Here is a 72,089-nt window from a genome sequence, read left to right as displayed (position 1 = left end):
AATCGTAATAGCAAGTCCTTTTATCAAGCCGAGGGTCAAACACTGGAGAGAAGATAAGCAGAGTAGTCAAACGATCCGGGTCACTATAGGCAGGAACAGGTATGCAGAGAGTAAACGGGAACACTGGGAGCTGAGAAGACAAACCAGCAACAAGCAGAAGGCATAGCTGCCTTTATATAGGCCCGCCAAGGGGACGTCCCGCTGTACGTGCATGCATTCGTGTACCCACGTGTGCTAACCTGTTCGGGTCACGCGCTCGTACCCGCCGATCGTGTGCCCGTACGTGTTGATGTGCAGCTCTACCGCGCAGGCGCACCGGGACGCGCCGATACTGACAGGCTCTGACTCTGCTAATCCTCTGACAGAAAGAAAAAATAAAAAAGTTACAGAAAAGGAGGAAAAAAGTGAGCCAAAAAGAGTGTGTCTTTGACACTCTACTCGCCTAGGAAACCCTAGGCGAAAACCTATTTGGGGCTAGAGCTTGTTGGTGGCTCTAATGCCACTCCTGCTTGTAGCGCATGGTAGATGCCCATACAAGTCTTCCCACAGACCCCCAAGGATATTATAAACCCCTTACTAGAAATAAAATAAAAAATGATGGGACTATTGGCCTGGGGGGAACCGGGAAAAAAAAGCATACGCCATACTAGTCCCTTTGGTCACCCTACGTATGCTATAAAGCAAACTAAATAGTATTCTATTTAATGGTCTCAAGCTTCTAGACCAATAATTAAATTGCGCAATTTCTAATTGCATAAGGAAAAAAAAAAATCTAAAAAGAATTGTGTGTGTGTGTGTGTGTGTGTGGGGGGGGGTGATGGTGAGGGGAAAGGCTGTTAGGCCTTGGAGAGTGTCTCCACTTCTATTTCAGCTAATCCTTTATAATTCCATCATGCATAACTATTGCTTTTGATAGGATCTATACAAAACAATGAACAATCCCCATCATAACACTTGCCCCACTCCTTTTGAACACTTGCCGACCGGCTCACGCCGATATACATTGGTAAAGTGGCACGGGTGCGCAAAACGATGTACCAGGGGCGTCGGGAGGGGGTGGCTAGGGGGGGCTGAAGCTCCGAATTGGTCCCTGAAAAGCCCCGAGTGTCAAGAAGGCACCGTTTAATTGTTAGCCCCGAGCGCCGCCGGCCGCTGACGAGCGGGGACCGATCTGATCCGCCGAGTGCGGCCGAGTGTGGCCGAATGACATACAGGTCCCGCCTTCTGGAGCTATGATGGACATCCCACTGGTCCAATGCTGGGACCGTGGGACGTTTGACGTCCATCATAGGCGCTGCACGCTCCAGAAGGCGGGAATTACAATCCGCCGCGCCACATCACTGAGATCCCCGCTCCCCGCTCCCCGCTCAGATAGATCAGGGCAGCGGAGGAGCGATCTGGCGAGATGTGCCAGTGACTGCACCGATTATTGTAGAGGAGGCGGGGATGAGGATAACCTGAAGAGGAGCTGTGCTGGGGGCGGATGGCAGAGTGAAGAGCTCCGGATCTCGGTGTGTCTGATCATGGGCACCGGAGTGTGCAGCAGAAGGCAGAAGAGTCTTCTCCATACCGCCTTGTGCCTGCTGGCCGTGCTGGGACTGGGAGGCAGGCTCTACTTTGTATATCTACGTGCAGGACAAAGCCTGGAGCTCCAAGGTCCAGGCGATGAAATTCAAGCAGTCTCCTCTCCTCTGGCTGCCTGCTGTGCCACATGATGCGTGGGCTGCACACCGCACACTACAACTGAACTGAACTGCAGGACACCTGGACACATGAAGTCTGTCTCCTGGTCAGGTAGGTGAGGTCAGTGTATGTATGTCACGGTATGTTAGGTAGGTCAGTGTATGTCAGGTCAGTGTATGTTAGGTAGGTCAGTGTATGTCAGTGTATGTATGTCAGGTCAGTGTATGTTAGGTAGGTCAGTGTATGTTAGGTGTATGTATGTATGTCAGGTCAGTGTATGTTAGGTAGGTGTATGTATGTATGTCAGGTCAGTGTATGTTAGGTAGGTGTATGTATGTATGTATGTATGTATGTCAGGTCAGTGTATGTTAGGTAGGTGTATGCATGTATGTATGTCAGGTCAGTGTATGTTAGGTAGGTGTATGTATGTATGTCAGGTCAGTGTATGTGTGTCAGGTCAGTGTATGTATGTCAGGTCAGTGTATGTTTGGTAGGTGTATGTATGTCAGGTCAGTGTATGTTAGGTAGGTGTATGTATGTATGTCAGGTCAGTGTATGTTAGGTAGGTGTATGTATGTATGTCAGGTCAGTGTATGTTAGGTAGGTGTATGTATGTATGTATGTATGTCAGGTCAGTGTATGTTAGGTAGGTGTATGTATGTATGTCAGGTCAGTGTATGTTAGGTAGGTGTATGTATGTATGTCAGGTCAGTGTATGTTAGGTAGGTGTATGTCAGGTCAGTGTATGTTAGGTAGGTGTATGTATGTATGTATGTCAGGTCAGTGTATGTTAGGTAGGTGTATGTACAGGGGTTCCCCGGGTTACAAACAAGTTAGGGACTATAGGTTTGTTCTTAAGTCGAATCTGTTTGTAAGTGGGAACAGGTACATTTTTTAAGTGTAGTTCCAGCCAAAAAAAATATTTTTAAGCTTTTTGGATAGCATAGGGAAGGGTTAACACCTCTGTGACATTTGTTTTGCTGTCTGTGCCCCTGTTCAGAAGATTTCACCTCACTTTCTGTCCCAATGACAATTGGATTTTGAAAATTTTGGGTTGTTGTGGAAACAAGCCTTGGTGATAAAGCATCAGTGGAGGTACCTTTTCCCCAAAATAGCTCTTACAGGAGAGAATTTCCCTTCCTAGGGGTAGATTTCCTCTCACTTCCTGTTGTCTGCCTCCGTTTGTAAGTAGGAGTCGTTTGTAAGTCGGATGTTTGTAACTAGGGGACCCCCTGTATGTATGTATGTCAGGTCAGTGTATGTATGTCAGGTCAGTGTATGTTAGGTAGGTGTATGTATGTATGTATGTCAGGTCAGTGTATGTTAGGTAGGTGTACGTATGTATGTGTGTCAGGTCAGTGTATGTTAGGTAGGTGTATGTATGTCAGGTCAGTGTATGTTAGGTAGGTGTATGTATGTATGTATGTCAGGTCAGTGTATGTTCGGTAGGTCAGTGTGTCAGGTAGCTGAGATTAGTGGTCAAAATTGATGGGCACTGCTAAGCCCCAGGCAGCAACCAGCAAGTAAGCTTACCCCCCGCCACACAACCCCAGCGCTCAGCCAAAAAACCCCGTGCCATGACCACTCACGACCCCCCCCCCCATCGGTGCCAACATCGGACTTCGGGCTGAAGCCTCTGGTCTTTTTGCCACCTAGCAACGCCCCTGCGATGTACCCTTATGTCACTCCGTCATCTGCAGCTAGCAGGCATGCGCGCTCTCGCCATGCACTGCGGGAGCATACCCACGGATCCCGTGGACTCGATGTCTGCCGGTGGCCCACGATCGTGGCACGGAGAGGAAAAATGGGGAGATGCCTATGTAAACGAGGTCAAGTGTTCAAAAGCGGGATCAAAGGTAAGATCAAAGATAAAGTCAAAATGAACACATACAGGCCACTACAGGCATGCTACTCTGATGTTACTCTGATGATCTTACTGATGTTCAAAATTACATACCCAGATTAACGGTGGCTACCCTTGCCAAATGGACTTAGGCACTAGGTGTCAGCAGATTGTCAGAAACGGAGTCCAGCTGTGGTTCTCCCCAGGGAAAACAAATCAAATAGATCAAGGAGCTGACAGTTGGCAGACACCTCTACGAGGCTAGCAGGTCTTCACTTCTTCTGCTCAGCAGATGGATCAAGCCCTGGCAGGTTCTGATGACAGCGTGCAATAGCAAGTTGCATTGTGGCTGAGGATACCAGCGGATACCAGCAGGTGAACAAGCTGGCGGGATCCTGACCTCAGCCGAGACCTCAGCTGACAGGCTCCGGTGGCAACTTTCACCAGCACAGCATGCGTGGAGACCAGCGATACAATCCGTCTATGGATAGACTGGCCAGCGGGATTCACACCTCAGCAGACCCTCACCTCAGCAGGCAGACAGGTAAATCAGGCATCCGCAAGCCCCGAAGATGACACACACAGCAGCATGCTGTGTGGAGTGACCAGTGGGTGATCACGCTGGCAGCAGACAGGGGATATCTGTAGCCGGTTTTACAGGCTATTGGTCCAGGTTGCTATGTTAAACGAGCAGAAGCAGGAGCTAGCACAAGAGCGTCCTCATCTGACCCTCATCAGGCTCCACCCCCTACAGGGAATACATACATCAGTAAAACAAACAAAAAAAAAACGGTCTGTTTTTTTTCCCCCTGCAAATCTTGAAAGCAAAGATTAATGTTCTTAATCCGACGGAGTCCCAACGAAACGGACTTGCCTACACACGATCACACCAAAGTCCGATCGTTTCTAACGTGATGACGTACGACCAGACTAGAATAAGGAAGTTCATAGCCAGGAACCAATAGCTGCCCTTGCGTCCTTTTTTTGTCCGTCGGACTAGCATACAGACGAACGAATTTTTCGATCGGACTCGAGTCCGTTGGAAAGAATTGAAACAAGTTCTATTTCTAAAGTCCGACAGATTTTTCGACAGAAAAGGTCAGATGAAGCCCACACATGATCGAATTGTCTGACGTTCCATCTGACCAGTTTGGTCAAAAAGTCCGGTCGTGTGTACATGGCATTAGGGGCACTTGCACACGGGCTGGCTTAATTCCTGTATTTCTTCCACCTAGTCAGCCCAGGTGCAATGTACAGCCTATCACCCACATGAATGGCTGCGAACAACTATATTCCTGTATATAGTGGTGCAATTATAAACATGAGTACAGCATATGGGTGTATGTAAAAAATGCACCGCCATATACACTCACCAGACAATGTATTCGGTACACCCTCCTAATACCTGGTTGGACCTCCTTTTGCCTTCAGAACTGCCTTAATTCTTTGTGGAATAGATTCAATAAGGTGTTGGAAACATTCCTCAGAGATTTTGGTCCATATTGACATGATAGCATTACGCTGTTGCTGCAGATTTGTTGGCTGCACATCCATGATGAAAATCTCCCATTCCACCACATACTAAAAGTGCTCTAATGGATTTAGATCTGGAGACTGTGGAGGCCATTGGAGTACAGTAAACTCATTGTCATGTTCCATAAACCAGTGGTGAGTTGATTTGAGCTTTGATGCATTATCCTGCTGGAAGTAGGGATCAGAAGATGGGTACACTGTAGTAATAAAGGGATGGACATGGTCAGCAAGAATCAGGTAGACCGTGGCATTTAAACGATGCTCAATTGGTACTAAGGGGCACAAAGTGTACCAAGAAAATATACCCCACACCATTACACGACCACCACCAGCCTGAACCATTGATACAAGGCAGGATGGATCCCTGCTTATATGTTGTTTACGCCAAATTCTGACCCTACCATCTGAATGTCGCAGATGAAATCCAGACTCATCAGACCAAGCAACATTTTTCCAGTCTTGTGCTGCAGCACAAAGAATATGCTGAAAGGAGGAGGGAGCATTGGACAGAGATGATCTCATCAGTCTTCTGCTTCATCTTTCACTGCCCAATCATATGGCAGGGTGGGGAGGGAAGGATACCTCTAAATGTTATAGAAGAGAAAAAGAAGGTTCCCTGCCTTAGTACACAGAACTGCACTGTGTGGGCAGAGCTTTATAAATCTTAGAACTAGATAGACAAGCTACAAATCATTTTACGGGTAAACAGCTCCCTTGATATACACTATATTGTCAAAAGTATTGGGACACCTGCCTTTACACGCACATGAACTTTAATGGCATCCCAGTCTTAGTCCGTAGGGTTCAATATTGAGTTGGCCCACCCTTTGCAGTTATAACAGCTTCAAATCTTCTGGGAAGGCTGTCCATGGGAATGTTTGACTAATCTCCCAGAAGTGCATATGTGAGGTCACGCACTGATGTTGGATGAGAAGGCCTGGCTCGCAGTTTCTGCTCTAATTCATTCCAAAGGTGTTCTATAGGGTTGAGGTCAGTCAAGTTCCTCCACCCAAAACTCGCTCATCCATGTCTTTATGACAACACTGAAGAAATTACACTTTTCTACAATGTAAAGTAGTGAGTGTACAGCTTGTATAACAGTGTACATTTTCCGTCCCCTCAAAATAACTCAACACAAAGCCATTAATGTGTAAACAAAAGTGAGTAAACCCCTAAGTGAAAATGTCCATATTGGGACAATTAGCCATTTTCCCTTTCCCTCCCCCCTCACACCTGAGACCTTGTAACACTAACGAGTCATGTGACTCGTTAGTGCTACAAGGTCTCAGGTGTGAATGGGGAGCAGGTGTGTTAAATTTGGTGTTAATTCTATCATACTGGTCACTGGAAGTTCAACATGGTACCTCATGGCAAAGAACTCTCTGAGGATCTGAAAAAAAGAATTGTTGCTCTACATAAAGATGGCCTAGGCTATAAGAAGATTGCCAAGACCCTGAAACTGAGCTGCAGCACGGTGGCCAAGAGCATACGGCGGTTTACTGGGACAGGTTTCACTCAGAACAGGCCTTGCCATGGTCGACCATAGAAGGTGAGTGCATGTGCTCAGCATCATATTCAGAGGTTGTCTTTGGGAAATAGACATATGAGTGCTGCCAGCATTGTTACAGAGGTTGAAGGGGTGGGGGTCAGCCTGTCAGTGCTCAGACCATACGCCGCACACTGCATCAAATTGGTCTGCATGGCTGTTATCCCAGAAGGAAGCCTCTTCTAAAGATGATGCACAAGAAAGTCCGCAAACAGTTTGCTGAAGACAAACAGACTAAGAACATGGATTACTGGAACCATGTCCTGTGGTCTGAAGAGACCAAGATAAACTTATTTGGTTCAGATGGTGTCAAGCGTGTGTCGCGGCAACCAGGTGAGGAGTACAAAGACAAGTGTGTCTTGCCTACAGTCAAGCATGATGGTGGGAGTGTCATGGTCTGGGGCTGCATGAGTGCTGCTGGCACTGGGGAGCTACCGTTCATTGAGGGAACCATGAATGCCAACATGTACTGTGACATACTGAAGCAGAGCATGATCCCCTCCCATCAGAGACTGGGTCGCAGGGCAGTATTCCAACTTGATAACGACACCAAACACACCTCCAAGAAGACCACTGCCTTACTAAAGAAGCTGAGGGTAAAGGTGATGGACTGGCCAAGCATGTCTCCAGACCTAAACCCTATTGAGCATCTGTGGGGCATCCTCAAAGAGACGGTGGAGGAGCGCAAGGTCTCTAACATCCACCAGCTCCGTGATGTCATCATGGAAGGAGTGGAAGAGGACTGTGACTGAAGAGGCAACCTGTGAAGTTCTGTGAACTCCATGCCCAAGAGGGTTAAGGCAGAGCTGTAAAATAATGGTGGCCACACAAAATATTGACACTTTGGGCCCAATTTGGACATTTTCACTTAGGAGTGCACTCGCTTTTGTTGCCAGCAGTTTAGACATTAATGGCTGTGTGTTGAGTTATTTTGAGGGGACAGCAAATATACACTGTTATACAAGCGGTACACTCACTACTTTACATTGTAGCAAAGTGTCATTTCTTCAGTGTTGTCACATGAAAAGATACAGTATAATATATTTACAAAAATATGAGAGGTGTACTCACTTTTGTGAGATACTGTATGTGTAGAAATGTGCTTTTTAAAAAAATACATAATGGAATTAATAAAGAGTGTCTAAGACTCCCAGCAGGGTAGTTGTGAAGCTGGGTGGGCATTAACAGACACACGTTACCTCCACTCCTCTTGTGACTGACAGCAGGCAGTGGGCAGTGTTTTGGACCAGGGTGGTGCTGTGGACATAGCATATCTTGATTTCAGCAAGGCGCTTGGTACAGTTCCACCTAATGATCTAATACAAAAGTTGTAAAAGCTAGACCTTAAACCTTGGGTGGTTTCGTGGATATGCAGTTGATTAAAGGATAGATACCAGAGTGTGGTTGTAAATGGGGTTCACTCAGAACAGAGACCAGTCACTAGTAGGGTACCACAATGCTCTGTACTGGGTCCTGTTCTATTTAACCTATATGTAGTGATATTACTAAAGGTTTGTTGGGCAAGGTATGTCTTTTTGCTGATGACACAAAGGGGTGTAATAGGGTTAATATCCCTGGAGGTGCCTGTAGCATGGGACATCATTTGGCATTGCTTGAAGATTGGTCAAAGCAGTGGAGTCTGAAGTCCAATATTTCTAAATGTAAAGTAATGCACCTAGGGAAAAATAATCCCCTGAGAGAGTACAACATTGGGGGTACAGTGTTAGCCAGCACTACAGAGGAAGAATATTTAGGTTTGCTTATTTCAGATAATTGCAAAATGAGCAAACAGTGTGAGCAGGCAGTGGGAAAAGCAAATAGAATACTAGGATGCATCACTAGAGGGATCACCAGCAGGAGGTCCTAATTCCCCTATATAGATGTTTAGTGAGACCTCATTTATAATACTGTGTCTAGTTTTATGTAGTCTATTTTCAACTGCTCAACTATTTTTTTTAACAAACAAAGCTGTAACTATGTGAGATAGAGCTCCATAGCAAACACATTAAGGGTCCCTTGTCTCCCCAATCTTCTTCTAAAAGACAGTTGTTTTAGTTCCACAGAATACTAAGACTTCACGTTGTCAGGGCTGGGCTCAGCCCTTCCTTCTCAAAGCTGGCCGCTCAGCTGCCGGCTAATTGCCAGCTCCTTTCTTTCCACAATGACTCGCCTGTTGATGATATCCTGCTTATCAGTCCTGCCTGCTTAAGCCTTCCAGCCTTCCAGGCCTTTGCCTTGGTCACATCTCTAGAGACGCTCTCCTTTGTTCCTGTTAAAGTCTTGCTTGGCTGACATTCCTTCTGGCTCCAGATCCTGCTTGCTGTTCTACTATGCTCATCACTGGCTCCCTGACGTTTTGGCTTGTCTGACTTGTCTGACTATCCATTCTGGTTCCTGAACTCTGGCTATGTTTTGACTACGTTTACTCTGTCTACCTTTTTATTATTATTATTATTATTATTATTAGACAAGTGTGATTTAACGGTACTTCTGTCTCAGTCTGATTCATGGTTTCTGACACATGTACACTGCTGCTAGTAAATTAACGTTTAGGATCAGTTGGGCATTTTTTTTCAGCTACCCCTGAACTCTCCTCTAGGTTATCTTATCAGTACATGTACGCAGGGTCGTTTATAGTCATTTCTAGGCAATTGAGTTTAGAAGCATTTTTTGGAAAAAAATGCTTTCAGTATGGATGTTCAGAGGCATTTGAAATGCCAAACACCTGTAACAGCTTGTAAACGTGTGTAAACACCATAACTTGCATTTGGGCGTGTTTCGTTTACAGGCGTTTTTAATTTTTGACAATTGGAAAAAAAAAATGCTTCTTAGCGCAAACGCAGCTAAACACGGCATGTAAACGTGGCAAAACAGATGTTTTTAAACGTCGGTTACTATCTGCCAATTTAAATTGTTCAGGTGAGGTTGTAAAATGTTACGTATACATTAAGTCTAATTGCTTTTTATAGAAATATTATATAGAGGTTCTAAAACTATATTCTGTATACATGTACAAATGTATTAGCCAAACACTATTAAATAAATCACTGTGCACCTGGGTCCCATCGAAGTTGTATGGTCTGCTTTGGCTGAAATTATTCCCTTGTTTAAACATTTAAAAGTATTAAAAGTTTTAGGTTCTAAACAGTCAAGAGCCTCAAAGTTAAGGCAGAACACAGAGCTCTCAATGCCTTCCAGCATCCTGCCTGAAAAGCCCTTGGTTGTGCCAGGTGGCCACATCTTATGCCCCGAACACACGGTCGAATTTTCCGACGGAAAATGTGTGATAGGACTTTGTTGTCGGAAATTCCGACCATGTGTAGGCTCCATCACACATTTTCCATCGGATTTTCCGACACACAAAGTTTGAGAGCAGGATATAAAATTTTCCAACAACAAAATCCGTTGTCGGAAATTCCGATCGTGTCTACACAAATCCGACGGACAAAGTGCCACGCATGCTCAGAATAAATAAAGAGATGAAAGCTATTGGCCACTGCCCCATTTATAGTCCCGACGTATGTGTTTTACGTCACTGCGTTCAGAACGATCGGATTTTCCGACAACTTTGTGTGACCGTGTGTATGCAAGACAAGTTTGAGCCAACATCCGTCGGAAAAAATCCTAGGATTTTGTTGTCGGAATGTCCGAACAAAGTCCGACCGTGTGTACGGGGCATTAGTGTTGGAGCTAGCCTGTGTGCAGGAGTTGCTCTAGCCATTTTTGCAGGTGCTGTACTGATGCTAGGAGTATAAGTGGGGGAGTCCCTAATTTTGAAGCTCCAGTTATATTTAAAAGCCAACACATCATATAAAGGACAGACTGGACAATACTTTTTTCTTATTTTTTCTGCCTCATATAGACACTATAGTATGTTTTTCTACACACCGCCATACATGTGTGGTGTGAGCAGGTCACATAGAAGACTACTGTTTTCTACATGCCTTGCTCACACAATACATGTGCGTGGTGTGCAGAAGAATGCTACTCAAAGGACATGGTGTGAATGTGTCCTTAGTTGTGAGTTTGTAAAATAAAAACTGCATGCTGTATGTTCCTTTCAAAGTGCATCTTACCTAACTGATTCAATGGTTACCATACAATATTTCTGGCTTTTGTCTCTGACATAACTTATTGCAGCATATCTGTACAATATTTTTAGTCTATTATAATTTTGGTTTCACATTAAAACCATTGAATTCAAATTTTTCTCCAATGATTTCCTTTAAAATTCCTTAAAAAAATAACTGCCTTATCTCAAAAATGCTTACTAAACAGGCTTACATGATGTGCAGTGTACCTGTGCTATATGTCTGTCTTTTGTCTTTGACATAATCCATTACAATTTTATGTTATGTTAAAACCTGTCCCATCGCTCCTTGTTTAAATTAAGTCTACTATAAAGGCTTACACGATGTGCAATGTGTCTGTGCAGTATTTCTCACTCTTGTCTCTGACATAATCCATGATGGTTTTTAATTCATGTGAATGCCTGCATTGTCTCTCCTTCTTCAAATACAGCCTACTGAAAAGGGTTACATGAGAAGCAGTGTGTTGTCGTGCTTATGTGGATAAATTTCCTGCATGATATTTATGATTGAGTAATTTTTAAACGATAATATTTTTAACATACAGGATCAATCAAATATGACCACAGTCTAAAAATATGAAATTTATTCACCAGACATGTAATCATACAAAATAGTTATATATATTGGTTGACAAAAACAAACGTTACATAAAATTAAAATACTGATTGTGCTACATAAAATTAAGAGTCTCAATTCAAAGACCCGCTAATGGGGGTGTTGTACCTTTGGAATTAAACAGCAATGATAAACTTCCCAGACATATAACCATACAAAATAGTTATATACAGATTGGTTGACAAAACAGATGTTAAATAAAATTAAAATAATAATTGTGCTACATAAAAGCTTGAATACCAGTTGAAACACCTGCTAAATGGGAGTGTAGTACTTTTGAAAGGACATAGCAATGTTAAACTTCCCTGTAGAATCAATAACCTTGTAAAAATGACAATAAGACAGAACGTTTGTTTTTCACAATCTCAACCGTTACTATACTGCAGGTAAGTAAGTGATTAACAACATGAAATAAAATTAGACGTTTGTTATGTCAATAAAATGGAGACTATGCAAATGAAAAATATTGAATCAATCAATAGAATAGATCAATATCTAAGAGAACACAAATTAATATAAGGTAAAAATTAACACAACATAATTACCTGTTCCAAAAATGGCTACTGGTCTGAATTGCTGGTTACCAGAGTTTTTAGAATGGCTACCGTGGCTTTCAAAATGGCTACTCTTAAAGAATTATTAGGAATTATTTCTTGTGACCTCCAAGTTTCAAAGCATAAGGTGTCCAGGAATCTTCATGAATGGAGAGGTATGAGTTGATGAGTGGAGTGTGTGTGTGTGCGTGTCTGATTGAGTGGGTGATTGAGTGTCCTTCCATGGCATCTATCTGGCTCCTAAATACCATGTCCAACAATAATAAAAATTATAATTGCAAATTTACCGTAGTGGAAACACTTCCCCAGGGGGCCTTTAAGCAGCAAAATATTTCTGAAACAATGTTTAGTAACCATGTTAAGTAACTATGTTTAGTAAAAATATTATTTAATTCAGACATAGAATGTATTGCATAAATACAATCAATATCACATAAAATTTCCAGTAGTCGACATCAGCAACAACAAAGGACCATCTCCCATGGCAATCAATTCATTAAAAAAGTTCTAATTGTACAGTTACATTGTATCAATACTATCCATATGAATCCCCATGAATACCCCAATGCATTTCGACCCTTTTTCCTTTTCTGGTCTTCTTCGGGGGGTTTTTACTTCATTTGGGAATAGGAAAGTGGGCTTGTGTCGCATAGTTTTAATTAATAAAAAACGTTGCGTTCGGTGGTCCCACAATGTTGGCTCATTCCCTCTGTCGCCTCTGGGTGCGTCCATTGTCCACGGGGCTTGCAAGGAGCCACGCATTTGGACCCAGTGGGGAAGGTGTAGGGCGAGGCACCTTTTATGGAGCCTTCGTGTTGAAAGGTACCTTGAAACAAAGCCTTCCAACGGTGTGCTGTCACAGCTGACAGGGCTTCCATCTTTACCCAGTCTTCCTTCTGGGTTCACGGGCTGCGGTCGCTTGAATAGGTGAGCTGCGATGACGCTACTCCCGTGCATGCTGTGGCACAGAGGTTTGAATCAATGGCACGGGTATGCCGTTCCTTCAGAGCGCATGTGGCAGTGACGTCACTGGCTGCTGCTCATTGGGATTAAAGGGTGCAAGCCTTATTATAAGCTTACCTCTGTAGCTTCAGGAATGTGGAGCAATTATTTTTCAGAGTGCATTCAAGTTGTTCTAGTGCACTATTCTAGTGCATTATTAATTAAAACTATGCAACACAAGCCCACTTTCCTATTCCCAAATGAAGTAAAACCCCCCCTGAAGAAGATCAGAAAAGGAAAAAGGGTCGAAATGCATTGGGGTATTCATGGGGATTCATATGGATAGTATTGATACAATGTAACTGTACAATTAGAACTTTTTTAATGAATTGATTGCCATGGGAGATGGTCATTTGTTGTTGCTGATGTCGACTACTGGAAATTTTATGTGATATTGATTGTATTTATGCAATGCATTCTATGTCTGAATTAAATAATATTTTTACTAAACATAGTTACTAAACATGGTTACTAAACATTGTTTCAGACATACTTTGCTGCTTAAAAGCCCCCTGGGGAAATGTTTCCACTACGGTAAATTTGCAATGCTTTTTGGGGTGTGCAGCTGTGTCAACTCTTGCATGTGTTACTTTACTTAATAAAAATTATAATAAGCTCAGCCCAAAAGGTATGACTTCTTTTCCATTGGTTGGAAAAAGATCTACCTTTTCTGAATTTAGGTAATATGACCTTCAACCACTAGGCATGTCTGAGGGCAGAAAAACGTGTTCTGAACTATCTGTTAAATAATATGTTCTATTTTCATAATGTGTATCTGTTTGTATATTGGTGCTGATGAATATATATCTATATCCACTTCAGCCCCGGAAGATTTGGCTGCTGAATGACCAGGGCCATTTTTTGCGATTCGGCACTGCGTCTTTTTAACTGACAATTGTGTGGTCATGCGACACTGCACCCAAACAAAATTGATGTCCTTTTTTTCCCACAAATAGAGCTTACTTTTGGTGGTATTTGATTGCCTCTGCAGGTTTTATTTTTTGCGCTATAAACAAAAAAAAGCACCATTTTTGAAAAAAACACAATATTTTGTACTTTTTGCTATAATAAATATTCTGATACCGATTGTTGTGAATTGATTTATTCCTTGTGAGACCTCTATGCCTGGCCTGTATAAGCAGATATAATCACTGAGGACAATCCTCATCAGATAGCTTGAACTCACCAATACCGTTTTCCATACACAGATGCTTTATTCTGAACCTCAGATTACAGCAGATAGCAGGATACAAACAGATGAACAGGTTGTGGTATTGTGCGGTCAAAAGATGATACTGTCTGTAGCTTACTTATGCAGAATACATGTGTCCTGCTACATGTGGCTTGCTGCTGCATCCATGACACAGGAAGTATAAAACACAGGAAAAAGGGTGGAGCATTACATTCAAAGGAAGTGTGTCATAACATTAGGAAAAAATAAACTTGAGAGACAAGTGCATTACCACAAAGGGTCACTAGATGGCAGCATGTAAACTAAAAATAAAAGTCCATAGAAAATGGTAAGGAAAACAATATATATAAATTCTATGCCCTGTTGGGGCAGCACACTCCCCGTCTGGCATTGGTAAATGTCACTATATATATATATCAGAACGGTAGTGATACAACTGCAAATAACTACAGTGTAATTTGCTGGATGTCTTGAAGACCTTAAAGACATAAAGAACATGCATATAATGCAAAACAACAACTACAGTATTAATTCAAGGCTTCAAGATATGTCAACTTATGTCCAAGACACTTTCTTCTTGAAGTTGCAGGTAGGATCCAGCAGCGTAGGCAAACAAGTTAATTCTCCAAAGGGTAAGAGCAGAATAAGTTCCGTGATAGGTCTGATGAAGGTCTTTACAGTTCCTTGTCTTGAAACCTTCACCTCCACCTTGCGTACCTTACCGTCATCACTAGAAACGCTCTTTACAATAAGTCCCATGGGCCATTCGATTCTTTCAGCTTGCTGGTCCTTAAGCAGAACGAGATCTCCAACTTGTTTGTTAGGGTTCAGGCGTTGCCATTTCCTGCGTCCTTGCAGAGTAGAAAGATACTCCATCTTCCAACGATTCCAGAAGCAGTTGGCGAGGTGTTGTACTCGCTTCCACTGGTCATAGCAAAGGTCTCCTGCTTTGAAGTTTCCAGGTGGAACAGGAACAGACCGAAGCTTCTGGGTAAGAAGAGTAGATGGAGTAAGGATAGTTGGGGTCTCTGGGTCTTTGGACACTGGAACAAGTGGTCTTGAATTGATTATGGCAGATGTCTCTGCCAGGAAGGTAGTTAGAATCTTGTTGGTAAGTCTTGTGGAATTAAAGTCCATAAGCATAGAATCCAATATTTTACATGTGATACCTATCATTCTCTCCCATGAGCCATCCATGTGGGAAGAATGAGGAGGATTGAAAATCCATGTACAGCCTTTTTCAGCTAACAGGTCTTGGATTGGCCTAGAGTTGAGCGGTAGCTCTCGACAGGCTCCCACAAAATTAGTTCCACAGTCAGATCTTAGTGTCTTGACTGGTCCTCTGATGGCTAGGAATCGTCTTAGAGCATTGATAAAACTTGAAGCATCCATAGATTCTATTACTTCAATGTGTACTGCACGCACACAGTACAAGTGAACAGCACTGCCCATCGTTTGCTATTTGCTTGGCCACCTCGAGTTCTGCAGGCTGTTACCATCCATGGTCCAAAGACATCCAGACCAACATGAGTGAAAGGTGGGTCAGTACTTAATCTGTCAGCTGGCAAATCTGACATTTGCTGTTGCTGGTGTTTCCATCTCAGTTTGCGGCACTGAACACAGTTGTGCAGTGAAGCTGTGATCTGTCTTTTTGCTCATATAATCCAAAGGCCTGCAGCTCTTATGGCACCCTCTGTGAAGTGTCTACCTTGATGCTTAACCCCTTCATGGTAGTGCCGTATGAGCAAAGTGGTGATGTGATGGCGAGCAGGTATAATGAGAGGATTTTGTTCTTGCTCACTCAACTCAGCCTTGTTTAAATGTCCACCAACCCTTAACATACCATGATTGTCAATGAATGGATTCAGGTTGGCAATTGGGCTGTTTTCTGCAATGTCCCTCTTGTCACGGATACATTTAATTTCTGAGCCAAACGACACTCTGTTGGACACTTCGTATTATGATCAGTTCACCTTCAACAATATCTTTTGCAGAAAGAAGCTTTTGGCAAACGTGCCAACCTTGACAGTGAGCATCTGTGGGCTTTGTGTGGAAGCAATATGAACTAACCTTGCGATGGTGCGTATAAGCCTTCTCCACTTGGAGAAACGTTCAAAGTGTTGACAGCCCAAGGTGAATCTTTGTTCAGTTCTGGTGATGAGGGTTTTAACTTCAGGATGAATCTCTGGATCCTTATTAGGTTCTAGAAGACTGAAGACATCAGTTGTGGTTTCTTCTGGATGATCCAGCAGGAATTCAAGCCCTGTTAACCAACAAGAATTTGAAAAGACATTTGCAGACACTGGCCTGGTGGCATGATCATTGTCAAAGATCCTTTTCATAAAGGTGATGAAATGGTCCTTCATTTCAGGCCTGTTCTTTAGTGTTCATTGAAGTGAGTTGAATCTGGATAGAGCCTGTTCACGATTGGTTGGGAGTTTAACCCTTGCAGCACGAAGATGTAATGGTGCAACCCAGCTGTTAGACTCATCCTGGAAGAACTCTTTGTCCATTATTTTGATGAACTCTCTGTCTTTGACTGACAAGGCTATTTTGTTGTCATCGCTTGTAGTACAAAACACTGTGGTACCTAGGTTGTCATCACAAAGGTTAGGAGTGACATCAGGTACTTGGATGATGTCAAGAGGCTTCTCTTTTACTTCATAATGGTGAGGGCACTGTTTGAAGTTGGATGCACGTCCATTTCCTAACATGTAAGTTTTGAAGGAGTGGATTTCGGATGAGGTACGCATACTATCCAAGCATACGTTGCCCACGATTACCCAGCCTAGGTCAAGTTTTTGTGCGTAAGAGGCATCATCAGGTCCATTGCACTGCTTGCATACTTTGTGTACTCTGAGAATGTCTCTTCCTAGCAAGATCAAGATTTCAGCATTCATGGCCATTGCAGGAATTTCATTAACAAGGTGCCTCAAGTGAGGATGGTGATATGCAGCCTCTGGAGTAGGAATTTCTTCCCTTTCGTCTGGTATCTGGTCACACTCGACTAATGTTGGTAGGGGTATGCCCTCTCCCTTATTGATATGAGAGACCATGAACCCATCGGCCCTTCTGCCGAAGGTCTCTTCACGACCAGAGCAGGTTCTGAGAGTATATGGTGATGCGTGTCCCTCTATACCAAAGATCTCAAAGAATTTAGGCTTAACCAAGGATCTGTTGCTCTGTTCATCTGTTATGGCATACATCCTAATAGCTTCCTCAGGTTTACCCTTTGGGTATATCTTAACTAGGCATATCTTTGCACAGCATTTGCTATCTAAGCCTTCTCCACAGACTTCTGTGCATGAAGAACAAACGTTAGCTGTGGCTGGAGCATGACCTTGTTGCTCCCCGCCATGACTTGAGACAGGGCTGGAGGTAGGAGGCTGCTGTGACTTGTCTGAGGGTGGACCCGGATGCATAGCTGTAACATGTCTGTCGCTACTGCATTCTGTGCACTTGATAACAACAGTCTTTAGCAAAATGTCCATAACAAGCACAGCACCCGTAGCATATTCCAAGTTTCTGAAGCATCTCCCTGCGCTCTTGTAACGTCTTTGCCCTAAGCCCACAACATTTCTTTAGGGGGTGAGGCTTCTTGTGAATAGGGCACTGACGGTTAGGGTCTTTATCTCTGTCACTCGAATCGCTCTGGTGAGCAGGAGAGGATATAGGTGGTGAGATGTCTGTCCTTTTAACAGATATTGCTCTATTAAAGTCTCTGTGTTTAGCTGTAATGTTATCATACCTTGATGAAGATGATGATGATGAAGCAGGCAAGTTGGGTTCAATGAAGCTGGAGCTGGGATTGTTTCTTGTCCAGGCTTGATCGCTGATGAACCTGCAAAAATATGCAAATGTAGGAAAAGATACGTTATAGTCTCTTTTGTACCTTGAGACCTGTTGTGCCCATTTCTCTTGCAGGCCGTATGGCAGTTTAGACACCACTGGATTGACACCATGAGCAGTGTCTAGGAAGCTTAGTCCAGGTAGACGTGGGTCTGTTTTTGCCAACTGCAGCTCCATGAGAAGATCACTCAGATCTTGGAGCTTGCGGTAGTCTTTGTTCCCTATTTTTGGGAAGTTTTGCAGTCTCTTGAATAGAGCGCTTTCTATGGCTTCAGAACTACCATAGGCTTGCTCAATTCTTGCCCATGCAGCAACAAGACCTGCATCTGGGTGGTCAATGTGCACTGTTCTCAGTCTTTTAACACGATCTGCATATTCCGGCCCCAGCCACTTTATGAGCAAATCAAGTTCCTCCTTGGTATTAAGGTTGAGATCAGCAAAGGGCAGCTTTCAAGGTTGATGTCCAGGCCCTGTAGCTTTCTGGACAGTCATCAAACCTTGAGAGGGTAGTGTTAATGAGCTCACGGCGTACCATATATCTGGCGAAGTCATTCAAGTCTGGTCTCCCACTCTTCGGTGCCAAAGTAACTTGTGGAACCCCTCGGGTGTGAAAGCTCTCTGGTGAAGTAGGGTGAGGTTTGCCAGGATGAAATGATGTTGCTCGAGCGTTTAACTGTGGTGTAGTCCCTAAAGCTTGTGCTGGCTGTGGCTTGAGCTGCAGCTTGTCACTGGAAGTCACCTTGTTGTCAGCAAGAGGTAATGTGGTTTGCTGCATAGATGCACTTGTGTTGTAGACTTGAAGAGGCTCAGGAATTTGGAGCTGAGAGGTCTCAATGTTGAGAGTCAGAAGAGTGTTGTTGGTAGGAAGTATAGGAGATGACTCTGTATCATTGCAAATATTATGCTTTAGTACATATTCACTGGTGCGTTCAACTGGGTCTTGCAATTCTGCTGGGATGTAACAGTCTGAGTTAACACTTTCTCCCATCGCTTGTTCAAGGACTCTCAGCCTTGCTAGGGCAGCTGCTTCCTCTCTTTCCATTTGCAGAATCTTTATTTGGGAATCTGCCTCTGCTTGTTGGGCATCTGCCTCTGCTTGTTGAGCTTTCATCTTTGCATGGCGAGCTGCCTTTTGTGTTTCTATTTCTGCTTCCCTTCTGGTAAAGGAGCTTTGCACTTTTTTTGCTTCCGCATCAGCACGGGCCTCTATTAACTTATCGCTTAATGTTGAACTTCTGGAGCGAGAGGATCTAGAAGAATGTGTAGTGTGCTTGGTTGATGTGGATCTGTGAGATCTGGTCTCGTGCAGTTGAGCAATGCGGAGTTCTGCCTTACACTGGACCTTTTGCACTAAGAGATCCCTTTGTTGGTTTAATGCATCAGCCTTGGTCAGTTCTGCTGAGGAGTCCTCTATATTACAGTCCTGCAAGAAAGCTGTGTATTTTGCAAACAGCAGCTGGTAGTATTCGTATGTGGCAGATAAGCGATCTATAGAGTCTCTTAGTTCAGCTGGTCGAGCATTAAAGTGTGACAAAACTGACATGCAGTGTGAAGTTCTGTCCCATAAGTCTGACAGATTGCTGGAGAACTCATCTCTAGTGGCTTCATAGTTTTCTCTGAGTTTCTGTGTCGGTTTTATTGTACGTTTGGGTCTTACACTCTGATCGGCAATAAAAAATGGTATTGTCTCTTTAAGAAGACGCACAGCGGCTTAGAGGGTAACACAGTTCAATGTAGAGAAACCGTTTTTAACATTCACATGAGATGCAGTAAGCTTGTGCAACCATGTGCTTTCACAAGATGGCGGATGGCACTGAGCTTGATTGCAGATCAGGCACACACATACACACAGCAGGCTGTGGGAATTCTCCATCTTTTGACTATTCTGACTCCGATTGTTGTGAAGCGCTTTATCCCTTGTGAGACCTCTATGCCTGGCCTGTATAAGCAGATATAATCACTGAGGACAATCCTCATCAGATAGCTTGAACTCACCAATACCGATTTCCATCCACAGATGCTTTATTCTGAACATCAGATTACAGCAGATGACAGGATACAAACAGATGAACAGGTTGTGGTATTGTGCGGTCAAAAGATGATACTGTCTGTAGCTTACTTATGCAGAATACATGTGTCCTGCTACATGTGGCTTGCTGCTGCATCCATGACACAGGAAGTATAAAACACAGGAAAAAGGGTGGAGCATTACATTCAAAGGAAGTGTGTCACAACATAAGGAAAAAATAAACTTGAGAGACAAGTGCATCACCACAAAGGGTCACTAGATGGCAGCATGTAAACTAAACATAAAAGTCCATAGAAAATGGTTAGGAAAACAATATATATAAATTCCATGCCCCGTTGGGGCAGCACAATAAATATCCCCATTTTTTTTTTAAAAAAGCAATTTTTTTCTCAGTTTAGGCCGATATGTATTCTCCTACATATTTTTGGTAAAAAAATTTGCAATAAGCGTATATTGATTGGTTTGCGCAAAAGTTATAATGTCTACAAAATAGGGGATAAATTTATAGCATTTTTATTATTATTATTATTATTTTTTTACTAGTATTGGCGGCAATCTGCAATTTTTATTGGGACTGCGACATTATGGCTGACAGATCGGACACATTTGACACATTTTTGGGACCATTGGCATTCATACAGCGATCAGTGTTATAAAAATGCACTAATTACTGTAAAAATGTCACTGGTAGGGAAGGGGTTAACACTAGGGAGCAATTAAGGGGTTAACTGTGTTCCCTAGTACGTATTTCTAATTGAAGGGGGAGGGGACTGAGTAGAGGAAGTGACGGATCGTGGTTCCAAGCTAATAGGAAGACACGATCTGTCACTCCTCTCAGAACAGAACAGGGAAGTGTGTGTTTACACACACTTGTCCCTGTTCTGTCTCTCGTGCTCACGATCGCTCAGCCACGAGCATCAGCACCCCCGCTGTGCAGTGGGTGCGCGCCTGCCATCCTGATCCTGCGAGCTGACATATAGCTATAACCATTTGTGGGATTGTGCCGACCTGCAGCAGTAAAATGACGAAGGCTGGCCGGCAAGCGGATATTATTCAGGGACTCTGCTAACTGGTACAATATACAATACTCTCAGTATAATTTTGATTAATCAATATCACATAAAATGATTATATATATATATGGATAAATGTATAATTCTGGTATATCCTGTGAATACTTGTTTATCTAGGAAAACACATGCTAGAGGTATATTTTCATAAAGTTATAGTCATGATTCATATGTCTTTCATAACACTGATTGGCATTTTAAAACAATTCTTCTAATTTGTTCTTACATCAAAATATTATATTTTTTACCTTATGACAGAATAATCTTTGGGTCAGTAGATACTAAAGTTATAATTGTTTCTATGACCTGGAATATAATATATAATTTAAATGACTTATAATCATATGCATTTTAAAATATCACTGGGTAGACAGAATTCTGATTTCTCTCAGAAATGTTTGAAATGAACTTTGGGCAGGCTCAATTTGTTTTTTAGATAGGCCAGCTGTATACACACCTCTGGGGTCCTCACAATAAGTTTAGTTAAAGACTTTGATAATGGCTTGTCTCACCTGGGAAAACAATGGCGTTTGCTTAGTCTTTCATTCAGGTATACAAGTAATCCTTTATTGCAGGGTTGTGTCTCTTTATCTACCCACCAAAGACATGCAAATTTCTTTTGATTTCTGCTTCACAATTAGTTTGGTTATGTAAACTGGGATTGTTGATCCATTTAAAATTGGGAAATGTATGAAGTCACGGTGACTTTTAGTTCACCGCTGTGCTAAGGCCTAACCACTTTGCAACCATATATCCCCATCTTAAACTTATGAGAGATGATTATTTCTTTGTCATAATTACAACAGTGTCTATACACTTTTTCTGGCTCTTGTCTCTGACATAATCCACTGTAATTTCTATTTCATGCTAAAACCTCCCTTGTCTTTCCCTTTTCAAGTGTGACCTTTTCAAGTGTGACAGCCTTACCTGATGTGCTGTGTCTCTCTGCTATTTTCCTGCCTTGTCTCTCATTTCTTATATTACTGCCCAATCAAGCTGCTTGCATGTTCTCTAGTCAGAGATCTATATATCTGGCTATTGTTTCTGAAAAATGGTTCTGTAATTTAATTTTTTTCATAACAACTGCCTCATCTATGGAATGTTGGTTGTGGTTTTACAGTACTTTTTGCAATATTGTTAAAATGATGTTAATTGTTTTGTAGACAAAACAGTGTGGGACTGCACTAAAAGATTACTATGCTTTGAAACATGTTTTCCCACTGTTTGACAATTGTTACGAAGTTGATGAATTTAGTTTTATTTTTTTTTTCCAAAGTGTAAACCTTATGGTAACTTTTAGATCTGTTCTGTCTATTATTTCACCACTAAATTCTAGCTTATTACACCTAGATAAAAAAAAAAATTATGTTTTGCAGCAAAAGCTTCCTAAAAAAATGTTTTTTTTTTTTACAAGTTAAAATTAATCAGATATGTGTGCCTATGTTTTATATAAGCATATAACTTAATAGCATTTCTGACACATGTAATTTAAAGAATTATTAATGTTCCCATACACCCTCAAATAAAACAGAGGGCCCTTTATCTTCTGTCTGGTATTGATTAAATTTTTTTGCATTGGTACATGTTCATTCTGCTCGCATTCAGGTCCCCGTACCCTTTGTTTGACAATGATGTGCCTTTTAGTCTTGAAAATGACTAAAATTGATTTTTAAAGATTCACATATCTTTTAATTCTATTGGGTTCACATTTACATCTGCAATTCGCACATTTTATGATCAATTTGCTAAACTTTATGCAAATCTAGTCTAAGCACATTCGCTCATCATTTCTGCTAAGCGAGTAGATTCAGAACTTCACAATACTATTATATTCCCATTCAAGCTAAGAACTATGGTTACACATACACTTATGCCTAGTATGCACAGGCCGCATGTCGGGCGCTATCAGCTGGTTCAATAGAAACAGGCCAACATTCGGCCTGTGTATACAGCAGCTGATCCCGACAAAAGGGTCATGACCAAAAAAGGTCTGAGCCAATGGCTGAGTGTTCTGGTGGGGGAGCTGCCCCATGTCAGAACAAAATAGAACAGCAGGGGAGATCACTGTACTAACATCAGATTGTTAGTACAGTGGCTCCCTCCGGAGCCGTAAGAATGTAGTAGTGTGTACTAGGCTTAAAGATACACTAAGGCAAGTCTACTATTTGCTAAATAAAAGCTAAACAAGTCAGCCATCAGCTTTTCATTAATGCAGATAAATTGAAAAATATGCAGAACGGAACAAGGTCATACATTTTATTGTACCAAATAAAATGCTGTTACATTGTGTTTGAACAGAATTTGGTTTTGCTTCATTTAACTGCACTTTGGCTAAATCAATACAACATGAGCAGATTTACCACAGGAGGTCCATATGGTCTAAATTATGTCAATGTGAAAAGATGATGAGACAGTATTTATCTGTGCAGGAAAATAATATTGATATATTATCTAGGGTGGAAGATGATAAACTTAAGCTGCTGCTTCAATAACTCAATGTACAACAGTAAATTTTCATGTTTTATGTCTTATACATTATGCAACAATATCTGGGATAATTTCCTAAAAGTAAAATGTTCACTGACATTAATAGTTTCATTTCCTCTGTAAAGCTCTAAAGAATGTTGGTGTTGTTTAAATTATTCAATTATATACATTCTTAATGAGTAAAGTCAAAAGAAAATTATGATTTTTTTTTTTTTTGTCAATTTCAGTTTTTAAAGCTGAACTCCAAACAAATGCACACATACACAAATTAATGCAGATCTTTGTTTATTATTAAATCATTAAATGCAAGCAGTGTACATTTCTGAAAATTGACTTGGCATCAACCTCTTGCAATCTACTATACTACTGAGCTCAGACTGGAGGAGGGAGAATCTGTACAAGAAACCAGTCTGTTGTGCTGTATAGCAAGGAGCAAGCTATTATGGGGCGTACACACGGTCGGACTTTTCGACCAGACTGGTCTGACGGACGCCGACGGACCAAATCCGGCGGACAATTGGATCGTGTGTGGGCTTCACCGGACCTTCAGCGGACTTTTCCAGTCGCAAATAACTCATCCAACTCATGCAAAGTATGAGACTTGTGTGTTCCACTCTTTATATCCATAAGTGACACATCCCCCCCTACTTACCCCCTATTATGTATCCCAAACATCGAATCAAAGTCCAAGCAAATGTAAGGTAGCAAGCCTCTATAGACAACCTACCTAGCTCAATCAAAAATCTGACGTGAGGAGGGTCAGACAGTAAAGTCTGCCTCTGAGGAGTCTGAGCCTGGGGAAGCTTATGGTTTTTCAGTTTCTTAAGCTCAGGGGGTGTTAGTACAATCCCTCTCTCAGATGGTTTGCTTTGACATCAGGTTGCCTCCAGCTGAAGTCTCATCAGTTAAGTATTCCTCTTTGGGGTCTTTGCATCTGCCTCAGAATTCACAAGCATCTCCTTTGCACCCTCTCTTAGAGAAGATGTATGCTGAGTGGGATAACTTGGACAGGATGTTTGTGCCACAAAAAGGTTTTCTCTTTTAATGAGAGAAAAAGTGGTATCATGTCTCAATAAGAATTCAAATTGCTCAGTAGATAATGTCCAGGTCTTCAAGGACTCGACTGACAAGAGACTGGAAAAGCTGTTAAAAGCTTCCTTTGCCCTGCCAGTCTCTGCTATGCAACCTGTGGTGGTAGCCTTTGGCATTTGCAAAATCCTAAAGGTTAGGCGGTTGGTGAAGTGGAAGCAGAGTTGTCCTGAGCCTTGCGTTTTGGGGTAGATGCGCTGAAGGACACTATCTAACAAATTTCTTGTTTTACTCTGGTGTCTATTCACATGTTCAAGGCTCTGTGGTTGAAGAGCTGGCCCGCTGAACTGCCCTGTAAAAAAATTGTTGGCAGGTTTTCCGTTCTATAGAAGTTCTGCCGCTCAGGTTTCCAGTACCTCTTCATCCAGGCAGTGTTTTCAACGCACCCAGGCAACTGGGAAAACTGGAAAAGTACAGAGTCTGGGGCAGAGTAGGCCCCGGTCAGCCAAGTCAACAAATCCAGAGTTCTAGTCCTCATCGCTATGAAGGGGCACCCTCACTCATGTGGGTCGGGGGCGGGGGGGAGGCTACTGGCTTTTTTGGGAGCCTGGTAAAAAGCGATTTCAGACGATTGGGTTCTATCCACAGTCTCTCATGGGTAGAAGCTGGAGTTAGACATTTCCTCCTCCATGGTTTATTGTGTCAAATATACTGGTAGATCAGAGGAAGAGGACTTTATAGATTCAGGTTCTCAATCGTCTGTCAACACAGAGGGTAATCAAATTGGTTCCAGTGTCTGAAAAATTGTTTGGCTTTTAGTCAAATCCTTTCATGATCCCAAAGCCGAACAGGGATGTACGGCTGATTTTGAACCTCGAGAGTTTAAACAAATTTCTCAAAGTCCAGTTTGTTTGTATGGAATTAGTGCCTCACATCAGCAGGGAGACTATCTTGGGTCAATTGACAATAAAAATTTTGCTGTGGAAGACCAGCACTTTTGGGCCGCCAACAGCTCCTTGGGTGTTCACTGAGGTGTTAGCTTCAGTGCTGGACTTGTTAGGGGGTTCATGGAGTGTGCATCCTGGGGGTATCTGGACGACCCGTTGCTCAGAGAATGGTCAGCTCATCGGGTAAGGCAGAATGTATCTTTCATGGTTTGTACACTGGAGGGTCTGGGCTGAGTTCTCAATCTGGAGAAATCAGCTTTGGAACAAGCACAGTGCCTGGAGTTCCTAGGTCTAATCTGGACACAGTCCATGCAAAGGTAGTTTTACTTAGACATGTGCAGAACAGAAAAATGTATTTTGTTTCAGATAGATTTGTTATTTTAATAATTTCATTTCAGATAGATTTGTTTTGGGATTAGTTTAGTTTCATTTAGTTTAATTATGTTTCATTTATGAATTTTCTAATAAATTCCAGTTCAAATTCTGTGTGAAGAAATAGCTGGTTGGAAGCCTGCAGCCGCGTCTATAACAACCGATGACTCATCAGCTGTTGGGCGGCTTCCCCGCTGAGATCTGAAATGTGAACAAAAGAATACTGGCAATAGAAAAGTCAGAAAGAAACAGCGTGGCCCTTCAGGTCTGATCTGGATTTTAACCGGAACCTGATGCCAAATTTAAAAAAAAAATGGCGCGGGGCCCCCAGAAATTCACATTAGACTCTCATCTGAGCATGCAGCCTGCCAGGCTAGGAAGGGGGGCCAGTGAGCGCCCCTCAACATGTTGGTGGGGATAAGGGCCTCTTCTCCACAACCCTGGGTGGTGGTTGTGGGGTCTGCGGGCAGGGGTGCTTATCGAAAACTCTGGAAGATCCCTTTAACAAGGGGGCCCCCAGATACCACCCCCCCATGTGAATGAGTATGGTATGTACCCCAGCCCATTCACCAAAAAAGGGTAAAAATTGAATAAAGACACAACACAAGTTTTTGACAATTCCTGAAATAAAAAAAATTTAAAAATGTCCCCCTGGTGTAGACCCATCGTCCATCACGATGCCCGCTACACTGTCGGACCTGAAAAAAGAAAAAGAAAACCTCTGGCCTCGTCAAATGCTCCTGCCGACTGCCTGCTCCTCTGACATTTCTTGAATAGCTAAGGGGCCCCCTTGTGACGTCATTGACCCATCATGCCCTGGTTGGTGACATCGCTAGGGGACGGGGTATCCCGCTGACGTCATTGGGTGACTCTGCCCCTTAGCTGTTTAAGAAATGTCAGACGTAGGAGCAGGAAGTGGACGGGAGTGTTCAACAACGCTGGAGGGTTTTTTCCTCTTTTTTTAGGGTCCGACGGTGCCGTGGGCATCATGAGTGACGATGAAGCTACACCGGGGGACATTTTATTTTTTAATAAAGGACTTTTAAAAAACTGGTGTAAGGTCTTTATTCACTTTTTTGGTGAATGGGTAGGGGTACTATGTACCCCCTACTCATTCACATAGGACGGGGCCAGGATCTGGGGCCAAAAAATCAGACTGAAATCAGACCTGAAACGGAGAACAGGGACGCACCAGACCCTGCTGAGAGCAGCTCCGCACAACAGTGTGAACCCAGCCTAACAGATTCATTCATCCAAACAAGAGAGGTGGATGCATTAATCCCCTTTACCGGGGCATATTCTGACAGTGGGGACTCTGTCAGAATACACTGATCAGTGCTGCAGCTGATTGGCTGCAAGCCACTGGTCGAGCAAGGTTTCAGCAGTCCCATTCTACAGAAGCTGATCTGATGGGGCAGCTTGTAACATGCAAGACCACACATGGATCATAATTCAGCTGGTCCCTGCTGAACCGAACAAATTTTGATCCGTGTGTGCCCAGCTTTACGTTATTCCTTGCTCCAATAGGCTCTCACAGTGCTGTGACTGGTCCTGTGGAGCTCCTGGGTGAATTTTGAGTGGCTGTGGTCACACTCCAGCCTCATCATACCATACAGGGTTAATGTTCCTGTATGGTATATGATAATGCTGAGCCTTTGGGTGGAGGGGGAGAGCACTGCAGATGGCTGGAGCAAAGACAAGCTTTGCTCCAGCACCGCAAGGGTGGACTTTTTTTTACTTTACTGCAGTTGGGCTGCATTACATCACCTGCTGTTTGTGGTCAAATTTTTAAGTAGGCTACAAATATACTGGGACATTTTAGGCTCTACATAGATGTATGCCACATGCACACTGTATTTTATTAAAATGCATGATTTTCATTAAGATACAGTGTGTGTGCAATACATCTATGTAGAGCCTGAAAAGTCCCAGTACATTTCTAACCTATTCATAAACATTTTACTTTCACTTTAGTAAACCTGTACTGCAAGGGACAGTACAGGTTTACAGCACAGCATTGCACAGTGTCGATAGCACAACAGGTCTGGACTCACAGGAGTAGAAAAGCAGTCTGTTATCTGTCACCTCTTATCTTCAGTCTGTGCCAGGAGAGAGGAAAGCTCAGATGTCTGCCAGGCAGTGATGATCGGGGCTCAGGGTACTGCTGTCTGCTTGCTCCGCCCACCTGTACTGGAGCTCTAACTGTCCTAATCCAACCGCCCAGCCTGTCAGGGACCTGTGCCCAGGAGAGTGTCTCTGTTCTTTCCGGGGAAACATGCAGCAGGTAAGGGCACATTCTCGGCTCTGCTTTTGGACAGAATTAGTAACATAGAGGCTGAGACAAAGCATGATCCAGTGTTTTGCGCCCCCTCCCTCACTCCGCCCAGGGCAGTGGCCCGTCCTGCCCCTGCCTTGTATCGGCACTGTGCCTCAGAATTCAAGCTTGTGGTTGGTTCCTCAGAATCTAGGGAAGTGGAAGCCATTTCTTCAAGTGCTTTGGAAAATAGTGATCACCAATGCCAGTCTAACAGGACAGGGAGCTGTTTCGGGTTCCCTTTCAATGCAGAGTACGTGGTCTCCTCTGGAAAGACTTTTTCCCATCCACATTCTGGAGCTTTGGGTGGCTTGTCTTGTGCTAGTTTAGTGGGCGAGTCAGTTACAGGGGTTTCCAGTTCAAATCCAGTTGGACAATGCCACGGCCATGGGCGTCCGCAGAACCTTTTTCACGGGGGCATCATTTTAAGGTCACCCATGCTCTGCCCCATTTCAACAATGTCATTATCACATTACCACGGTCAGAGACTGCAGACATAGTACAGGAGATGGTCAGAGACTGCAGACGTAGTACAAGAGATGGTCGGAGACTGCAGACATGGTACAGGAGATGGTCAGAGACTGTGGTCATGGTACAGGAGACAGTCAGAGACTGCATACATGGCACAAGAGACTGTAAGAGACTGCATACATGGCACAAAAAACTCTCAGAGACTGCATACATGGCACAAGTGACTGTCAGAGACTGCCGACATGGCTCAAGAGAATGTAAGAGACTGCCGACATGGCACAAGAGATGATCAGAGACTGCATACATGGTACAAGAGACTGTCAGAGACTGCATACATGGCACAAAAAACAGTCAGAGACCGCATACATGGCACACAAGATGATCAGAGACTGCATACATGGCACAAAAGACTTTCAGAGACTGCATACATGGCAAAAGAGACTGTCAGAGACTGCATACATGGCTTAAGAGACTGTAAGAGACTGCATACATGGCACAAGTGACTTTCAGTGACTGCATACATGGCACAAGCGACTGTCAGAGACTACGGACTCTTTAAATTGTTCATAAATGACCTGGAGGATGGGTTAAACAGTTCAATCTCTGAATTTGCGGACAATACTAAGATAAGCAGGGCAATAACTTCTCCGCAGAATGTGGAAACCTTGCAAAAAGATCTGAACAAATTAATGGGGTGGACAACTACATGGCAAATGAGGTTCAATGTAGAAAAATGTAAAATAATGCATTTGGGTGCCAAAAATATGAATGCAATCTATACACTGGGGGGAGAACCTCTGGGGGAATCTTGGATGGAAAAGGACCTGGGGGTCCTGAGCCTAGTAGGCTCAGCAATGGCATGTAATACCAAGCTGCTGCTAACAAAGCAAACAGAATATTGGCATGCATTAAAAAGGGGATTAATTCCAGAGATAAAAGGATAATTCTCCCGCTCTACAAGACTCTGGTCCGGCTGCACCTAGAGTATGCTCTCCAGTTCTGGGCACCAATCCTCAGGAAGGATGTACTGGAAATGAAGCGAGTACAGAGAAGGGCAACAAAGCTAATAAAGGGTCTGGAGGATATTGGTTATGAAGAAAGGTTGCGAGCACTCAACTTGTTCTCTCTGGAGAAGAGACGCTTGAGAGGGGATATGATTTCAATATACAAATACCATACTGGTGACCCCACAGTAGGGATAAAACTTTTTTGCAGCAGGGAGTTTAACAAAACTCGTAGCCACTCAATAAAATTAGAAGAAAAGAGGTTTAACCTTAAACTACGTAGAGGGTTCTTTACTGTAAGAGTGGCAAGGATGTGGAATTCCCTTCCACAGGCGGTGGTCTCAGCGGGGGGGCATCGATAGTTTCAAGAAACTATTAGATAAGCACAAGAGAGCATAAGAGACTGCATACATGGCACAAGAGACTGTCCGAGACTGCATACATGGCACAATAGACTGTCAGAGAATGCATACATGGCAGGAGAGACTGTCAGAGACTGTGGACACGGCACAAGAGACTGTGAACATGGCACAAGGTCAAGACTGGTACAATAATATTCACAGCCAGATTCTGATACCATTAAGCTAGAAGCAGCTTGCTTTCCCTACCATCCACAGAGATGGGAGAGAGATATCTTCATCTGTGGTAGTATCACCAGTGCCACTCGCGCTCCTCCTGGGACTTCTGTTGGCATTGGGCCCTCCCCCTGGTCTCACTCAGCTCCAGGCTTCTCCCCCCAGTTCCCCATGTCTCACAAGCCCTCCAGTTCAGTGGCGATGGTCTCTGTGTTGCTGAACCGGAGGCGTTCCTAACCCCCTCTCTGCCACCACCCAGGTGGGAGCAGGGATTTTTTTGGGGGGGGATCCAGCGATTCTCGTCTCGACAGCTGAGGGGGGTGCGGTGTCCTTGAGCCGAGGGTGTCTCTCTCTGCACTGCATCTGGCAGAGGAGAAATGCAGTAGCAGGGCCGGGACTAGGAACAGGAGAGGCATGTGACATCACATGCCTGATGCAGGGGTCCTGCATGGCTCCGAAACGTTGCTCTCTGCTGTAATGATGTGATCATTGATTAAAGCTTTGGACCTATTTTTGGAGATCCTGGTGTGCTGGTGACATTACTTTCTTTGGGTGAAGTTAACAGCGCCCGGCTGGGGCTATGCTGCGCCGCCTGAGTGTCAGTATGCTAAACTGTGTACAGGTGCGAGCAGGGCCAGCCGCTGGTGCTAGGATAAGGACCGAGTGGGGAACCCCTGACTTTGGCGCCCCCCCTCTCCTGGCGCTCTCAGGCAGCCGCCTTGGCTGCCTTATGCTGGCGCCATCCCTGACAGTAAGTGCTGATCCAATTCCCGATTCCACTTGACCCCTCTTGTGGATGCCCATGGCCATGGCGGTGACATATATCAACCATCAGGGCAGCACCAGGAGTCGGGCTGTCCAGATGGAAGTGGATCAAATTCTGGCTTCGGCAGAGTGTCATGGTCCGGCCCTGTCAGCAGTACATATACTAAGTGTGAAGAATTGCCAGGCGGATTTTCTCAATCCCCAGCAAATGGTTCTGGAGGGTGGTCTCTTCGTCCCGAGAAGTCCAGTGCGATTTGTCAGCATTGGGGGACATTAGATGTGAATGTTCTTGCATCCAGGTTCAATACAAAGCTGGACAGGTTTGTCTCCAGTAAGAGACATTCACAGGCAATAGGGGTGGATGCCTTAGTAACACCATGGAACCATTTCTTCCTATTTATGCCTTCCTGGCAGTTCAGCTGCTTGCACATTTGGTATACAAGATCCGGGAGGAGAAAATGCTGGAAATTTTTATTCGCACCAGCTTGGCCCAAGAGGGCATGGTATGCCAACATTGTGAACTAGATGGTGCATGACCCTTGTGCACTTCGGGCTCAGCCAAACCTCCTATCTCAGGAGCCGATATTGCATCCTGCTTTACAGTCACTGAGTTTAACTGTGTGGCTATTGAAACCCAGGTGCTGAAGGATTGAGGCGTTTCTGGTGCAGTCATATCTAAATTACTGAAGGCCAGGAAACCTTTGTCCAAAAAGATTTATCATAGGACTTGGAGGTCTTATGCGGTCTTCAGTACATACAGTGGGGACGGAAAGTATTCAGACCCCCTTAAATTTTTCACTCTTTGTTATATTGCAGCCATTTGCTAAAATCATTTAAGTTAATTTTTTTTCCTCATTAATGTAAACACAGCACCCCATATTGACAGAAAAACACAGAATTGTTGACATTTTTTGCAGATTTATTAAAAAAGAAAAACTGAAATATCACATGGTCCTAAGTATTCAGACCCTTTGCTCAGTATTTAGTAGAAGCACCCTTTTGATCTAGTACAGCCAGCCATGAGTCTTTTTGGGAAAGATGCAACAAGTTTTTCACACCTGGATTTGGGGATCCTCTGCCATTCCTCTTTGCAGATCCTCTCCAGTTCTGTCAGGTTGGATGGTAAACGTTGGTGGACAGCCATTTTAAGGTCTCTCTCCAGAGATGCTCAATTGGGTTTAAGATTCAAGAACAGTCATGGAGTTGTTGTGAAGCCACTCCTTCGTCATTTTAGCTGTGTGCTTAGGGTCATTGTCTTGTTGGAAGGTAAACCTTCGGCCCAGTCTGAGGTCCTGAGCACTCTGGAGAAGGTTTTCATCCAGGATATCCCTGTACTTGGCTGCATTCATCTTTCCCTCGATTGCAACCAGTCGTCCTGTCCCTGCAACTGAAAAACACCCCCACAACATGATGCTGCCACCACTATGCTTCACTGTTGGGACTGTATTGGACAGGTGATGAGCAGTGCCTAGTTTTCTCCACACATACCACTTAGAATTAAGGCCAAAAAGTTCTATCTTGGTCTCATCAGACCAGAGAATCTTATTTCTCACCATCTTAGAGTCCTTCAGGTGTTTTTTTTAGCAAACTCCATGCGGGCTTTCATGTGTCTTGCACTGAGGAGAGGCTTCCGTTGGGCCACTCTGCCATAAAGCCCTGACTGGTGGAGGGCTGCAGTGATGGTTGACTTTCTACAACTTTCTCCCATATCCCGACTGCATCTCTGGTGCTCAGCCATAGTGATCTTTGGGTTCTTCTTTACCTCTCTCACCAAGGCTCTTCTCCCCCGATAGCTCAGTTTGGCCGGACAGCGAGCTCTAGGAAGGGTTCTGGTCATCCCAAATGTCTTCCATTTAAGGATTATGGAGGCCACTGTGCTCTTAGGAACCTTAAGTGCAGCAGACATTTTTTGTAACCTTGGCCAGATCTGTGCCCTGCCACAATTCTGTCTCTGAGCTCTTCAGGCAGTTCCTTTGACCTCATGATTCTCATTTGCTCTGACATGCACTGTGAACTGTAAGGTCTTATATAGACAGGTGTGTGGCTTTCCTAATCAAGTCCAATCAGTATAATCAAACACAGCTGGGCTCAAAAGAAGGTGTAGAACCATCTCAAGGATGATCAGAAGAAATGGACAGCACCTGAGTTAAATATATGAATGTCACAGCAAAGGGTCTGAATACATAGGACCATGTGATATTTCAGTTTTTCTTTTTTTAATAAATCTGCAAAAATGTCAACAATTCTGTGTTTTTTTTGTCAATATGGGGTGCTGTGTTTGCATTAATGAGAAAAAAAAATTAACTTAAATGATTTTAGCAAATGGCTGCAATATAACAAAGAGTGAAAAATTTAAGGGGGTCTGAATACTTTCCGTCCCCACTGTACCTTTGTAAGGTTTTACCAGGTGGACGTAAGAGCTCCTGAAAATATTGATTCTGGCTTCAGTGTATTGCAGGCTGCAGAGTAGTAGTTTCCTTGGGCCTGACGATGGCTTCTACGACTTCCTCCCCTCATATGCATTGCTTTGCACCATCACAGGTAGTCATTATTTAAAGCCTGCTCTGCATCCCATTTCTTGGAGTACATCATAGGACACAGAGGTCCCTCCTCTTTCTTATAGGGGTTCATTGCTTGCTACAAAACTGAGGTACTTTCTTTATAGGGGAGGACCTCCTGCCTGTTTGTTTCTGATAGTGTCCATTCACCTATAGGTGGTGCATAACCCAGGGTGTCATGATTTATAGCCTGCTCTGTGTCCCGTCGCGTACTCCAAGAAATGTTTTTTACAGGTACCTGCTTAAACTTGTAGTGCTGCTCTAAGCAAAAAAGGAAGATATATATTGTCTGGTGCTATGGAATGGTGTGCCAGCTTGAAATAACACCATCCAGTGTTGTATAGTATGCTTAGAAAAATCACTGCTCTCCCAGTCCAGTCTATGTTGTTAACATGTGTGAGATGGCCTCAGCCTTACACCACTCCACAAGCCATACCCTCTGACATGTTTCACCCCACCCACTGGGGCTTAGTCAAACGCCCCTGTGGGTGAGGCGAAACATGTCAGAGGGTATGGCTTTTGGAGTGGTAGAGCTGCAATTGTTCTAAGCATGCTATACACTACTATTTTACAGGTAAGTACAAAAATCCACTTTTTGGTCAAAAACAATATGAATACATACACAATAAAACCCCATGGTGCTAAAACTCATAACAGTCTTATCATTGATTTAAAAAAATAGAAATGCCCAAGATTAAAACCATGTGGTGGAATTATTGTACCTTATACACCTTATACACCCAGGGCTGTTTTCAGTTCATCAGCTTAAAGCAGAACTTTAGTCAATTTTTCATCTTTCCATCTATTAAATCCTCTGCCCTTCTTGTTTTAACTTTGGATGGTAAAACATTTTTTTATGCCAGTAAATACCTTATACAGGCCACTTCCTGTTTCTTGTCTGTAAATGGAAGTGAACAGGCAGCAGCTTCAGCTGCCCACAGTTAAAATGGTTGCAGTCAGACTTAGTGAAGGGAGATTTCTGCAGCATATTTGGCAAGTACAGAATCACAGTATATATAAAATAATGTGCAAAACGGTTGGAGGGAAGCTTCAGAATGGCAAAGAGGTTTTTATTACAAATTATGTGAGCAGACTGCAGTTCATCTTTAACAAGATCATGCAAAAGGACCACTGCATATAGGCCACTGTGTTTTGCCTCACATTTATCTCTGAAACATTTCTGAAGACCAGGAAAGTTAGTGCTTGAATTTTGAATAGGATATTATGCAGAGCCATACTCTTGGCAGATTACACAAGCATTTTTGAAAGATAATATTGAAATAAAGTTTCTAAGGGGGAAATATGAATATGTATTAAGTATGATTGATTATTTTTAAGTGTAAGTCCAGCCAAAGTTTTTCTTTTCTTTGTTTTAAAGTGGGAATTAATTAAAAGTCCGGTCAGGATTTCACTGCTATGCAGGGCTCCTTTAGCCCCATTCACACCTGAGCATTTTGTAGCCTGAAGCCCGAAGCTGAAGCCTGAAGCCTGAAGCTACAAAATGCTGGAGGGGAACAAATCAATTATTCTCTATGTAGATGGTTCACATCTCCACTCCAAAATGCCTAAAGCTAGAAGCTCCAAAACACCTAAAGCTCAAACAAGTTCTGGAGCTTCTTTTTAGGCTCTGTTCACACCTGAGCATATTGTTTTCAGGCAGTCACACGCTTTTTACCACAATTTTTGCCAAGATTTTGTACAGGTCAAAAGGTCACCAATGTAAAAGAATGAAAAATGCCTGTAATCTGCCAAAAAAGAAGCTCCTGTACTTTTTTGAGCGACGGGTGTTTTGCTTTAGGTGACAGAACGCTCAGATGTAAACAGGGGCCATTGAAATGAATGGGATTTGCCTTGTTGGGCGTTTTTAGAGCTGAGGCTTAGAGCAGAAAAATGACCAAAAACGCCATAGGCAGATTACAGGCATTTTTCTTCTTTTTAGATTGGTGACCATTTGACCTGTACAAAATTGCGGCAAAAAGGTGGTAAAAATTGCGGCAAAATCGTGGTAAAAACACGCGACTTTCCGTCTGAAAATGATACGCTCAGGTGTGAATGCAGCCTTATGGCCCGTACACACTATCCGAAAATCGGACGACTTCTCGTCCGATTTTTCTCGGTTGTTAGTCCAGGGCCGTCTTTAGGGCAGGGCAAAAGGGGCAGCTGCCCTGTCATTGTTGTGGGGCCCAAAGCAGCTGCCTCATACTTGCCAACTATAACAGTTTAAATTCCCTTGTCCTTTGAAGTTTTAGTCCTGTGCTGTGTCTCAATGGCTCAGTGTGAAGTGCTGGTACTAATGCTGCCCAGCTCTGCCTTATTGTTGTGTACAGATGACCTGCAGACCCTGTGTTTACATGTAAATAATCGGCATTAATATGTAAATAGTGGCAGCATTCATAAGTTAATAGCTGCGGCCGGTGGCATCGATATGTAAATAAAGGTGGCATTCATATGTATATATTGCCCCCCTGCAGTGGAGAGATGATGTGCTGTAACCTCTAGCAACCAATCAGTGAGCGGTAATACTGTACAGTAATCTCTAGCAACCAATTAACAAGCAAAAATCATTTTCTGTAACCTCTAGCAACTATTCAGTGAGCCATAATGTGTGCTGTAACCTCTAGCAACCAGTCAGTAAGCAGTAATGATATGCTGTAACCGCTGGCAACCAATCGCAATTGCTGCCTTATCTGATACAGTAAACTGATTCTAAGTCTAGCTGATATTTATTGTATGTCTTAGAGCAGGTAGAGAGTGAAATTGCATGGGGGGGGGCCCAAGAAAATTTTTGCCCAGGGTCCAGTCAATATTGAAGAGGGCCCTGTGTTAGTCCAATCTCCAATGTATCACAATTGGGAGATTGTACTAACAATACAAATTTTTCCATATAAAATTACAATAGTTTCCTGTATGCATAACCACGTTGTAGCGTGTGAGGGGAAATGATGTAATGTGTATGTGACCCCTATAGCCACGCCTTGCACGCCTGAGTTTGTAGCTATTTGGAATATTTGTGTCCAGTCACGTATATTCATTTTTTCTGTGCATTTTTTCGCCACCTAACTGGGAATACGGAAGATACCAGCATTCCAGTAGCTATGCTTGGTATTATGGCTATCCAAAATGTTCTTAACCAAAAAAAAAAAAGTCAAGATGAAGAGTGTGGAGTACAGAATGGCTCTTCAACCGTGCCAAGTACTCCCATATGCAACTCATCTGGGAAATTCAGGAAAACAACCCAGATGATTTCCGCAATTATTTGCGAATGAACGATGAGTGCTTCCAGCAACTCTTGTCAGCTGTCACTCCACTAATACAAAAACAGGATACAGCGATGCATGCATCAGTGCTGAGCAAAGGCTGATATCCCCCCTGCTTTATGTGGCGATAGGACAAAGCCTGCAGAACTTGAAATTTACCACAGGAATTTCCCCTCAGGCCCTTGGCAAGATCATACCTGAGACAATGCATGGCACTGATCACTGCTCTACAGAGTGAATATATAAAGGTAATTTGCATATATGTTAAATACAAACCTTAAATAATGTTTTCATTTTGGTTGCAATCAATGTCTAAAAGCTATCGGCCTCTGCTTATTCCCATGTCTAAAATATATAGCTAGGTGTAAATTGTTGTCTGTAGCACACAGATTTACAAATCCTATTTGATTATTTTTTGCAGTTGCCCCAAAACCCAGAGGAATGGTTGGGAGGTGGCCAAAAACTTCCAGGAGGAATTAAACTTCCCAAACTGTGGAGGTGCAATAGATGGGAAGCATGTTAGGATTACTCCGCCAGCCAACTCTGGCTCGTTTTTGTCACGTACTTGGTTGGAGGCCGAAATGCTGAGAGGGCTCCCCTTGCAGCTGAGTGCAGTACACCCCTGAAGTTGGGTACAGAGGGTGTAGTGCCCAGAGAAGCACAGGTTGCCAGATGGATTCCAGAGAGAAGAGCTGATGGGCACCTGAAGGACACCAGGTAGTACAGGAAACAGCTGGCTAAAGTCTATAAGAATCCTCGGTAATACTTGGCAAGGTGTGCACATGGAACAGTAGTGAAAGCCAGGCCAGGGGTCAAACACAGTAGATCCTGCAAGAGGAGGAGGCAGGTTGCAGAAACAGGGACAAGCCAAAGGTCTGGTATCAGGAAGCAGACAGGAACAGGTAACTGTAGCAAAGTCCGTTATACAAGCCGGGATCAGGTACAGGAGAAGACAAGTCGGTAAAGCAAGCCAGGGGGTAAAACCAGGAGAGCAGATCGGACAGGTCAGGAACAAGCCGGGTCACAACAGGAATCCAAACAGCAATTTGCACAGAGGCTCAGGAACACAGGAAGACTGACAAACCAGCAACTGCAGACACTAGCAGACTTCCTTATATAGGCCCATGTGACCTGCTGGTAGAGATACTGGGTCCTAGACCCCTTCTCCTGCCAGAGATGCTGGGTCCTAAAGTCCTTCTCCTGCCATAAGTGCTGGTAGAGATGCTGGGTCCTAGAGCCCTTCTCCTGCTGTTGGTGCCAGTTCTCCTATGGCCATTTCCCTGACAGTTTTATTATAATTACAAGGGATTCTTCAGCATTATCATGATGACAGTTGTTAATGCCAACTATGAATTCCTATACTTGGACATCGGTAAAAATGAATGGCACTCAGATGGCAGTGTTATAGAACACACAGAATTCTATAGACACCTCCAGAACGAGACACTTAATTTGCCAAGCACTGCCCAGAATGTGGAAGTTATGAATTTTGTGTTTGTAGCAGACAACGCCTTTGCATTAGGAGAACACCTATTGAAGCCCTTCCCCATGCGTGGCTTGACCCCAGATAACTATAGACTGTCCCGTGCATGTAGGGTGGTGGAGAATGCATTTTAAATCCTGTCCAACATATTTCACATTTTCCAAACCACAATTCATCTGGCTATGTATAAAATAGACATTATAGTTCTGGCATGCTGTGTCCTACACAACTACCTATGTCAACATGCAGCACCAGATCGGGGAGCCAGGAGACTTGGAAGAAATATCCGTGAGGAAGGGCAGGAGCACATTGCTGGACTCACATCTCTTGACCAATGACATTCGAGACTACCAACACAAAGTGTCCGGCAAAGCAGGCTGGGGTACATTAATTTTTTTCCTGGAATTGGTGCAGTGAGCTGGCAGAATGACATGCAATTTGCATATGTCAAAGATATGTACACCTTTTGGCTGAAATACATGTTTTAAAAAAAACATTTAAATTTGAAAATATTCCCATTTTCTTTACTTGTGTAGTTGCATTTTTCAAAACTGTTAAAATAAAAAACGTTTGTTTTTTTGACTGCTTCGTTCAAACTACTTAAAGGATTAAGGTAATTTTATTTTTATTTTTAAATAACAAAAATGTCTATACTTACCTACTCTTTGCAATTGAATCGCACAGAGCGGCCGGGAACCTCTTTTTTTTTGGGTCCCCCCACCTTGGCTCCTGGCCCCTCCTCTCTGTCCAGTGCCCCTATGGTAAGCCCCTTGTGCATGGAAGCCCTCTGTTACAGTAATAGGCTCTTAAGTTCCAGCACGATATGCTGGACCTTCAGAGAGCATGCGCCGCTGACGTCAGTGGCTGCATGCAGGGTAAATATTGCCTAAAACGGTGTATACATTTTACCTAAAAGATAAACTTACCTGTGGGTAAAAATCACAAAGCTGGGTATACAAGTGGTTTCAAAAAAGGGTGATCTTGAAACTGCACAAGTGTCATTTTCATAGCAGTTACATTTGGAAAGTAATAGTCACAGACAGTGCTTATTAAGGCAATCCAAATCTTGGTCAAACCTTGGTCATACCAATATCAAATTTCTTTGACAACAAAGTATTATTGCATTTTGAAAGGCTCCACTCTATATTTTGACATTTTGCACCTAGTTGGTTTGGGACAGCTTGGATCAACCAAATTATGTCTCTCGCTATCATGTATGGAGGTTGCTGTTGAAAATCTATTTAGGTGTGGCTACATATAGCATGCTGCACTGTTCTGAGAGGTGGGATGACGATGTTGTCCCAATCATGTTACAGAGGGACATAGTTTAGTTTGGTCAAGATGAAGATGTACAATAGGTCAAAATTTGGAGCTTATCATTATGTACTTGAGAGATAACATCAGACATTTTAAAATTTAAAACAGTAAACAGGACATGATAGGCCTTGTATGTCTGACAATATATGTCAGACAATGTATAGTCTGACTATATGTCCCTAGACATATAGTGAAAAATGTAAACAGTCCTTCATATTAGTAAGGCTGTAAAAATAAAAAAATCTAACTTCCTATTCAAGTCCCATGGCCACTCTCCAGTCTCACATTTCCCACTGCACAGTGTCTAACATGAAGCGACCTCGTATGCTGGACAGTATTTCAGAGACACCTTGCTATATTTGAAAATGCTGTCACTGACAGCAACAGGAAGAGAAAACTCCTGCTGTTCCCAGCCATGTGGAGAGTCCAGAGAACATAACGTAATAAGTAATTTTCAGTTTTGCTAGTCATAGGCTATTTATTCAAAAGGTTTATTATTTTACGTCGAATGACATAAGGCTATAAATCTTAACGTGTGCAAATATGTTATTTTTGTACACCAAGCCATAGGAAAAAAATATTATGAATATAAAATGGTTAATAAAAATAAACTATGGCAAAAATATTGTTACATTTTACAAATTTGAAAACATAAGTGCCATGACTGCTTTCCAAAGTCTTGGTTTACAATTTAGCTAGAATATCAATGAAATTATTCAATAAACACAGTACGGAACTTGTTGCGTCTTGTATTTTCTGCAGATGAGTGCAGCAGCTACGCAAATCAGCAGTTAGACTGCCAATGGTTGCTGGATTCAAACTGGGTTCTGTTAAATAAATAATAATAGTTAATGCTGGTGGAAACAGGAACAAAAAAAACAAAACAAAAAAACCACATGAGCATGTCACTTACGGGGGAGAATAATATTATCTCTGCAATATCCTCATCTGTTGGCTGCATGACATCTGCGTCCACATTCTCCAAAGTGTCCCCTTCCAAGAGATCCGATCTGCTATCATAACTGGTAATTTTGTGAAGCTCTACTTATTCTTTGCTTCTAGCATCTGCATTTCAAAAGATACCAATATTTACAGTCAGATTTGAATGCAACAGTAAACAAAATGTCCTGTGAAAATTCATAGAACCTGCTCATCAGCATTTCTTTTCATCAATTACATAAGTGCAGGGACACTACACAAAATTGACAGATTACAACAAAACAATGTGCTACAGCTACCAACTTGTGCAAATGTGAGAATTCAAGCTTCTGCAGTGCTCCATCAATGTGTAGTCCCCGAATACTCACCTACCAATCTGGTAATACTTCCTAGAATACTGATCTAATGTGAATCTCATGATTGGCTGGAACCTATACCCAACCCCTATATAGTATACTGCAATACTATCATAGCAGACATAAATCAATGGTCTGATAGGTACAGATATGATAAGTAAAAACAAACCTTTTACACCAGACTCTGGTATAGATGAATCTTCCACCATTATGATGCCACTGTCCTCATCAGTGGGTTCACCTGGTTTTTCTAGGTTTGAATCACCAAACTTAAGTCTTCTCCTCTTGCGCTTCCCTTTAAAAAAAACAAAAGGCATTGAAACATTTTGGGATGTGAAATACAAATGTGTTTGTACATGCTAGGGTACCTACTGTCAGTTTTTTATGCGGACCTGAACAAACTCTCCATGTAGTTCTATTAAGCAAGAGATGTCAGCGGTGACGTGTCCGCTGACATCTGATCCGCTCCGCTAAATCCAGATGGATAGAAACCCTATTTTCCATCGGATTGGATGAAAACTGACAGGCGGTCCGTTTTTAGCCGATCCCCCATAGAGGAGAGTGGGGCTCTGACAGGTCCGTCTCTGCACAGTGAGCAGAGATGGACCTGTCATCCACCGGATCAGCGAGGATCAACAGGTCAATCCCTGCTGAGCAAGCGGAGTCCATGAAAATGGACATTAATGTGTGAAAGGGGCCTTATCCTCATTATTCTTCCTCCAAAAAGGTACTTGTCAGGTTAGCATGGCTTCTTTTTTGCATTTCTCTCCATTTGGCTCTATACTTTAAATGTTTTCCTGTAATAAGAGGAAATAAAAGAGAGAAATGTTAAATTCCACAACAATGTAGAGGTCATAGAGGTCACATGCATAGACCCTATAACATTGCTTCCATCCATTGTTTTTACATTGCATATACATACAATTTTAATAAGAGTGCAATGGACTTGTTCCATTTGTTCCTTCTCACTGTGTTTTAAATCTGACAATCTTTTTCTGAGTTGGTCTTTTGTTCTTTCTACTCCATGCTTCTTTCTTAAGCATTACAGAACTTTGTCCAAGATGATGCCTTTTCTACTGTTGGGCCTGTCATAAATTTGGAGCTTGCCATCATAATCGTGCTTCTCCAGCAGGTATACAAGATTGACCATTTCATTTCTGGACATTGCTGTTGCCTTCATCTTACTCCCACATGTCCATCTGGCCTTTGGTCTGGGCTCCCCTTCGTTCTCCTCATCTGCCATTTCATACACCGTCTTCTGCGTGTGTCGCAGACAAGCCCTACACACATACACACTGCTGCCTGAGTCATCAAAGTGAGGTGGAGCTCACTGCGTAATCCAATGAACACACGCAGTAGTCCCGAATGATCTGTAAACGAGCATTGAACACTTCAATAGTCTGATCCACTACACGAGTGATCTGTTCAACGAACAAAGGCAAAGTCACCCTTTTTGTATGACATACATATGTGAACATTTCATATTTTAGGTGGACACACTGGTGCTTCAGCATCAAGTAGGCCTCACAAATTACGTTGTCTATTGGCCAGGACTTTTGAATCAAGCCTCATTAATTTTGGTTTAGGTTTGTTAAAAAAGTTTGATTCCAGATCTGTTACGTATACCATGTAACATAGCTGTTAATAACTTGCCGACCGGGCCATAGCCGAAAGACGGCTACAACGCGGTCAGCTTATTCTGGGAGGGCGTCCATGTAAACAAACCGATGTCATGTCATGACGCTGGTTCCTCCCTCCCCTCTCTGTACCGACCTGTACAGTGCGAGGGGAGAGGGGGAGAGATCGTTTTTAGCAGCGCTGTGGGCTGGATCTGTAGTGCCAACAGCGCTGCTCAGTGCCAATACTCTGCAGTACTCTTCCCATACTCTGCAATAATCTGCAATACACTGCAATAATCTGCAATACTGTGCAATACTCTGCCAATACTCTGCCAATACTCTGCAATACTCTGCCATACTCTGCCATACTCTGCCAATACTCTGCAATACTCGCCAATACTTTGCCAATGCTCTGCCAATACTCTGCCAATACTCGCCAATACTCTGCAATAAATTTTAACAGAAACAAAGAATTTTTTTTTTTTACCGAATTTTCAGTTTTTTTGATTTATAGCGCAAAAAATAAAAAACCCAGCGGTGATTAAATACCACCAAAAGAAAGCTCTATTTGTGTGAAAAAAAGTACAACAATTTCATATGGGTACAGTGTTGCATGACTGAGTAATTGTCATTCAAAGTGTGAGAGCACCGAAAGCTGAAAATTGGTCTGGTTAGGAAGGGGGTTTAAGTGCCCTGTGGTCAAGTGGTTAATATAACTTAATTTTGTGCTATGTGCTTCGTACCTGAGCATTACAATTTTACTTTGCAGGAAGCATGACAGACAAGTTTGACAAACCTGAATTCCTTCAACGCTTCATTGAGATGTACAAGCAACTGCCTTGTCTTTGGGAAGTCAAGTTCAAAGACTACTCAGACTGCAACAAGAAGCATGAGGCCCTCAGCAAGCTAGCAGAACTCTGCAAAGAGATTTGCCCTAAACCTAAACTGCAATATGTGCGGAACAAAATTTTTAATGTGAGAACAGTGTTCAAAAAGGAGCTTAATAAAGTAAGGGCCTCACAGAAATCAGGAGCTAAAAATGTTTATGTTCCACGGCTGTGGTACTACAAAAGCCTTTGCTTCATGACAGGACAAGTAGATGCCAGAGCTTCGCTTTGTTCCCTTGCAAACCCTTCTCCGGCTTCAGCAGATTTGCCAACATCTGACATTGATCTTGACATCTGTCAGGACATTCCCACCACTCAGGTAATTGCTTAGTTTGGTACTTAAACCTTGTATGATGTTCATTTTTCAGAGGTGTCTTTTTGTGCAAAGTTTCTGTAATTTTATGGCCTTCAGCGGTGTCTGTGTTGTGCAGTAGTAATATAACACCATGTAATTAAATGACACATATATATGCATAGATTTGGACAAAATGTGGTTTTACTTTGCTGATAATCTTCTTTTCTAGTAATAGAAATTTGCTGATAATGAGAATGTCATTCCGTCAACTCCTGTTGCACCAACACGGGCGACGTCAGAGATTGGTGAACGTGGTTTGACAGAGACACGGCAGCCATCTTGATGGTTAGAAGTGCTGGTCGATTCATACTGATTCCTTAACGAGTGTGAGTTTGTTTTACCTTTGATTACATTAAACACCCTTGGTTATGTATTTTGCGTAATGAGCGTTATTTCTATACTCCTTACATGCATACGATTCTCGAGATTGCATACACCCACTGGATTACACCTGGTATATTACCCTGTTGAAAAGAGGGATGCCTATGCTTTTCACCTGGCCCAGAGAGAGAGAAATGTTTTGATGCTGTAATAATAGAGGATCATTGGTTTACCCTATGAAGATTCTCTTCACTACCTTATTACAACACATTTGTATAACCCATACACTGATGGTAAGGGTCAGTTTGTTTGGGTGATGGTGATGGCTATTCCTATTCCCTTCTGAAGTTCCCTCCATGGTGGATCTCGTCCAATAGATGCTTTTGTTTCCCCTTGATGGTGATGGCTCTGATTGGCTCCACTGTATTTATGCTCAGGAACATTTTCCTAATATGAACTTTGCATATTTTTAGCGCTGCACCTTCTCCCTATACTGTATGACAGTGCCGCCAGTCATTGTCTCTGATCACCATCACAGCAGTACAATAGCACCAGATCAGTGCAACCTGTTACAGGGTCCCCAATCACTACTGAAGTGTTAATGATGTTTCTGCTGTCTGTTCTGTAAAATTCCACGTTATTCCTATTATGTTCCTATTATCTGAGTTTGACTTAGAATGTGTTTTCTTGCAATATATATTTAGACTAATAGATTAGAATGGGAAGAAGGAGAAGGGGTCCTTGTCCCCAGGAAAGGAGGGACTCTGTCCCCAGGGGAGAAGGGGGTCCCTGTCCCCAGGGGAGAAGGGGTCCCTGTACCCAGGGGAGAAGGGGTTCCTGTCCCCAGGAGAGAAGGGGTTCCTGTCCCCTGGTGAGTGGACCAGAGGGTCTCTGTTTCCTGGGGAGAAGGGGGTCCCTGTCCACAGGTGAGTGGCCAAGAGAGCCCCTGTCCTCAGGGGAGAAGGGGTCCCTGTCCCCAGGGGAGAAGGAGGGACTCTGTCCCCAGGGGAGAAGGGGATCCCTGTCCCCAGGTGAGTGGCCCAGAGGGCCCCTGAGAAGGGGTCCCTGTCCCCAGGGGAGATAGAATGCCAGTCCCCAGGGGAGAAGGGGTTCCAGTCCTCAGGAGAGATGAGGTGGGGTATGGAAAGGTGTGTGGGGGATATGGGGTGGTCTTGTTCATCATGAATAAGTCTGCAGGTCCCTCATTCATGGTCGCCTGAGCTCCCTCCAGCAGCATGGATGGGCTATCAGCAAATCCCCAGGGAGCACAGCTACGGCTTGACATGCTCTATTTACAGCACACTTTTCAAAAGAACAAAGAGTACACAGAAATAAGAATAGACACAGCTCTTCTGATGGGCTTTCTTATATTATCAAGTAAACTTTAGATCATTGTCATAGATTGCAAGCTCTTGGGCACAGGATTCATTTACACAGACACAGTTATTTATGGGGCCCGCCCCCTCTTCAAGTACAGATATAGGCCCCTCCCACTGGCACTCTGTCAATCAGAGCTCTACTCACACAAAGCCCTGCTATGCACGGGGCCCGCCCCCTCTCCAGAGCAGCCTAGGGGAGTATTAGTGGTGGGGACAGGGCTGGATGCACTGCTCCGGCTGACACACCCCGCTCGTCTATAATTTTTCTGGACCTGAAACAGTGTGCACATGCATGATTAAGCCACGCAAACAGCTGTTTTGTAGGCTCTAAAATTTTCCTGGACCCGAAAAACCTGCCTGTGCATGCGCAGTGAAGCCGTGTGAACAGCTATTTACCTACGTAGCCGCACCAGAAGTGACGCGATTGAGACTTTTCACAGGTCAAGGATTTTTTTATTACACCAACACAGGTATGTCCTCCTGGATAGTCAAATCTGCCCTAGTTTGGGTAGAGCTGACTTGGATGTTTTAGTTACAGAACATCCGTTCCCTACTGCCCCTGCCCCTCAAGAGTGACAGGATGTCCTGCCCCCGGGACCCGTGGTAGTCCTACCACCACCGGACCAAGTAGAAAGGATAGATGGTGGTGCCCAAACCGACGGAGGAAAATCCTCCGACCCGGCTGAAATACACCTAGAAATACAGCAGGAAAAAGAGAGTCAGATAGAAAGGTTAACTAAAGAGGTAAAAAGAGTGAAGGGCAATGAGGTTAAAACTGGTCGTGTGGCTGAGGAGTCATGTGCCGTGGGGGGGGTGCTACTGCCTTTACTTCTAAGGCGCAGGTCCCTTCTCACACTGGACTCAGATCTCGGGACCATCTGTCTAGTAGGGGAAGTTAGTGAGGAGGTACAGTTGGAACCCCCTCTTCCACCTCCCTCTTCCACCCCCTCTTCCAGCCCCTTGTCTTTTCAGAAGGGGATTTGCTTTAAGACCTTTTTTCATTGGAAAGGCACGGCTCCAATTTTTAATAGACAGTATTTTTTGTCACAGGAAAAGATTGAATGCATCAGACCTTTGGTGCAATCTTTCCTGCAGCAAGGGATAATAAAAGAATGATGTTTTTATACAAATGTTCCCATCAATCATGTGCCCAAGGCAGAATGGTACTTACAGATCTGTGCAGAAAAATGAATAATCTTGTAATACTGATAGCCCCAATTGTCCCAGATGTGTAGTCACTGATTACCTCTATACCCCCACAGTGCCAGAGTTTTTTTTCCTGTCAGTGATTAAGGTAATGTTTCTTTTCCCATTCTTGTTGATGAGGAGACACAAGTGCTTATGGTTTTTTTCCTGTTTTGAAAAGACCCAGTATACCTAGGCCATTTGCCTCAAAGCTATGTTGACTCACCTATAGTCTGCTCAACAGCGTTCCGCGAGACTCTACGCTCTTGGTCAGCTAAAAATGGTTCTGTCCTCCTTCAGTATGTCAATGACCTACTGTTGCTGCAGTCCCTCCTCCTGATGACTTCTCAGTTAGACACTGTTGGTTTTGTTGAAATTGTCTGTGTAAAGAGGGTCACAAGGTCTCCCAGTCCAAGGTCCAGCTTTGTCTCTCACAGGTTGAGTATTTGGGTTCACCCAAATACTCATCCCCAGGAACGCAAAAGTCAGTTATGCATAAAGCTGTCCATGATTATGGATGGATCTAGCAGCAGAGAGACTTTGTAGAAGCAGATGGCAAAACAATTCCTCATTCTGCTTTTATAAATGATCTCTTAAAAGTCATACAGTTCCCCTCACAGCTGGCCATTATTCACAAGGGCACAGGGCAAGATCTTCTGTATTGATCTTCACAAGGTTTGGAAATTACTCCAGAAGGGGTCATTGCCAAAGAAGGGACGGGGGTGGGGTTACGTACCCCTCGGAGCATTATGGAATGGGACACAGGGGAGAAGGGGTAGCAGTCAAGGTTTTAAATGTAGATATTTTTGTAGATATTTTTGTATAAATGAGAAATTATAGAGAGATGGGGCTGTCCATTGCAAGTGAAGTCAGACAATGGGCCAGCTTTCATTTCTAAGGACACGATTAGAAAAGTTACTGGAGGCACATTTGAAAGGTGGGAAATTGTGCTGCCAGCAATACTAGCAGAATTAAGGATGACACCAGTTGAAACAACTACGTTATCACCATTTTAAGTGATTATGGGGAGATCATTTCCAACAACCTGGGGAAAAGACCCACCTATTGTGGAAATATTTGAAATTGATTCAAGAAGAGTACTGTAGAAAATTGATTCAGACTTTGAATGGCATCTATGGTGATGTATCTGTCTCTTCACAGGAATAAACACACCCTTTCCAACCAGGACATGGTGGTCGTGATAGAGCAAATGAATAAAGTCAAGAGATCTGGATTCCCCTTTCGCGAACAAAGTTGATTGCATTAACCAGAACAGCAGTCCTGATGGAACAGTGTCCCCTAGTGGATCCATGCGATCAGAGTAAAGCGAGTAACAAAGAGGGGCAAAGCAGGTGATACAAGACCCCGGAAGTAAAACAACACACAAGCCGAAAGAAGACACAGAAGATGTCCTGGCATACTATTTCCCCAAACTTCTGGGGAAACACTTTGTGGACTTAGCCTCCTGATCCTGGCGGTATTTTTGCCAATACGGATCATAACAAACTGTATGTATCATCCGGAGGACTTAGGCCCATTTAGGCCTGTGTGTTTTGAGGACAATTACGAAGTCAAAATTGCCCATGACACACACTGTTGCTCATGACACTATGAACAAGTCACACCAAATGCAGAGAAGAAATGTAAAAACATTTTCAATACATGACAATTTAGGAGTACTAAGTACAAGCTCCAGGGTAACAAAGGAGAGTTTTGTGGAGTGGATGAAGAGTGATTTAACCCGCACGCAGGGAAATTATACTTGTTTGCCTAATGACTCATGTGTAATTTTTAGTACTATGGTACCTCATGACTGGATAGTGTTGGAAGTAGTTGTAAAGCGGGGAGTAGTTGTGTTACTTACTAATGCATATAATGCATACAATTAGGCCCCACAGCAGGTATGCTTGGCAACGGAAGTAGAAGTAAACATCATTGAAGTGTATTCTTATTTACCCTTTTCAGGCTGCATACACAATGTTTCATTTTTGTACTGGCATGGGAATAATTTTGTGTTAGAAAGAGTCACAGAACACTTCCACAGTATCTACTGGAGGCCAGATGCATTCCCAGTGGGTGATTTCTCATTGCCCATAGGCCCAATTGTGTAATACTCAAGCAACAGAATAAATCTTTGCAATATCTTAAGACATAAATTTGACAGTACATCAGGCAATCGTAAAAACTACCATTATGAGAGGTAAGTTTGAAGCAGCCACTACTCAGTTGTCACAAGACGCCCATCATTTGTGGCATGACGTGTTCACAGGTTGGACTCGGACAGGAGGTGAGGTGGTAAAAACTTTCTTCTACCCACTTGTCTGTGTAATTATTTTGGTTATGCTTGTCATGTCCAATTGCTCTTTGGTTTGTACTATAAACAGGGCAATTAACAGAATGAGCAATGAATGATCAATGAGGCTGATGATAAAGCCTGGGCAAGCTCATTTCCAAAATTATGTGGAGAAAAATTATCACATTCATGATAAAAGAGGGGATTGAAGGGTTAATGATGTTTCTGCAAAACTCATGTTATTCCTATTATGTTTCTATTATCTGAGTTTGACTTAGAATGTGTTTGCTTGTAAGATATGTTTAGACTAATAGATTAGAATGTCAGTATTGTTTAGGGAACATTTGTAAAATACTTTGAAATGACACTTTGATATGTACCTTTCTCACAGAAAATATGATGAGATGGCACATCATATGGAGATAGACACTTATTATTAGAATTGTTATTCTGTTTCTCTGTAATTAAGCTCATTAAGCTCTGAATGTATTGTAATACAGCCTCCTTTATTTCTTATAAAACAACGGCCGATCAGCCATATTAAACAAGCATATTTTTGATCTCATCTTGAGTGGGTGTCAATTTGTGCCTCTCGGGATCCCAGTGAGAAATTATCCAACTGTCCGGTTAAAGTCTAGAATCAAATTACAATCACTGCGCTATCAAAGATATAAGCATAAATGCTAATCGTAAGATTTCTGTGAAATGGTAATGTAGCATTAACTCACGGTGGAGCTGCTGGTTTAAGCGGGTCTGTTACCTTCACTTTGCTTCCCTCTGTTTCACCGGCACCGGGTCTAGGGGTTCCGTTGAGTTTACTGCTGGACGACACACGCACCAACATTGGAGTACGTTTTCAATGCTTTATTGAACAGTCAAACTTTAGAAAGTAGCAGGAAAGAGATGGAAAAGGAAACCTTCAGGAGAAACTCAAATATCTTCTTACAAGATCTTAGCGACAAATGTCCCAGTAGAATTCAGATAATTATGTGGAATGAGTTCCCCTCATGGGATACGCTCTTTGTTCGTCTGGATAGGCCTCTCTCACCGGTCTAGCAGCCAGTACGCAGCATGAATCTAAAGTCTCTGCCACAGACTTACTTGGGGGGGTAAATCTGTACGATCCTCTGCCACAGGATGTATCAGATCTTCTGCAGTGAACAGTCAGTCACAGTGCCTGAACCTTTAAGCTGAACCGGTGACACTATGCTTTATAATTATTTCTTTTGGATACGTCCTGCAACCGAGTCACCAGGCCCCTCTATAGACCAGCACGCTGTGTGATCTCTCCAAGACGGGTCCTCCCCTGCGATCTCCTCGGCTGTCCAGCTTCGTCACACAGGACCGACAGCTCAGGACCATTCCTCGGCCGCGGTGGTAGGCCCCAGACAAGCCTCTGGACCCACCCTTGCGCCGTAGCATCATGGGCCTCCCGATCAGAGGACCACGAGGTAGCTCCTTAACGCATACCTGTCGGCCAGGAGGGCCAGCAGGTGGCTGCAAAACGACCTTAGAACATGGCGTTTTGTCCCATAAATACCCCCTTCCCAAAATGCAACTCGGAGGACCACCTCCACCGAGCTTGTCTCCGAGACAGAGGAGCATCTATACACTTCGACACGTTGCCCTTCCAACACTGACCAATGGCAACAGCGACACCCACCGGTCAGCACAGAAGCACACACAACGTCAGCCAAGCTGGAACAGAGGTGAACTTTTAACCTTCCTAACGCACAATTTACTAAATTTACCTAATCTGCGGTAGATTGTAAATCTACCAGCGCTACAGTAAAATAACCTATACTTAGTGATATAAAAAGATATACATATAAAGTCAAGTGATTAATAACCATAAATATAAAGTGACAATGTGCATTCATATAGTAGTGAAAAGTTTAAATCAAGTCCGTGGGAAACAAAAATATCAATAAATCCCAAATACTGGAATTAAAAAGGTGCTGCTGTGCATTGTGAAAGTTCAAATTAATTCAATCCACAGGTGCTCCACACTTCATGTGATTCAGTATGCTGTGAAAACAATCCAATAACCAGATGCTGTGTCTCTCACTCAAGTGCTCCCCCCATGTATTGAAGGCTCACCTTAAGGTGTGTGATCTTGCTGTTAAGCTTGGTCGATACACACTTTTAAAACCACTACAGGGTTCAGCAATGTATCCAGATTCCTGGATCAGTCTCCAATTTGCCTCAGTGAATCAATGGAGAAAAGAGGATTTCATGGTATAGTATGTTTATACAATTTTATTGAAACCAAAAAAAAGGTCCCACACAGGGTACTCACAATAGCCTGGCGCTTCAGTGCGCCATTCTACATCAAACATAACTCGAATATGCAAAACTGGCCAGTAATGGGATGATAAGTTGATCGTTCCTAACAGCTGATCTGCTCAACGTTCTGTCCTGTCCGGTTAAAGTCCCTTACAACCACCACACCAGTCCCAGTGTTACCATAAAGCTTCGTTCACATGTGCAGTGCTCTCTGAAGAACCAACCCGTGTTTAGATTGCTCTTCAGAGAACATTTTACAGGCGGTGCGGAAGCATGTTTTATTGCTTCTTCACCACCTGCTTTAACCCTGTGGACCCCCGCAAAAGGGCACACATTCACTTGAATGTGTTGCAATCGGTGGATATACATGGGGTATAATTCCAACAATGGCTGTGAAGCAAAGCATCGCAGCAGCAGCATATGTACACCATGGGCTATCGCCTCTGCAGCTCAAGGGCTAGCAGTTGGGGTGTTTGCTTTTTAAAATGTGGTCATTTTGTAGATGGTTTTCCTATCATGGCACTTCAAGGAAATGTATTAGGTGTCAGGAAATTAGATGCATAGTTTATGCTCCTTGAAAGCCAAAAGGCGGCCCTTGGATTCTGGGCCCTCTATGCACTTAGGCTATGAAAAAAATCTCACTCATACACCCCATATTCGGAGGGAGTAGCAGAATGTTTTTGAGGTGTGATTTTAAGTATGCCTATGCTGTGTGTGAGAAAAAACTCATTGAGAAATTACAACATTGTGAAAAAATATATATTTTCTTTATTTTCCAGAAAATTGTGACAAAACAATTACAACTTCAAATAACTCACTATGCCTCTTACTAAACACCTTGTACTGTCTACCTTCCTAAAAGGGGTTATTTGCGGGTATACATGGATTTGTATTTATTTATTTTTTTACCAAAGAATGTAGCAGAATACATGTTTGGTCAATGTTGTAAGAAAAACATATTTTTTTTCAAAATTTGTTGGTATTTTTTTCCTTTATATAGTAAAAAGTAAAAAAAATAGGAAAAAAAAGTTTGAGTTTATTTACAAATGGATATTCATAAATTGTAATTACCAATAGGGATATACAGTACATACTGTACATTATAGTTACAAATAGAGAAATTGAAAGGCGGATAAGAAAACAGGGGGAGGAGAAGGGGGCAGCTAACACACAACCATTCCATTAAAGTGGCTGTAAACCTTTTTTTTTATAACAATAACATACATATCTATACTTACCTCTTTTGCACAGAGCAGCCCCGATCCTCTTCTTCTGGGGTCCCCAGCCAGCGCTCCAAGCCCCTCCTTTTCACACAGACAGTGGGACTAAGCCCCGCCCCCGTGTCACAGGATTTGATTGACAGCAGCGGGAGCCAATGGCTCCTTACTGCTATTATTCTGTCCAATGAGGAGAAAGACAGTGGCTGGAGCCGCTGGGCTCGTGCACATAACTGGATCGGATCAGGCTCGGGTAAGAAAAAGAGGGGAGCTGCAGCACAGAAGGTTTTTCACAATAATGCAAAGAATGCATTAAGGTGAAAAACCTTAAAGCGGAGTTCCATCCAAAAGTGGAACTTCCGCTTTAAGCACTCCTCACCCCCTGAAATGCTACATTTGGCATGTCATTTTTTTGGGGGGGGGGGTGGATACCTTGTTTTCAGAGGGACTTCCTGTCCCACTTCCTCCTTCCTCTTCTCGGCCGCCTAGGCGACTCCTTCTCTCCCTGTAGGTGGCCCCTCCCTGCCAGCGATCTTCTGGGACACGTCACAGGTCCCAGAAGATTGGCTGGCCAATAGCAGAGCGCAGCGCGACTCGTGCATGCGCAGCGCACGCCCAGCCGTGAAGCCGTAAGCTGTCACGGTCGGGTGCCCACAGTTGTTATGACGACGCTAAGGTGAGGAGAGGAGCAAGGCTACGGGTGGCCGGATTGCTGGACCGTGAGACAGGTATGTGTCTGTTTATTAAAAGTCAGCAGCTATGCTTTTTGTAGCTGCTGACTTTTAATAAACTAAAAAACTGGTGGAACTCCCCTTTAAGGCTTTAGAACCATTTTAAATCTTTCACACCAGGGCTTCTTGTCCAATCTTTCGACATACCTTCACTTGGGTCCCAGCAAATCACTTCCTTGATTCTTTGTTTAAGAAGTCTTTGCACCACAGGTCATAAAAGTTCATTCCTGCCCGATGCTAAACTTTTGAGTTTTTGAGTAGAAGATTACACAGGATGTCCATATGATCATTCCCCCCCAGCAATCATGCTGCAATACTAAACAGGTGGGATCATATTGGTCAATGTGCTGATGATTCCAGGAATTCCTCTACTCTTATTTAACAGTTGGCTTTACAATCTTTATCTGCCTTAAATTGCCCTAAATTGCCTTTTTGCAATTTACTGTTTCAGATGTCAAGTTTTAGTTCATGTCAAAGCTGCATCAATTTTAGTTTTTATCAATTATGATTATTCACAGCAGAAGCCGATCTGCGGGTGCCAGGCACTCGATGTCCACTGGCACCCGCCAATCGTCAGGCAGAGACTCTGACTGGAGCTAAAATCCATCTCTTCCCCTAGTAAAAGCAGCACACATAATAAACACAAACACTGGCTAGGCACACAGTTAACTCTTCGATCGCCCTCGATGTTTAACCCCTTTCCAGCCAGTGTCATTAGTACAGTGACAGTGCATATTTTTTGCACTGATCACTGTATTTGTGTCACTGGTTCCCGCAAAGTGTCAAAACTGTCAGTGTCCGATTGTCTGCTGCAATATCGCAGTCCCCTTATAAGTCGCTGATTGCCGCTGTTACTAGTATAATAAATAAAAAAACTAAAAATGCCAGTATATATCCCATAGTTTGTAGCAGCTATAACTTTTGCTTAAAGGGTAACTCCATTTTCGTGGGGAAAAAAATAGCAAATAAAGAAAAAATAATATAGCACATATAATTTATTAAAATTTACCTTTCCTTTTCAATCTGCAGCCACTGTAATTTTCTGAGAATGCATTGTAACATGAGGAGGTTTTTCTGTACACAGAGTGTGTACTGACCACGCCTCAGAAACATCATTTCCTGCTTATGTGATTGGCTCACCAATTTCCCCAGAAGTCTGCCTAAGATACAAGTCAGATTTCAGGCATCCCCAGGATGGCCCAGCAAATTTCCTCATTTGTGCCCTGCAGCTGCTTATTATGCTTATTAATGAAATCACTCCCATTAGACCCGCTCAGTACAGAGGCACAGACAAACATACATGGATTACATGGATTCACCCAGAGGGGAATTTTTTTTCTCAACAAAAGTATAGTTATGCTTTAAACCAATCAAAATACGCTTATTGGGATTTCTTTTTTTACCAAGAAACATGTAGCAGAATACATATTGGCCTAAATTTATGAAAGAAATGTAATTGTTTAAATTTTTTATTTATGTTTTATAGCAGAAAGTAAAATATATATATATATATATATATTTTTTTTTTTTCAAAATTGTTGGTCTTTCTTTGTCTATAGTGCAAAAATACCAACCAAAAGAAAGCTCTATTTCTGGGGTGAAAAAAATGGCACAATTTTATTTGGGTACATCGTTGCATTACTGCGCAATTGTCAGTTAAAATAACGCAGTTAACCACTTAAGGACTAGCCTCGTTTTGAGATTTGGGTGTTTACATGTTTAACCACTTGCTGCATATGACGGCGGGACGGTGCAGCTGTTGTTCTGGGCCGCCGTCATATGGCGGCGCAGCCTTCCAGGCAGCCCAGGGGGCGCGCGCGTGCACGGCGGCCGCGATGTCCTTTCGGGCACCCGCGATTGCCCGGTAACCAAGCAGGACCGTGGATCTGTGTGTGTAAACATACAGATCCACGTCCTGTCAGATGGGAGGAGACCGATGGTGTTTTCCTTGTACAAAGGAACACCGATCGGTCTCCTCCCCTTGGGAATCCCCTCCCCTACAGTTAGAATCACTCCCTAGCAACACATTAACCCCTACAGCGCCCCCTCCTGGTTAACCCCTTCATTGCCAGTCACATTTATACAGTAATCAATGCATTTTTATAGCACGGATCGCTGTATAAATGTGAATGGTCCCAAAAATGTGTCAAAATTGTCCGATGTGTCCGCCGCAATATCGCAGTCACGATAAAAATCGCAGATCGCCGCCATTACTAGTAAAAAAAAAGTAATAATAAAAATGCTATAAATCTATCCCCTTATTTTGTAGACGCTATAACTTTTGCGCAAACCAATAAATATACGCTTATTGCGATATTTTTTATCAAAAATATGTAGAAGAATACGTATTGGCCTAAAATGAGGAAAAAATTTGTTCAAAAAAAAAAAAAAAATTTGGATACTTATTATAGCAAAAAGTAAAAAATATTGTGTTTTTTCAAACTTGTCACTCTTGTTTTGTTTATAGCACAAGAAATAAAAAACGCAGGGGTGATCAAATACCACCAAAAGAAAGCTCTATTAGTGGGGAAAAAATGATAAAAATTTCATTTGGGTACAGTGTAGTATGACCGCGCAATTGTTATTCAAAGTTCGACAGCGCTGAAAGCTGAAAATTGGCTTGGGCAGGAAGGGGGTGAAAATGCCCTGTATGGAAGTAGTTAAAACAGTTTTTTTTGCTAGAAAATTACTTAGAACCCCCAAACATTATATAAAACATTGTTTTTTTTCCCTAGAGAATAAAATGGTGGTCATTGCAATACTTTTTTTTCGCACCGTATTTGCGCAGCGGTCTTACAGGTGCACTTTTTTGGGAAAAAATTCACTTTTTTTAATAAAAAAATAAGACAACAGTAAAGTTAGCCCATTTTTTTTTATATTGTGAAAGATAATGTTACGCCAAGTAAATTGATACCCAAGATGTCGCGCTTCAAAATTTCGCCCGCTCGTGGTATGGCGACAAATTTTTACCCTTGAAAATCTCCATAGGCGACGTTTTAAAAATTCTACAGGTTGCATGAATTTATGAAGTTACAGAGGAGGTCTAGGGCTAGAATTATTGTTCTTGCTCTAACGATTGCGGCGATACCTCACATGTGTGGTTTGACCACCGTTTTCATATGCGGGCGCTACTCACGTATGCAATCGCTTCTGCATATGAGCTCGTCGAGACGGGGCGCTTTAAAAAAAAATTTCTTTTTCTTATTTATTTTACTTTATTTTATTTATTTTTTCACTGTTTAAAAAAAAAAATGGATCACTTTTATTCCTATTACAAGGAATGTAAACATCCCTTGTAATAGAAAAAAAGCATGGCAGGACCTCTTAAATATGAGATCTGGGGTCAAAAAGTCCTCAGATCTCATATTTGGACTTAAATGCAAAAATAAATAAAAAAAAGTTGTCATTTGAAAAAATGACAACAAAAAAATGGCCCTTTAAGACATATGGGCGGAGCTGATGTTATGACGTCGCTTCCACCCTCCTATGGTATGAAGACGGGTGGGGGGCCATCTTCCCCTCACTCATCTCCATACCACAGACATGACAGGTACCGATTGCCTCCGCCGCTACCGGAAGCGGCGGAGGGCGCGGGAGAGCGGCGGGAGGGGGGTGGCACCTCTCTCGCTGCTGATAACAGTGATCTTGCGGCAAATTGAGACCACCATTATTGTAAACACGACCGGCTCCTGAAAAGATGGATAGCTCGGTTGTGGCAGCAGCTGCTGCCGTTACAGAGATATCCATCTTTAAAGTGCCGATGTATATGTACAGGAGCCAGTCGGTAAGTGGTTAAAATAACGCAGTGCTGTATCACAAAAAGTGGCCTGGTCACGAAGGGGGGTAAATCTTCCAGGGGTCAAGTGGTTAACTGAGCTGTAGATTTCTTTCTTTTAAATAGTGTGCTGATAAAAGATTACATGACTGATTATAAAAGCTAATTTTTGAAAGATGATCCAGTCCTTTCCATTCTTTCCTAAATACTTCAGGTGCTTCTAATCAGTAGTGAATCTAATCTGCTGCAGTTATTTTTTCACATTTTCACATACATTTTTAACAGGACTAGTAGGAGAGCAGTAAGGGGTATTCTTCTCCCATAAGCCTGTTCTGTGCAAGCTCTCTCCCTGCTTCCTATGTCACCAGTCACAATCACACTTTCAAGGCAAGTATCTGATGGCTGGGAAAAACATCTCATTACTTGAATTTTATACACCCGCTTTTTGGTATGTGGAATACAGCAAGGAGCATGTTCCAGCATCACAAGCAGGTATGTTTCAGAATTCACATAGAAGTTAAGTGGGACAGATTCAGCCATTTCTATACTACTCAGCAGGTTAGCTATGCTCCCCATATGCACCCAGAGACTTTATTTTCCATTTTAGGTAGAGTTACATCAGCATTTTTTTTTTCTATTTGCATTTTGAAATAATCTTTTTTAAAAAAAACAAGATGGATTTCAGTTACAGATTAAGTCAAAAAAGAGTCACTGTCTGAAGAATGAGACTAATCACGTCATGACCTAAAGTGTTTTGGTGAATTAATAATCATAATTTCACTACCATATGAGCGCACAGAGTAATTATGTACATATATTATGTAACTAGCTGGCTGATGCTCTCAATATTTGAAGAGTTTAATGTTTTGGAGAGTTTAATTATAGAGTTAGTTTTTTATTATTTATGACAAGAACATTTCAGTCTTTAAAATATGTTTGGCACTAACCATGACTGTGGATGTCAGTATAGAAAATAATCCAATGAAACAAAGTGATTCAAAATATGGCATATTTGGCACCCACCTATAAAATGCGCTTTTCTCAGAGGATCTTTTTTTTTTTTTGAAAAGGCACATAGGGCAATACAGCTTTAAAGTGAACTCGTGGCATGGCCAAAAAGTCAAGTGGAAGTCAAGCTGAGCTCTGTCATGTCCCTGACATAAATGTTGGGAAGTCTAAAGGAAATTGCACAGTTTATTTGTAAACTGCATAGCAAGCAAGCCATTATAAGCAGAAAATGTACTTTAACCACTTTGCCTTTAGAACATTTTTTTCATTTTTCTACAATTACTTAAAACCCCCAGAACATTACGCTTTATAGAATAAAAAAATAGTCATTGCAATTTTTTATGTTGCATGATATTTGCGCAACTGTTTATCAAACACATATTTTCATGAAAATATATAATAAAATTAATTGTAGTGCACACAAACACAATATAATACCCCATTTTGGTAAAATTTGAAAGATGGGGTTAAAATTGAATAAAACAACACCAACCATGTCAAGTCTTATGCCCCGTACACACGGTCGGATTTTCCGATGGACAATGTCCGATCAGAGCGTGTTGTCGGAAATTCCGACCGTGTGTGGGCGCCATCGGACATTTTCCATCGGATTTTCCGACACACAAAGTTGGACAGCAGGAGATAAAATTTTCCGACAACAAAATCCGATCGTGTCAATTCCGACCGTGTGTGGCCTGTTCCGACGCACAAAGTGCCACGCATGCTCAGAAGAAATTCCAACACGGGACAGCTCGTTCTGGTAAACTTAGCGTTCGCAATGGATACAGCACTTTCGTCACGCTGCAATGTTAAAAATGGTTTAATACAGCGCACTCTCTTCTTCTTTATAATGTGACAAGAATTAAGTTGTTTTGCTGCTCGTATTCACACACACTTCTCACAAACTTTTATTTGTGTTTTTTTAGTGGGATTCCCTGAATATATTGTTATTAGTTGTCACATCTGACAGTTTGATATTTTTAAATTTTTTTTTTATTTTGGATTTTAAGCCTTTTTTTTTATTTAATGTTTGTATTTTTTCCAAGGCTGATCTTTGTTCAATGTTATTTTTATTTTTACTCCAGAATATTTTTGGGTGTGTTTTGTGTGTCAAGTTACCCCAACACCATTGATATCTTTTATTATTTAATCTCAAGGAGATTGTTTGTTGTTGGTGTCCCTTGTTCATTTCACATTGTATATTTGAAATGTACCTGAATCCTCACAAACAAACTGTCCTTTTTGAAGTAAAACACATAGGAGAGTATAATTCAAAACAAAAATCCTTTATTAAGGGATCAGAACCAAACAAAGAGGAAGGCAACACTGGATCAACAAGAGAAATTAGCGAAGCCTGGGACCCCCACGGCAGACATCAATTCTTCAACATCAAAATTGGTGGCCTGAGGAGTCCATATGTAAGGGAGGGCAGTCTGGTCCGGGATTCACAGAGACTTGGATAGCAGCAGATGACATGTGTGTCGGCAGGCTGTGGTACCACAAGAGGCTGCATTTTTTTGCCCAACAGACTGGATCCAGGATCCTCACTGTCTGGTCTTCCTTTCACGCTTCATTCCCGGCTGTGGCTGTGCAGTTGGAGATGTGGCAGGAGGAGGAGTAGGACCTGGAGGAGGAGTAGGACCTGCAGGAGGAGGAGGAGGACCATCCCAAAGCTGTGTGTGAGGTGTAATTTGGCCCCTCATACCTTTCTCCAGAGCCTCCGATATGAGGGCCTCACACATGGCTTTTTGGCCCTCCTCCATCCTCTGCATTTTATAGGCTATGAATGCAGCAACGTTCTCCTGCCTGGTGTGTGGTGCTCCCAGGACCTCTGTAGCCCTCCAAAAGAATCTGATAGCCGCCTCCTCTAGGGCACTCGTCCTACTGCCACTTTCTGTTTTCAGGGGGGGTGGAGGGACCTTGATATCAGCCAGCCGGCTCGGCCCGGCCACCTCCTGGCTGAGACTTCCCTGTGTATGAAAAAGGGACATAGTTGTAATGTTTTGCATCATCAATCACAATCCTTAATTAGTACTCCCAACTAACATATAGTTCACATCATTGATTGGACAAGCAGAAATATTTAGAGGAATGCTATACCTGGCTCAATCTGGGCTCCTTCACATGCGGCCTGGAAGGCCCAGGTTGGGCGTCAGAAGCCTCAGCCGGGGGGGGGGGAGGAAGCGTGGAAGGAAGACTGGAGAGGGATGGCCTGGGTTCAGTCTGGCCTGCCAGAAAGTGCAGCCTGTCGTAGTACAACATCCTGGGGACATAGATGTCACCTGCTGCTCCGGATCTCTGTGAATCCAGGACTTTATTGCGCTCCCTCAGATATGTGCTCCTCAGGCCACCAATGAAAATCTTTAAATAAGTGATGTCTGCCGTGGGGATCACCTGCTTCACAATTTCACACAATTGCTCCAGTGCTGCCTTCCTCTTTGCTTGGTTCTTGTAATGGGGGTGTTTAATCTCCCACAGACAGGGCAGCTCCCTTAGCATCTCTATGAATACTGAAATGAAGTCCTTATCTTTGAGTACCATATCCATGTTCACTGCAAGACACAACACAAGACAAAGCCTAATGTCACACAAAACTCTCCTAATCTTGTTACAATATAGGCCTCAATCTAGAAGCAGTATAGGCACAAGTTTGTCTCTTACCTTCGTTCTTACGATCGGCGCGTCCAATGCTCCTTCCTCCGCTCACAGATCAAACGTAATACGCACGCGTGTTACGCTTTATACACACTGTGCATGCGTGTAACTCCGCCCGCCCCTGACATTCTTTCTAGTGTATTCCCCGCCCCTTTTCGTTCAGCGCAGTGGGGGAAGAGCATGATGGCGGACATACAGCAGGTGCGGGCTAATTGTAGCAACGAGGAGGAGGAAAGGGCGGATCCAGGCACGTCCCGATCCAGAAGGAGATGTTTTAAGGCCAAAAATATGTCGTTTGGGGAGATGTTGGAGATGGTCGACATCATGAGGAAGTCCGACTATGACGGAAAATATGGGCCTTACCCCAACCCGAACATCCGAAAGGCCAAGATCATGGCGAAAGTGGTCAGGAGTCTAGAGCGGAATTTCGGGGTACGAAGGTCTAAAGATCAGCTCAGGAAGCGGTGGTCGGACCTGAAGTTGAGAGAGCCAGAGTAGTACCGAAAGATTCGGAGAGTGCTGCAAAAAAGTAAGTAGTTGTGCTGTGTTCCTATTCTTTCTGTCTTTATTACGTTCGTTCTGCTCCATATGCTTTTATTAGTTGTAACGTTTAAAAAGGTCAACTTTAATGTTCATGGGCACATTATTCGTTCGTATCAAACATTTTTCTTTCGGCCTCTAGAACACCATTGTTTAGGCCATATGCATTTTCACACATTTTTGGGGGCCTACTTGGATGCCAAATATTTGTTTGTGTAGATGGGTTTGTTACTAGAATGAAATGCAAACTAGATTGTGTGTAAGGAGAGGACACTGAGCAGCTGTTTTCACATCTGGACACTGGAGCACTAGTGTGGGACACAAGAACACCATTTTTATTAGGGGGGGCACACAGGTGCTCCAGTGTATACTATAGGGGGGGGCTACATCTGTGAAGCTTGTACCAAACAGGTAAAGTATTGCAGCTTGACAAAGGGCAATAAAAAATATACATCTTGGAACTCTGCTAAAATAGACAATTGTACCCCACTTCCGAGCAATGTTTCCTATTTCTAGTTCTGCCATCAAATATCTGTGTGCTAAGTATACCATTTTTGTTTTACATAGGGGAGAAAAGACTCGGACACCCCTCATCCCAGGAGACCAGAGACCCCCCCTCTGGAAGAAGGGGAAATACCAACACAAGAAGAAGAGCAGGAGGAAGAAGATGACGTGGTGGAGATTGGCACCACAACAGATGAGTGTCTGCGACCACAGGCTCAGGTAAAAGAGATGGATGGTGGCAGATTTTTGAGACCTTTTTTTTTGTTCTTTATTTCTTTTTAGGTGATCGTGATCCAGAACGCTTTACATCTGAAAGTGCCCAGATACTGATCGGGGAGATCATGGGGTGTAATCTCCAATTGCAAAACATCCAGCAACAAATCAGTGATGTTATTAAAAAAAATAATAACATCATTGATGTTTTGGGGCGAATTTAAACCCCACAAAATCACCTGTTTTATCGTACCAAAATTTTTTAAATGTTTAGAAAAGCCAAATTTGGAGGATGCACACAGTGTGCCAACATGTGCTATCTGCCATCATGGGAGATCAATGGACGCGTTTTGGGGGTGCAACCCCTTCCTCAATTATAAAGTAGCGTTGAGGAAGGGCTTGCTCCCCCAAAACACGTCCCTTGATCCCCCCTGATGGCAGATAGCACATGTTGACATTCGTAAATTGGTGTGCATCTTCCAAATTTGGCTTTTCCAGGGGTGATTTCCCCCCATCTGAACGCTATATCAAACACAGTTCATAAATACTCATGTCTGATATAGCCTTCAGGTTTTACCATATGTGAACTTTGTAAGTTCAAGTTTTTTGGCTTTCTTGTTGGTTTTACACAGGCCTGTTTTATCTGAAATGGATATTTCGATTTTTGATAATGCTACTGCAAACATTGTTATACAACAAACATGTTGGTTTGTTTTAAAAACCTTTGGGAAATGCACATGTGATTGTGCAGGTATAAAAAAGTGCCTTACTTAAGAATGTGTGGATTATTGTCTCAACACTACAACACTTTTGGGGTGATGTAATTGCTGTTTTATGCAAAAATGGGGGTTATTTCCTAAGGGCAAATCCTCTTTGCACTACAAGTGCAGGTTCAGTGCAGTTGCAAGTGCACTTGTAGTGAAATGTGTTTTTGCATTTAGGAAGTACCAGCCAACACTGTTTTTTATAAGGTTACCCAATCACGACATTTTCTGCACTCAACACATTTCTGTCAGGGTCAGCTAAAACAAACACAAGCAGTAAATGTCCACAAAGAATTTCTTTTGGTTGTTTTTTATTTGAAAAAGGTGTCACAGATTGTCTGGCATATTGATAGCCCCCCTACCCACAAAGAACTCCAGGTAGCTTAACAGGACATCACGGGCATTCAGGGAGGGCAAGCCAGGACGGCCACTTTCAAGCGCCGTCAGTGTTGATGGATTAGGGATTCCGGCCTCAGGCCCAACTGAGCCAGCATAGTTGGCTGAATGTTTTCTTAAAAAATTATGGAGAACACAGCAGGCAAGTATTATATGGTTCAGTTTATACTCCGCCATATGGATGGGTGTCAGAAATAATCGGAACCGGCTGGCCAGGATTCCAAATGTGTTCTCCACCACTCTTCGGGCTCTGGCCAGCCGGTAATTAAAAACCCTCTGTTCCGGGGTGAGGGTCCTCATCGGGAATGGCCGCATCAGGTGGTCCCCCAGCGCAAATGCTTCATCAGCAACAAACACAAATGGGAGACCTTCAACATTGTCCTCTGGAGGTGGCAAGTCCAAGCTGCCATTCTGGAGACGCCTGTAGAACTCCGTCTGGGCGATCACTCCACCATCGGACATCCGGCCATTCTTCCCCACGTCCACATACAAGAACTCGTAATTAGCCAACACCACCGCCAACATCACTATACTATTAAACCCCTTGTAATTATAATAGTACGACCCCGAGTTGGGTGGTGGGACGATGTGGACGTGTTTCCCATCCATTGCCCCTCCGCAGTTAGGAAAGTCCCACCGCTGGGCAAAGTGGGAGGCCACAATCTGCCATTCCTGTGGCGTTGAAGGAAACTGTTGAGGAAAAAAAAATAAACATTACTATTTTTTCACAGAAACATGGCAAGCAGATTAGACACAAACATTATGGGGCAACCTCCAGATAGCATTTACTAAGGGGAATTTAACAACAACAAAGTATAAGGTACACCTATCATATTCCCCCTCCCCCCCTCTCATGGGCCATTTCTAACATTATAGGGGGGGGAACTCTTGGACAGGTAACCCTCTTCACTTCATTGAGAGATGAATGCCTAAATACAGGGTATTACTTGGAACAGCCCCTCCTTAGTTACACTATTGGCAGACCACTGGACAGGTAAGAAGTGTCATAATACAAAGATATAAATACACACTGTACACATTTGAGGACATTTGAACATTCTGCTATTACCTATCAAGATAATAATACGATACAAAAACTTTAAACAGTACCATTGGAAAGTATACAGGCAGGCCCTTGCACTACATGCTTTGGGGAATTCATCCATAAATCTGACCAGTAAAGAGATGGGTATAGTGTGTATGGGTTTGGCAAAGTCAGCAGATAGATGATTGAGGATAGAGAATTGGGATCAGCTGACTTAGCAGTTGGGGGGGGTTAAAAAAAATTTGGGGACACCACAAAAAAAAGCCTCTGGCACTCTGCCTGAATTTAAATCAAAAATAACATTTCCAAACATTTTAGGGGGTGTTTGGGGTAAAGCACTACTATGGAGCTGATAAAATACATTGTTAAGTGACTACATGAGGTGAATATAGGCCAGGAAAGACCATGCTGGGGAGGTTAATGAAGGGCAAATATGTATGAAGGACATAAAATAATAATTACCTAAAAATCCAGCATGCATGAGAACAAAGGGGACATTCACAGCATATTACAATCATGGTAATTAGGGAATGAGGGAAGAAATACAATATATTATCAAACATTCAATACAATAAAATGTGATATAAAAGGATAAAATTCTTACCTTCATATACTCCTTCTGCAGGACCTGGATGATGGCAGAACAGGTCTCTGGGATAATGATCCCCAGAGCCTGGGGGGAGATGCCTGTCGAGAACTTTAAGTCCTGCAGACTTCTCCCTGTGGCCAAATACCGCAAGGTAGCGACCAACCTCTGCTCCGGAGTGATGGCTTGCCTCATGCAGGTATCCTGCCTGCTAATATAGGGGGTCAGCGAAGCCAACAAACGGTGAAACACGGGGTCCGTCATCCTGAGAAAGTTCCTGAAATCATCAGGATTATTCTCACGGATCTCACGGAGCAAAGGCATATGAGAGAACTGGTCACGCTGAAGCAACCAATTCTTGGTCCATGAACTCCTCCCCACCCTGTTCATGGACTGGACTTGTGTCAAGGTAAGGACCCCAACACCAAGCCCCCGCACAGCACGAACTCTACGAGGAGTACGCATACGAAACATGGCTAGAAAACAGTCGGCTGCTCAGAACGAAGTAACAGAACGCACTGAAGAACAGCAAGGCCTGTGAAGAGCGACCTGAAAAACAGCAACGAGCGGGCAAGATCGCACAGAAAACTCCGATACGAACTGACTGCACGCACTGAAGAGCAGATACAAACCCACAAGCACAAACTGAACGGCAGAAAACGATCTGAAAGCCACGAGTCTGAAAAAGCGCGAATCGTCTCTCACCAAACTTTTACTAACACGAGATTAGCAAAAGGAGCCCAAAGGGTGCCGCGCTTGGTTCTGAACCGGCCTTTTCTAGTCTCGTCGTACGTGGTGTATGTCACCGCGTTCTTGGCGATCGGAAATTCCGACAACTTTGTGCGACCGTGTGTACGCAAAACAAGTTTGAGCCAACATCCGTCTGAAAAAATCCTAGGATTTTGTTGTCGGAATGTCCGAACAAAGTTCGACCGTGTGTACGGGGCATTAGGCTGGATTCACACCTATGCATTTTTAGTGCTTTTTGCATTTTGCAGATTTGCACTACAGAACGTGTTCCATAGGAAACCATGTTTAATGGACTGTAGTGCAAAGCTGCAAAATGCAAAAAGCACTAAAACTGCATAGGTGTGAATCCAGCCCTAAACTGGTTCTGCCTGTGATAGTACTGGGCAGGTGACAGGTACTCTTTATGGAGACATTGGGGTCCTGTTAGAAGCCAATGTCTTCCCTGCCCTCGAAAGCAGAGCAGGAAAGTCCGGTAACCACAGAAGAGGGTGCCTGCACTGCTTGCACTGTACAAGTGATCAGGTGGCTACACAGCTGTCCGGATCCCTTTTACCTTACAACCCAAGAAAACAAACATGTCCAAAGAGCTGAAGTAGATTATTAGGGAAGTGGTTCTACAAGAGGCATAGCTCATCACACAAGAAGGTATTGTTCATTAATACAATTATTTATGTACTATTTATGTATATAAATGTGCAGCAACACATTTGCTCTTCAAGAAAATACAGTGATACAACACGGTTACAAATCAAATACATTTTGCATTAAATGTTCAGAAGAAAAATCCTTTTACACTGACCTTTCTCTAAAACCTGTTGTGGCTGCTGATGGGTTGAAAGCTTTTGTAGGTGTAATAAAACCAGTTAGAAGCCATTACACTGTGCCAGATTTTTAATCACATAAGTTGGTAATCTTTTGCACTTATGCACCTAAATAAATGAAACAATGCCGCTCAGCTTACTTTTTGAGGCTCCTCAGCCACATCTAATCTTGCTCTGCAACTCTTCTGATTCCTCTGTGAAGAATTTGTGCAGAAGGGTCATGGGCAGATGCATGCAGTGTAGAAGAGATACAATTAGAGGGTACATATCTGTGAGGATTTGCCACCCACATGTAGTAGTGTGAGCCAGTTCAATGTTACCACACATGGGCAGTAGCCCTCAGTGAACCTCATGCTGTGGAATACCTTCCAACTTTGGAACTTAAGCAAAAGGAAAGTCCTCCGTGGGTGTAGGTGTGACTACCTTATGTAGAAACTTTGGGGTTCCTTAATAGACTGAGTACACAGTATACACCACACAAATGTGCCACAGTTCTTTTTTTTTTTTAAAGTCAGCAGCTACAAACACTGTAGCTGCTGACTTTTAATAAGGACACTTACCTGTTCAGGGTGCCCACGATGTTGCCCGCCCCCCAGGCCGATTTGCCCATCGGATCAGGTGCAGGCGCCACCATTCTAACTAAGGGAAACCGGCAGTAGAGACTTGCGGCTTAACTGCCGGTTTCCTACTGCACGAGTTGCGTGGCGCTTTGTGAATGAGCAGCTTGCCTTCTGGGACATACACAGTTGCCAGAAGACAGCGCGGGGGGGGGGGGGGGCTCGCCGCACAAAAGGATATGACGTCCCGCGCTGCGGCCTGGATGGATAGGAAGTACACTATATGTACTTCATAAAAAGGTAGGAAGGAAAAAAATAAAAATGTGGGTGTAACTCTGCTTTAACTGAGAATTTAAGTACTACAAGTCACACACACACATAAATCCCAAGTGTGCAGTGGTCAGAACTTTTCAGCATAACACACAGTGCATACATTACCGCAGTTAAGAGTATGTAATTTACAACATAGATTATAGTATACAAAGACCAGGAGTATATCATAAAGCACAACATACAACATCCAGGAGTATGTAACATAGTGCTGCTTGTTGGTCAGGTCGGGCTTTTTGCCATGTGGGTATGTTGGCTGCTAATGTAGCCAGAGCAATGTACAGCAGTTTCCATGAGTACACAGAAGAAGTTGCCCATTCAATAGACTTTACTGTAGTGGATCTTGGACGAACACGAGTAGTTTAGCAGAAGGGCCTGTTTGCAACATTTTGCTTCAATAATGTGTGTTTTATCATGCATTGGTGCAATGTGGTGCCATTCATTTTGAATGACACTTCAGTCAGTCTCCACAAGCTGCAACCAAACCTTAGTGCACTAATGTGTGATGGAATGTGATACAAAAAATACAGCAGGGTTTGATTTTTGGCTCCACATGGTGTGTTAGGCAGCTCATTCAAACGATTGGGCTGCCTTAATGCAACATACACTATATTAGCAAAATTATTGGGACACCTGCCTTTAGACGCACATGAACTTTAATGGCATCCCAGTCTTAGTCCATAGAGTTCAATATTGAGTTGGCCCACCCTTTGCAGCTATAACAGCTTCAACTCTTCTGGGAAGGCTGTCCACAAGGTTTAGGAGTGTGTCTATGGGAATGTTTGATCATTCTTCCAGAAGCGCATTTGTGAGGTTAGGCACTGATATTGGATGAGAAAGCCTGGCTCGCAGTCTCTGGTCTTATACCCAATGGTGTTCTATTGGGTGGAGGTCAGGACTCTGTGCAGGCAGTCAACTTCCTCCACACCAAACTCATCCATGTCTTTATGGACCTTGTTTGTGCACTAGTGTGCAGTCATGTTGAAACAGGAAGGGGCCATCCCCAAACTGTTCCCACAAAGTTGGAAGCATGAAATTGTCCAAAATGTCTTGGTATTCTGACCCCTTAGGATTTCCTTTCACTGGGACTAAGGGGCCAAACCCATCCCTGAAAAACAACCCCACACCATAATCTCCCTCCATCAAAATTTGGACCACTGCACAAAGCCACAAAGGTCCATAAAGACATGGATAAGCAAGTTTGGGGCAGAGGAACTTGACTGGCCTGCACAGAGTCCTGACCTCGTAGACAGCTTTCCCAGAAGAGCTGAAGCTGTTATAGCTGTAAAGGGTGGGCCAACTCAATATTGAACCCTACGGACTAAGACCGGGATGCCATTGAAGTTCATGTGCATGTAAAGGTAGGCGCCCCAATACTTTTGGTAAAATAGTTTAAGTATACTTTGCTTTCTGCTGCTCTTGTTTTCTCAATTATGGGCTCTGTCTGATTGATAACAATAGTCTGTTGTCTTTACTGATAATGTAAAGTCTGATTTATAAGGACAGGTCCACTTTAATCGCTTGCCGACCGCCTCACGCAGATATACTGCGGCAGAAGGGAACTTACCTGTACGTTCCCCTTTAAGAGGCGGCCAGCGGCGCACGTCCGTGGCAAGCTCCGTGAGTTGGGTCGCGGGTCCCAGGGACTCGATCGCCGCAGGGATACCCGCGATCACCTCACGGAGAGGACGAACGGGGAGATGGTAATGTAAACAAGCATCTCCCCGTTCTGCCTAGTGACAGTGTCACTGATCTCTGCTCCCTGTCATCGGATCAATGACGTGTCACACAAAGCCCATCCCCCCTACAGTTAGAAACACGCCCCTAGGACACACTTAACCCCTACACTGCCACCTAGTGGTTAACCCCTTCACTGCCAGTGTCATTTACACAGGAATCAGTGCATTTGTATAGCACTGATTGCTGTATAAATGACAATGGTCCCAAAAATGTGTCAAAAATGTCCAATGTGTCCACCATAATGTCACAGTCACAATAAAAATCGCTGATCGCCGTCATTTAAAAAAAAAAAAATGTATTAATAAAAATGCCATAAAACTATCACCTAGTTTGTAAACGCTATAACTTTTGCGCAAACCGATCAATAATCACTTATTGCAATTTATTTATTTTTTTTTACCAAAAATATGTAGAAGAATACGTATCGGCCTAAACTGAGGATGAAAATTTTTTTTTATATAGTTTTGGGGGATATTTATTAATATATTATTTATTTATTCTCTCTCTCTCTCTCTCTCTCTCTCTCTCTCTCTCTCTCTAGCGAGCTTGCACATCTGCCCCCTATAGCTTGCTAGGGGGGCAATCACAGAAGAGGAGAAGCCAAAAGCACCAGTGGGGGACCCCAGAAGGGGAGGTTCAGGGCTACTCTGTGGAAAACTATTGCAGAGAACAAGTAAGTGAATGTTTGTTACTTTAAATGGTGACTATATCTTTAACTATTTAATCTTAGGTCTCTAAAGAAAAACATAGCCACACAATACAGTTGGATGAGAAGCTGTTCAATCCTAAACTGTATCAAGTTTTTTTTTTTTTTACTGTTAAAGCAATTGGGATGTGGAACACCCTTCCACAGTTGGCGGTGTCAGTGGGGAGTGTGGATAAATTCAAAAAACATTTATATGTGTTTCTTAGTAAGCACAATATACAGGGATGTGGAACATTTTAGTGACATGCATGCTGAACTGGATGAACCAGTTTCTTTATTCAACCTTACCAACTATGCAACCATGTACAGTAAGTGACAATTGAATTTGATTGTCTGCCCCTCCTGCATAATTTCTTTAGATCAATGAGGCAGCCTGTCATAGCAAAGGATTAGAGTTGTAGGTAGCGCACCAGCACCAAGGGGGCAAAGATGGGTGCCAATGAAATATGCTGGGGGTCACTTTCTAAAAATTCTTGCGAAATACTAACCAACATGGACCTTTTAGGCACCGATAGACAGTAGTTAAAAAACATTTACATTTAATTAGTACTTTGTTACATCAATAAAAACTGTATCTTCCATACCATTGCTTTTGTAAGTGTACACAGTTGTATACATGTAAAAAAGGATTGCAATCATTTATTTTTCTTTACCTGTTCAGAAACACAGTATGAATCTTAGCTCCTGAAGAAGCGTTTCAACTCCCAAGACACGTAGAAATTTTTTACAAGTTCTACCACAATCAGGATACCCTGCCACAACATCATTGCATGGTGTTGTATATGGATACACCTTATGTAGCAGGGCTTTGTAATTGGTGGCTTTGTATATAAATTAAATTTTTGTCTATTTTTTTACATCAATTAGTTTTTATTGAAAAATGTATCATATCCAGAGAATAGAACATAGAAAGTATGGAAGAAGTGGTTGCCACTTAACGGTAGTACACAAGAAAAATAACAGTATGGGTCATATAGTTTGCCAGGAGTGTAACAGGATACATTATAACTGACCTGAACAGGAATGCGACAAAAAGAAAATTCAGGTTTAACCATAAATTGATGGGCACTGGTGAGGCTGCATTGAATGAGCACTAATAAGGCTGCACTGATCAGGCTGCATTGATGGGCACTGACCAGGCTGCATTGATGGCCACTGATTAGGCTGCACTGATGGGCACTAATCAAGCTTGTTCAATCTAATCAGAGTTGTTGGGCACTGGTGAGGTTGCATTGATGGGCACTGGTGAGGCTGCATTGGATGGACATTGGTGAGGCTGCATTTGATGGACATTGGTGAGGCTATATTGGATGTGCACCAATTGGGCTGCATTGATGGGCACTGATGAGGCTGCATTGATGGGCACCGGTCAGGCTGCATTGGTGGGCACTGATTAGGCTGCACTGATGGGCACTGGTGAGACTGCATTGATGGGCACTGATCAGGCTGTATTGAAAAACCAGGTGGGCACGGATGGTGAGCTGATTCTGTGGTTCAATTGGCCACTTGCCTGGACTTGCCCCCCAGGCCTAAGGCTGCCAGCCCTCCCCTGCCTCCAGCATAGGCGAGATGTGTTTGGATCAAATGCATGTATCTGGGAAAGGGTAATATACCATCTGAGGTTGAATTTATATAAGAGATCCCATAAGTTGGAGGAACGTGTTACATGAAGATTTGAGGATAGAACGGTTTTCCATTGGGTATCAGCAAAGATAAGACCTATGTCTCTTTCCCATTTTGCCATGGGCTGCATTTTAGTAAACGATAATTTGTTTTGCAATAGGTTGTAAAAGCGGGTGATACCTTTGGTGGTCAGGGTGTCATCCGCCAGGAACATCCAAGCTTTGTTTTGTGTAGATTTGTGGAGGTGATGGTTACAGAGTAGGCAATGGGACACCTGAATGTACTTGTAATTCTCCATGTTAGGTAAAGAGTAATATTTTTGTAAGGAAGTAAAATTTGTTGTCTATTTTTAAAACATACAGTTTTTATTGATGTAACAAAGTACTAATACCTAATAACTTACCTGTTTTTTTTTTTAACAACTGCCTATCAGTGCTTAAAAAGTCCATGTTGGTTAGTAATTATTTCTTGTCATAGCAAAGGGCCTTAAGAAATGTGTGGGATGGAGTATGCAAGCTTCAACTCGAACAGGAAATTATGAAGCTTTGCAGATCAGAATGTCTCAGGATTCAGGAGTAGTGATGTGAACAAGCAGTCTTTACCTGTCAGGTAAAAAAAAAAAAAAAAAAAAAAAGACTACACTTAGATGTGCTGTACTTTTTTGACAGGTTTACTTTAAAGTAAACACTGCAATATTAACTCAAAGTATGTGCCCAGTGGAGATACATTACACTGGGTAGAAGAGCAGAGTAATTGCCATGCTACATCTTTGCTTATTACTCCAGCGCCCAGCTGAAAGGGGGAGACGGCCTATTTAAGGTGACTAATTACTTGAAAAAATAAGCAGGCATTCACACTTTTTCCTTTTAACTAATAAGAGGCTCACAGGGCACATGATTAAACTCGAGTTTAAAAAAAAATC

The 72,089-nt window shown here is 42.9% G+C and overlaps 1 long non-coding RNA gene across 1 annotated transcript; it reads left to right on the top strand.

The window, feature by feature from the left end:
• Positions 1 to 27,880: 27,880 nt before the first annotated feature.
• On the top strand, positions 27,881 to 49,485 carry LOC141127140 (uncharacterized). The gene is made up of 4 exons (XR_012241490.1): positions 27,881 to 28,126; positions 43,270 to 43,706; positions 43,912 to 44,068; positions 47,789 to 49,485. It is a non-coding gene; the product is annotated as an uncharacterized lncRNA (long non-coding RNA).
• The last annotated feature ends 22,604 nt before the right edge of the window (positions 49,486 to 72,089 follow it).

This window comes from Aquarana catesbeiana, linkage group LG02 (assembly GCF_042186555.1).
Source record: "Aquarana catesbeiana isolate 2022-GZ linkage group LG02, ASM4218655v1, whole genome shotgun sequence".
Classification (NCBI taxonomy): Eukaryota; Metazoa; Chordata; class Amphibia; order Anura; family Ranidae; genus Aquarana; species Aquarana catesbeiana.
Note: the sequence above shows the minus strand (reverse complement) of the source record. Positions and strands in the feature narration are given on the sequence as shown.